General features: G+C 40.4%; 2 protein-coding genes across 4 annotated transcripts; both read right to left on the minus strand.

Moving 5' to 3' along the window:
- Positions 1-615: 615 nt before the first annotated feature.
- On the minus strand, positions 616-16,431 carry arih2 (ariadne homolog 2 (Drosophila)). The gene is made up of 15 exons (XM_039800046.1): positions 16,281-16,431; positions 13,796-14,305; positions 11,280-11,347; positions 10,982-11,054; positions 10,025-10,166; positions 8,608-8,729; positions 7,734-7,843; positions 6,244-6,361; positions 5,531-5,581; positions 4,772-4,793; positions 4,020-4,171; positions 3,366-3,509; positions 3,116-3,184; positions 2,895-3,020; positions 616-2,476 (listed from the first exon to the last, which is right to left on the minus strand). Exons 2-15 carry the CDS (start codon positions 14,060-14,062, stop codon positions 2,405-2,407), a joined length of 1,536 nt encoding a protein of 511 aa, XP_039655980.1. The 5' UTR covers positions 14,063-14,305; positions 16,281-16,431; the 3' UTR covers positions 616-2,404.
- A 787-nt stretch (positions 16,432-17,218) lies between these two features.
- On the minus strand, positions 17,219-33,082 carry xpc (xeroderma pigmentosum, complementation group C). 3 transcript variants are annotated; one of them, XR_005639350.1, is made up of 15 exons: positions 32,508-33,082; positions 29,706-29,999; positions 29,441-29,537; positions 27,408-27,492; positions 27,131-27,288; positions 26,868-26,988; positions 26,660-26,749; positions 24,724-25,599; positions 24,375-24,535; positions 23,405-23,486; positions 20,383-20,514; positions 19,596-19,765; positions 19,138-19,231; positions 17,752-18,946; positions 17,219-17,447 (listed from the first exon to the last, which is right to left on the minus strand). XR_005639350.1 is itself a non-coding variant. In XM_039801615.1 (14 exons), the coding sequence occupies exons 1-14, from the start codon at positions 32,617-32,619 to the stop codon at positions 18,617-18,619; spliced, it is 2,802 nt and encodes a 933-aa protein (XP_039657549.1). In that variant the 5' UTR covers positions 32,620-33,082; the 3' UTR covers positions 17,219-18,616. The 3 variants fall into 3 exon arrangements, 2 of the variants coding, with proteins under 2 accessions (XP_039657549.1, XP_039657550.1); XM_039801615.1 differs by having other exon boundaries at positions 17,219-18,946; XM_039801616.1 differs by lacking the exons at positions 17,219-17,447; positions 17,752-18,946 and adding an exon at positions 19,388-19,418.
- Between the last annotated feature and the right edge of the window lie 21,954 nt (positions 33,083-55,036).

Consider the following 55,036-nt stretch of genomic DNA (forward strand, 5'->3'; position numbering starts at 1 on the left):
ACACCCTAGGCCCTGCAAGAAAATAGGTGCCAAGCTGATGATGTCAGAAGTGGCCCAGGTTTCTGCAGCATGTCAATATTTGACTGCAGTAGTGACTTGAGAAAAAAATATATATATATTTTAAAATTTGTAGAATGTAATTTGCCCCACAATACCCCTGGGTGTAGGGTGGGGGGTGAAAACAGATCTGAAGTACCAATGAAATCAGTGAGTAGCACATTTGAGTGCTGGGCAGTACGATGGAAACATTTTAATTATCCTAAGAAATTCTTCCCTAATCAATATATAATCACAATATAGACTATACTTTAAAACAGTGATTGGACATAGCATGTATCTAATTTCTCCTAAGACTGTATACTCATACTGGTTTTGTTGTTGGGGATGTTATTCTTAAATTTAGGAGTTGAAACTCTAAAAGTGTCATAGAAAGAAATATTATCCTACGATAATCGTTAACACATCACATTTTGTCTTGTTAATAACCACCACTTTAGACAAACACCCTTTTGTCATTTACTTGACTCCCATCAACCTAAAATGAAGTAAAATCCAAAGGGTTTGATCTTCTGTTTGTGTATGATCGTATGTATAATGAACACACGAGAGACAGGGTCCGGTTTTAAAAACTCTCTCAGTAACTCTATTTCTGTATTAATGTACAACCGTTGAAAATTACAACAATTTTTTTGTATTTTCTTTTTTTTTTTTTTACGATCTATCAACAGCCATTTTCCAGAAGAAAAGTGAACAATGTGAGCAGGAAGAAAGGAGAAAATAAAGAGCAAAATAAAGTGAGGGGATGAAGGTAAAGAAAGAAGACAGCACAAGATGGGGAAAGGAGACAGATTAACTGTTAACGTTTATTTTCTGCAGCGGAGTGTTTTGAGCACAAGTGTGTCAATGTGTACATGGTATGTGCGTGCAAATGCTGTGTCAATATCCGAGTGCTGTTGTGTGCACAAACGGCTGAGAGTACACTTAAGTTCATCATCTGATCAGTGGAGGTGCAAATGTTAGATTTTTATGGAGAAGGTCTGGCTCACACTGGTTTGGATCTACACTAGCTGAACAAAATCAAGCAACATCATCAGTCGGAGAATGTAAAGAGACAAGAATGGGATTATTAGCGGTTTTACTTTGACCATAATGACTAGCAACTATTTGCTGGCAGTCGTAGCTGTAGGTCAGGTTAGGTACTAACACAAAAAAGGGGGAAGGTGTGTTTATTGTGAAACACTGGCAACAGAATCTATATGTATAAAAAAAAATTGTCTTTTAAACATTCATCTTATTCTTCTGTACTTTGTTTACATAAACATGCATTATAGGTAGGAAAATACTGTATATTGTTCATTTCGAGGAGTACGTGGGACTCTGAGGTCACCATTTTTTTCACAGTAAACACACCATATACACATTTATGGCAGAAATAAAGCACCTTTACAATGAAAGGTCTCCATAAACTGCCATTGAGAATTCTTCATTGGGCTGTGTGAAGTTGCACCTATCCTGGTTGATAAAACAAAGTCAGGGCAGTGACACATTTCCCACTCCACTAGACAGCTTCTTTCATTAAACCTTCCACAACTACTACATCATCATCATCATCATCTTTGCTGTAATCAATTCCTTATTCATTTATGTCTATTAACCTTTTGCAGCTTAGGAGAGGTAACTTAAATTTAAATGTTAAAAAAAACAAAAACAAAAAACACGTTACATGTGTTCAGGTCAATCCAGTAAGTACTACAAGTATAACTGCCAGCAAGTGCCCCCTAGTCATTGTGGTCTATGTGAAACCACCAAATACAGATCCACAATCCGCACAGTCTCCTGAAAGAAAGCGTATTCCATCTCCCACATCTTCTTTGTCTGCTTAACAAAAGCTTAATTCAAGCATCATTTTACCTTTTCTCTCTAATGATTATTCCAGCATCACAGGAATAATGTTTGAGAATAACAGCTCTGACTCTTTTCAACAAACCTTTATCTGCTCGTGTCAGCGTATAAAAGCTTAATGTGGCTTTAAAAGTATACCCACTGTTTTCAGACACGACAAGACCTGAAAATTGGACCTTTAAGATTAGATCTGAAAGAAAAAAAGCTGCAACAAGCATAACCACGGTGAATGTAGTGATCTGGAGCCAAAACATGTAAATGAGTTGAGGAGGAGAAGAGGAAGGGGAGAAACAATCGTGCCATTAGGTTACTCTGCAGCATGATGGGAGTGAGAGGAGGGAACGACAGAAAGAAGCGAATGAGCGTGTAGAGAAGCAAAAAGGAGGGGTCAGCATGAGACTTCACCGAGGGATGGTCATGGAGGGAAGCAAAGGTAGGAGGCAAAGAAGAAAGGAAGGACGTAAGGAGGGAGATGCTGGTGCTTTGCAGTCGCGATGGAGCTTCAGGTGTCATGGAAATCCTTCAGCAGCGTGCGGCGCCTCTGCTCAGCAATATGCATCTGATTCTCCAGATCCTGTAAAAAACAAAACAAAAAAAAACAGACGAAACAAAATCAGTTATTATCGTTAAAGACACTTCCAAAACAAAAAACATTGGAGACAGTGGAGCTTAGACCTAAATGCTAATCTCATAATGCTTAACATGCTCCCAATGACAGCTGGTATAATAGTTACCATGTTCACCATATTAGTTTAGTGCGTTAGCATGCTAAAATGTTCTAATTACCAGGACTATTCACAAAGTGCAGCTGAGGCTGATGGGAACGGCATTAGCTTTGCAGGCATTAAGTCATAAACCAAGGTACTGGACAAATTAAACACTTGACCTGGTGACAGCCTTAGATGAACAGTCGGAGGATCACCAAAGTTATTATAAATCATCCTGAGGGAGACATGAATGTCTGTATTAAATATCCATCCAATAGCTCTTACCCCTCTATCACTGGCGCTGAGCTCCCCCTCACCTCCCACCACTCCCCTCTCATAGGTGTCAGCCCGCTCCACCTTCCACGACAAGTTTTCTATTTCTGCTTCCAGCTGGGCCTGCTGGTACTCAAACTACAGAGAAAACAGTTACCATTAATTAAGTTACTACATTATTTTACAATGAGTGTTCTGCAGTAATGAACAGGCATGGAGGAGAGGTTTCTCACCAGTTTCTTGCGTGGGCCAGACTCCATGTAATAGGCGTAAGGGTACGTATACTGCAGTGTGTAGCGACACTGGAAACAAATAGACAAGAGACAAAGTGAGACTGTGTCAGAATTAAGAAACGCACCTTGATAATTTATCAACATGTTCTTCCACTGCACTGGCATCTACAAGAGACCGAATTGATAATATTACACCTAAGACAAATGCATGTAATATTTTAAGTAATTTGTGTCCGTCTCACACACGTACCTTAGCCAGTAGCTTTGCAGCATTGTGCAGGTACTGCCAGTCAATCCAGGTTCCCAGGTTGTTCATCACTCTCTCCTGGATCTTCTCCTGGATCCTCTGGTACGTCTGAGCCTCCAACTGCAGAGACTTGTTGTGATTCTCCCACTGGTTGGGCAAATGAAAAGAATGAAATACAGAACAAATATTCCTCCTGTAGATCTAGAGCTACGCTGTATTGAAACGTCGGTGTTTATAAAATGTTCCATTTGCAAGCTCATGGCAGTGTGCTGTGATATTTTTGTCCTGAGAATGGCTTTGGACACAGACGTCCCTAAAAACTTTCATACAAGAGTGCAGGACGAAATCTGTTATGAGCTAATCTCCCTCAAATCCAAAACAAATGAAATAATCTTTCATATGTTCCTAGTTTATGTAAAGCAGGGTTTTGAGACAATGAATCCCAGGCTCCACAGATTCTTCCACCAGTCTCAGCATTTGGGTAGAAACAAAGAAAGAACATAAAAAAGGTAGAAAAGTGTTTATTTGTCCAGAGGGAGGAAATAAACACATCTGCAGAGCTTTTCAACCTTTACTTTTATCCAGGAAGCTTTTTTGCTCTTAATAAATGTTAGTTTATTTAGAGCAAAATATAAATGGGGATCCAAAAAGACTCACTCTCTCAAAGTAGAACAGGTATTTCTTCAGGGCCTCTCTGGCCTGAGCCTGCTGGCTCTGGTTGACTATATCAGGGTTCTCTTTGTAGCGGCTGCACTCGTAGTATTCACTGCCGTGAGTCTTCCAGTCACCAAGACACATCCAGCAGAAGTCTTTCATGAGACACAAAACACACATTTATGGACTCCCCACTACATAAATTACACAGTATGTACAGTAAGTGACCCATGTGTGTATCATGGAACAGCCTAAAAGAGTCAGCTCCATTCTTAAGTCTACAGCCATTCTAAACTGGTTGATATTGGCTGCGATAACATATGTGGTCATATATTATCCATTTCTCTATGACTAACCAATAATTCAATAATTCCTTATCTAAATTACCAAATCTAAACTAATGAAGAAGGAGAAGAAAAACAATACTCAAGCGATAGCATCAGAAGTTATTTAGCTATTTTTTTTAAATATACGTTGGGTACTCTACTCAACTATATGCTCCTTTAAGAATGGCAGCTGCCACCATTACCCAAAAGATGCAAAAAAAGAAGAAGATCAGACTTGCACCAAGCATCAACTTTCAATATAACCAAGCGTCAACTTTCACTTTGAATTTCTTGGTTATCTCGTCTGTGGATGGCTGCTTTTTGTGTGTTGCATCATGCCACTAGGTGGACATAAAGTGCCTCCCAGAACAGTGAGTTCATGCATTACTGGATAATACTGGAGGTGTGAAACTGAGACAAACTACTTACCGTGTTTGCACTTGGAGCATTGCTGAAATAAACAAAGACACAGGAGGAAGTCAAGTTACTGAACCAGAAACATGACAAAACAACCATGTAAGGCGGCATTCAGACTAGATCAGGCGCTGTGGCGAAAATGGCAGTCCTCCAATTCATTTGAGTGGGTGGTCCATTAAGGATTCAACATTTTGGAGAAACAACCCGACATCATGCTGCGGTGGCCAATCCCGTAACCGGCGTTCAGACTGGACACAACGGACTAGAGTGTAACGTTATTGTTTCACGTGTAGTCACTCAATTTGGCCTTGTGCACCAGTTTAAAACCCACTGTTCTGATAGATCTCGTATCCTGGTTAGTTATTGAAAGTAAATCTGTTTTTTTAATCACTCAATTACTTGTAGGACCCAGCATACTAGCAGCATGGCAAAAAAAAAAAAACACAAAACACACCCACAAAAGCGTCTAATTGCCACAATGCCAGATCCTATGAATTCTGCCCAAGTCACATTTTTAATGAATCAGAAAAATCAGCAGCTGAATGTTTTCATACAAAACCATTTAGTGCTTGATTTAACACAAGTGATTTGTCATACATACAGCTTATAAACTGTATGATAAAAGCAGCACATAGCAGGTAGCATATCTGAGGAGTGATCTTACCAAGTGTCAAACTATTAAATTTGAGGACTGCGGCACTCAGAATATGAATATATTTTTAGCATCTCCTGTGTACTAGGAAAGGGCGATTTTTTTTATCTCTGACTCACCATGTGATTGCACCCTCCGTTCTTCTCAATGCAGATATTGCACTTAGGACACTAGAGGAGAAATACACATACAAATTAGAGGTGAGCCCCAATAGTCGACTATTCGATCTAAAGAGCCTGATTCAACTACCAAGTTCACAGTGAAATTGTTGCAGGCGTAAAAAAATGTGGTTATAAAACAAAGGATCATTCTATTCAGGCTATATGGGGGTACTGAATGTCTGATTTTACATAAAGTTCATTGCTTTCTCCCTCCAAATAAATCGGCCATATATAGGCTATATATCATAGCCTATTTTGTAACACATTTATTAATCAGAGCACTTAAATAAGAGTGTAGCACAAGCAGAGCGCTAAATATGTTTTCCCTGTCAAAATTATCAGGGGGAGGAGCAGTTTGCAGCTCTTTTGTCTGTGTGGGAAAAATGCAAAAAAAGAAAAGAAAAAGACACGTCCAATCGAATTTGACAATGTAAATTCTTCGTCCCGGAAACCTTATACAAATATGATCAATTTAGTATGTGACAGGTTACAGCACTGTATTATAGATATAAAGTAATATACGTTTTTATGTATTTTCAAACTGTGTCAACCCTGATCGTTAGTGTCCATCCAAAATATAGTATGTGTGCAAGTATGTAGACACACCAGTGCTTGTGTATGTGCATGACTATATGCGCATATAGATGTGTACACGTATAGATTCATCATACATCTTTAGTGTGTGCGCTGATGTAGTTAGCCGTCTCGGAATCATCTGCACATTTGGTCAGCCATTTCCGGATTGTTGCACAATCTGTGGGTGCATGGTACATCTGACGGCATTTAAAACTAAGAAAGAGAGAAAGAAGAAAAAAAAAATAGAGCAGTAAGGACAAATTCTGGACAGATTCTGAAATCATAATATTTTACTAGTGGTCAGTTACAGAGCTTAAATAAATAAGGAAACTTGGTGTGTTTAAGTAAATTAAATGCTCAGCAGTCACTTTTTTTTTTTTTTTACTTTTTCCTTATTCTTTATCTGATACTTGGATTGGACTCACACTTCATCCAAGAATATAACTTATTCTTAGAATGGATAAAAAAAATGTTGCAGGACATTCAAATTCAGCCCAAATGTTTTTAAGATTATTTTCTGGCATTTCAGGCTTTTGTTGGATAGGACAGCTTCGACAGAAAAGAGAGAGAGAGGGTGAGAATGACATGCAGCAAAGGGCTGCAGGTCGGAACTGAACCTGTGGCCACTGCTTCGAGGACTGAGCCTCTGTATATGGGTGTGTGCTCAGATACCCAGGCACCCCAAAAAGTAAAAAAAAAAGAGAAAAAAATGGAAATTGCAAAGATCTGTTAGATTTAACAAACTAAGATTCAGAGTCAATGAGAAAAATGCGTACAACCCTGTTTTAAAGCCAGCGGGCAAGCAACAACAATCTGACCATAGTCAAGCAATAGTAGAACTTATTAATACTTAGGGCTGGGTATCGTTCAAAATCTTTCGATCCGGTGCCAATTTCGATACCTCAGTTTTGATGCCGGTTCCTAACGATACTTTTTTCGATACCATATGTTTTAAAATCCATTTCAACATCAACAAAAATACATTAAACACAAAGCTTTGATTTTCCACTTTAATTGTGAATCAAAACGGTTATCAAAATTAAATAATTCTGGTAAAACTGCTCACTCAGAGTAACATTATTACAAGTGCCTTGCTTTGCAAGCTCAGCCTGTCAGTCAGTCATCAGGGTAGAGAAACCACCGTTCTGCCTGCTTGTCTAAGAGGAAGTGTACAACGTCAACAGCACCGCGACAGCTTTCGGCTCGCCATTAATATCACATCGCAGCAAACGCTGTCTACGTGACGTTTTGAAAAACTGTAACCGCACTTGAAAACAACCGTGACTCTCTGTGACTTCAACAAAACTGCAGACAGTTTACTCCGTCCGCACCTCTCCGTGTGTGTGTGTTAGTTGGAGCTCCGCTCTGTGTCAGTATGCAGAGAGGACAGATAAGCTTGCGCTTACACGCTCAGAGGCTTTTGGAATCGAAATTTGGCATCGAAAGATAAACAATTTTTCGATACTCATAGGATTGGAGTATTCGGTGCCATAAAAGTATCGACGTTCGGTACCCAGCCCTATTAATACTGTAGTTTTTGTGAAATAGTTACTGTCAGTGTGGTGTTTTTGTGTGCGAGTCCTACCAGAAGACTTCACTGCAGCGGCTACACTGCACCCTGCGTGCCCGGGGCTCCTGCACCTTGATGACAATGGGACAGTCTGCACCTGGACACAACTGCAACTGGAAATGACTCTGCGGGACGGGGGGTGGGTGGGGGGGGGAGAGAGAGAGAGAGAGAGAGAGAGAGAGAGAGAGAGTTTAAGTAACACAAAGAATGTCAAAATTAACAAATACATCATGACAATGATGATCATGATAATTTTTTTACATTTTTGATGCCGTTTGTTTTTGCTTTTGCCAACGTTTTAAATTGTTACATTTTTCTTCTACACATTTTCAGCGCTTATTTCTACGTCCCATTTTTTCTGATATAAAACAAAAATTGAAAACAGATCAATGTGACCTGAAGTCAACACAGGGGTTAAAGAGTTGATTCCCCCACAAAAGTGGTTGGGTAGAGTGATGAAAATAGTATTCTGTGGATCATCCCGAGTATCAGGGATATTGTTTCTGGGAAAAGGTGCGTTTCATTTTTCCAATATTATTAGCACCACAAACAATTTCCATTCACCTCAATTGGAGGCAGACAGCTCAGACACAGGTTATCTCAAAACCTTGGTAAATAAAACGGAAAATTATTTTCTTTGTAATTTGGGGGGATGATCCCTTCAGAAAGCGCAAATGTCTAATTAGAGATATCATAATTCGCATAAATACATTTAGAGAGGATTCAGATTTAATGCCGCAGGGTTTCCGCCAGTGTGTTGAAATCCTGGCAGCTTAAAGAGTTTCTCTCCTTCACACTCCCTTTCCACATGCCTCTGACGTCTCATTTGCTGCACATGCAGCACTTGACGCAGCATCTAAGCAAACAGATTTAGCACACGGAGACACACCTCGACATAGTCTCTGAAGAGGTAGCGTCTGTATTTGTCCTTCAGCTCCTCTCCTGGCAGCAGTGGCAGGACAAAGTCTTCTGGCATCTGCAGGGAACAGTCCTGAGCCATACACGAGATACCTACACACACACACACACCAAAGAGTCTTAAATCACTGACTTCGGATAGTGAGAGAGCCAACATGTACACACTGACCTACAAAGGCTGCAGCTGCTGTTTGTGTGTTTCTTTACTAATGCAGCAACAAATTACACCCATCATTTTGACTTTGTCTGTGACTAAAAGTTCCTCCAGTTGTGTTTGGTTTAAGCGGGCTGGTTTAGTGTTACAGTGACCCAGATACTGGATCGGGGTCACCTTTCATCATAAATCTGTCCTTCGTACAGCTGATAAACAAACATATCAGGCTCAGAAGGACTCTCGATAGAGAAAACACATTTACGGTTACGTGGACCGACTATCAGAGAGAATGTTAGAAAGTAGCACAGGTACACACATTGGGTTACTGCATTCAAATACACACATACAAAAGCACTGGTGCTCCCACACACTCACAACTTAAGAACAGGCAATCTGGTAAATTGTACGCACTTTACCACACAAATACATCATACTGTACAAAATATAACTGTACACACCCACACTTCCATCTGGTCTCCTGCTGACACAAGCATACTTTCTCTCTTTAGACACACTAATAATCATAGTTAGCAGTATGCCTGCCACACACACACACACACACACACACACACACACACACACACACACACACACACACACACACACACACACACACACACACACACACACACACACACACACACACACAAATTAACTAATTTACTTTTCTCAGATCTAATGATTGTAGTTGGCCCCCCAGTAGACTTCTTTAGCAAGTTTTGTCTTTAAGCTTTTAAGTGTTATTTATTTATCATCTGCTGTAGCTTTTCCAAAAATCTAACATTGTCTTGCAGGAGGACCCTAAACCCCCCCGCCAAATCATGCACCGAAGTCTTCTCGCAAACCTAGAGAAAACACTGCATCCAGCCAGGATCCATAGTGGTTTACAGCAAAGGGCCGCAGGTCGGAGCCAAACCCGGGCCCGCTGCGTCAAGGAGCAAACCTCTATACATGTGCGCCCGCTCCACCAACTGAGCACAAACTCACCTTGTTAAACCAAATACCAGACTTCAAACCATGCTCGTCTGGCAGAAAAGCATAGGCTAAAATAAACTTCCAGAAGGATCAGAGGCTGAAACTGATAAAAACCTGAGCGGATAAACACATCAACACATAAATACAAGGACATACAGACACACATGAACAGGCACTTAGGAGCTCACATCAAACAAAGTGTGACTCACCCACTCTAATACCAGCTTTAATGACTAGACAGACGCACACAAACACTCACCCACTCCAATGCCATCTTTGACCAGGACAGTGCAGTGCTGCTCCCAGCATGCTTTGCAGAAGGAGTGCTGACAGGGCAGCGCCAGCAGGGAATCTCTCCGTACGACCTGTAGACACACACCACACTGGAGGGACTGAGGGACCTGAAACGCAGAAATCACGAACATGTCGTCAAACACAATCTGCACTGGAGCCCTAAATACAAAACCTTGATATGCTGAAAAATATAAATAAACCAGCACAGATTTGTTGCTACAAATTAATCTACTTTTGTTTTTATTTATTATTAAATCAACTGATTGCTTAGTATACAACATATAATACAATTATGCTATATTGCCATCTCATGTTACCACAGTGATGTTTTCAAAAAGTCTACACTGAATTTCTTCAATTCTAATAAAGAGAAACTGAGAACAGCAACACATCCTCCCGTTTGAGAAGCTGTAACCAAGAAATGTTTGGGACTTGAATTATTTAAATGGTTAGTCAATGACCAAAATGTCCATATATTCTTTTGCCAAACAACTAACCAATTCATCAACTGAATCAAACTGCTGCATGTTTGAAATCAGATGAAAATGTGTCCTTAATCTGCTGTGAATTAAGTGGGTACAGCGGTAAATCAGTGGCTACAAAAAAAAATGAATATTGATTCCAAGTTCAAACTACTCATTTTACTCACAGTGAACAATTTTGTAAAGGATTTTATTTCTTTATTATGGCTTTTACATTATGTACGGCCTGAAAGGTTTTACTCAAAGTAATGGTCACAGAAAAGACAGACGAATGCTTCAAGAAACAAGCCAGTAACCAATGAACAGCGTTATAGTAATTCGTAGCGAGGTCACAAGATATGAAGGATATAAAAAAATCGGAACAAAGTGGTATGAACAAAGCATGTAAACAGTAGTTGTGTGTAGAAGCCCTCATTTATTGCATGTGGCCTGTTACTTACAGTGACTGATCTGCAGGTGCTGCTGGGCTGGACCAGAGCATCCGACAACAGCAGAGACAAGTTGGACTTATATCTGTGGGGAACATGGAGAAAACCAAGGGTTATTCAAGGATGAGAAATAGAAATATATAAAACTGCAATGCAAAGAAATGAGAGGTAGAGAGACAGAACTCATAGAAAGATAATAAGGAAAAGAGAGCCAGGAGAGTGAGGAGAAGAAGATACAGGAATTATGAGAATAAAAATTATGGAGGAAAAAAAGTGGGGAAAGGGAGGATGAAGGAGCAGAAGGGCATACCTGTCCAGTATTTGTGAAACCTGCCAGTGCAAATGCACCAGGATCAGTTTTGCTACTGCTGGTAAAACCTGAGAGAGAAAGGGACACATGAGTGACTTGGCAGCTAATCTGTAATGATACACAGCTCTTATATCCACTAAATAAATAAAGTTTACTGTAATCTGGATAATAACAGCACTTCCTTCTTCATGAGAAGGTTTCAAATAAAGCAAGTAACTTCCCAACAAAAAACCAAAAGAAAACCTTTCAATGACAATTTTTATAATTGAGTAAAAACCTAAAAGAATTTTACAGCTTCTCAAAAGGTAAAGTTTTACTTTTGTTTTATACTTTTATAATTCAATACCATTGGCTTTATTGATCACTGCCATGACAAAATAAGCTACTTGAAGACCTCACTTTGGACTGTGACATTATATAGATTAAAAGATCAGCAGCCATCAATTAAACAAATGGGTAGCTTTGTTTATTTATTTAAAAAAAAAAAAAAAAAAAAAAAGTATTCCATACATACGTTTCAAAACAAAAAGCTGCCCCAACTCTATTAACACCCCTTTATCTTGATTAATGAATATATGCCTAGAAAACCGAAACATAGTTCAGGCACTGACATCCCTGCTGATGACTTGATGCATTTTCTCAGCTGTAACTGTACAGTGAATATTAGATGACAGGAATAGAACTCTAATATAACTAATAAGTAAGCTATATAGTGTTACTTTAGTTACTTTAACTTTAATATGTTTAATTATGTAAAAGTGTGAAGTAAGTTACTGCAAAACAGCATGTCGACTGAATAAAAAGAGCAAAGAAACTACTCATTAGAGGTGTTGAAATTAATCAAATAATCGATGCATCGAATCGTGGACATGGACGATGCTGCATCGATAATCGGCCGGGCCATAATCGATTATTTCTGTTTACAATTTAACGTAGGCCTAACCATCTTTCATAACATAACATTCTGTTATGTTTTGCACATTCAGGAAGTGCCATGTGCTCAGTGCTGTAGTTTTACGTATCCAATTTATTTAGTATTAAAGCACTGCAGAATGTTTTGTTCATGAAGCTTGAAAAGCTATGAATTAAATATCCTATATGGCTTTAATAGAAAAATGTATTTGATGCATCATGAATCGAAGACCTGATAATTGTAATCGAAAGATCAGTGAAGATTCACACCTTGACTACTCATAGGCCCTTTTCACAGCAAACATTTTGACTAGTAGGAAAAGCACAGTGTTACTGATAGCATTAATGATGGCTCTGCTCTATACATGTATCCTATGGCAGTGTGGCAGCATGCACAATACAGCAGCCTGAAACTAAAGCAGTTAAAATGAATTCAGACAAAATTAATTTGATTGTTTACACCATTACTTTTCCTACAGTGACAAGTCAAAATGTCATCTCTGAAAAGGGCCTATTGTAAAGCATGAAAGGACATGTTTAACACTATAGAACCTCATGATCACTGAGTCAGTCTCCCTGAATGCATTAATATTAATGTGTGGACTCAGAACAATGTAAACCGTCAGACTGAGATTATACAGTAATTTGCCTGTTGTGAGAGTATACTCACTCAACTGTTTCGGGTTGATCGTTTTAATAGAAACATAAGCTTAACCAACTAAGGCCAGCCATGCACACATTTTTTCTGTATTTGGAGAGAGATGATTCTTTTATTGTTGCTACGTCGCATAATTTTGGAACAAATGCATTAGCACCTCAGGTATTGACTATCAGGACTCGCTGTACATATAAGTGGTCTTGTGGCACTTTGGAAACTCCTACTTCTATTTGATAGAAAATTTACAGTAGACCCTAAAGCGACCCTGATACACACACCGACTGAAAGACGCATGAGATATTTGGTTTACACTGCTGCCTCAAAAATGACTAACATATGTTGGACTACATCCAGACTAAAGTGACTAGACTTGGAGAAGAGAAAAAAAGAAGTCCCTCGTTTTGTTCTGCCCTCACAGACACAATTGGGTACAAACTTAGTGCCGCCTTCAATTTCTTTTGTGATCACTTATTTAAATGACTTTGTATTCTCAGAGCAGGAATTACCATTTTATTTCCATTAATGAGCTTTGATATTTAATTTGTGTAATCCTTTTATGACTGAAACAAACATGTCAATTAGATTGAGAACAACACACAGTAGCCCTAATCATGGACAGTAGGAGCATGGTTTAACCTGCTGAGACCAATAAGAATAACCAGACTCTCTCTGTTCCATCTTTTGCGCAGCGTGGTTCTTATTACCGTTTTGTGCAATACACAGCGAAAAGCATAATTTTGCTTTGAACTGCTTTACTCGTGGTCATACAGTATAAAGTGTATGGTGGCCGGTGAGGATAAAGTCTGAAAGCTAGGTCTGTGTGAAAGGTTTTGAACATTTTTGCTTTTGCATATCTTGCTTTTCCAAATGCTACAAAACATTTGAATTAATTTTCAGGATTATGACAGTGCAGCCACACACAACCCAGCAACAGACACAAGCTCACCTTCAGTGCAGCAGCCACAGTGTTAACCTCCTCTATCAACACCCTCTGACTCTCTTTGTAGGTCAGACAAGTGAAAAGGTACTCCTCTGGGTCAAAGGAGTCCGCGCCCTGTTGCTCAACGTCGCTGGCCACGCCCTCATAGTAGGCTTCAATGTCGCCCTGATCCTCCTCTTCTCCTCCATCGTCCTCATCATCCTCTTCTTCAGAGTTCACTCCGAAGTCTTCCTCGTTGCTGTCTGACGCCTGGCTGTTCATGTCCACAGACATCCAATCGATTGAATCAACCACCCGCACAGGTAGACGGCCCGCCTACCTGTCGGATCCAGGTCCCCGTTTCTCCCTGCACCTCTTTCCACCTGCCTGCGTCACTGTTCAGAGACACCCTGTCTTCCCGTCTGCCTGAGGCGCGTAGAGAGCGCGCTCAGCAGCAGCGGAAGAAGCAGAAGAAGTCACACTCTCCGTCACTCATTTGGAAAGCTGGTTACAAGTTGATCTGAGGAGAAAAAAAGGCTGGAGAGGAGAGTAGAAAAGGAATGAATAAATAAGTGAGGAAGAGAAAGAAGTTAAATAATACAGGAAAAAGTGTGTGTGGGGGGGGGGGGGAGAAAAGAAAAACATGCATAAGTGATCAAAGTTGTTAATTATTCCTGCAGGATATTCCTAATATTTTAATAAATTGAATGCAGATCTTTAATACAATTCTGAAACAGTGTGGGTCTCCTGCAAGATTAGACTATGTTAAATTGGGGCTGATAAAAATGTCCACACATTCTGCCCATATTTTTGGTACATTTCCCAAACTATTCAAATGTATTGTCTAGATGTATTTAAACGTGCTGGAGAGGCACCACTTCTGCTGCTCATGTCTGCCTTTAGTTTTGGATTCAACTTCACAAACACAGGATTTTACATCAGCTCTTGCCTATATATCCTGTATGTTTCAATCCTACAACACTGTAGATCTGATCAAACACATGTGGGACACAAGGCATGGGTTAAGGCTTAAAGCGCGGTTTAGAGGATTAGCTGACTATGCTTTAGCCTTAAGGATGAGGGAAACATACAAACCGTAACTGTACTTAACTTGGTGACAAACCGTAAAGTAAAACTGGGCACATAACAGAACAACAAAGTATGTCTCAATTGGAATTAAAACCAACTGCAAGCACACAACAACAAAGCAGTAATGCGTGACTGGAATAATAATCTAAATGATGGTAAATAGGAAAAGGCTAAAACCTTTTTACATGTATTTTGTCTATTATTCTAATGATTCTGGGGATCTTCTCATTGAACTTTTTTTTTTTGTCCTACGATGGCTTTCAAAATACTTTCAGTTAAAAAAAAACTCAGTACTGAACATCACCTTTACATACAGATTGTTAGTTATTGCCTTGTTTTACCCCAACATCAACCAGCTATTTGCCAAAGCAATACAATTCCTTTGAATGTAGAACTGCATTGTGGAAATACAATTCCCCAGCATTGCTGTGGCAAATTGTAGGTCCTTGTCAGAATGGGGGTTCCCTTTCCGCGCAGTTTTATCACTGTCCCATTTTGTTTTTTTATGTGGGTGGGTAGCTTTTTTGGGTAGTGTTTTTCTCCTTACCAAAACGTGTCTTCGCACCATGTAACATAGTCCATAACTAAAGGGGGGTATACTCTGAAGATGATACAAACTTTGATCACAGAGGCCGTAAGTAGGCTTGTTTTCACATGTGATTTGTATCCACTATGGTGTTAAACAAAAAAAAAAAAAACATCGGATCAAAGTAGTTTGCTGGCACCGGGGATCAAATGTGACTTCGCAAATATCCACCTGAATAAAAAACAAGGTTAGTCGGGAAAGACTGCTGCCAGCTGGCCCCGGTGCTTGCATTCCGTCCGGTCCAGGCTAAAAATAGGCAGCCGACTAGGTGACACACATCTTGCCAGGCTAACGTTATTGTATCACGGCGACTCAGCACAGTTTTGGTAACACGGCTTGGGGGATGGGAAGTAATATGTCCGGGGAAGAATTGGGCAACGTAAAAAAAACGACATGGTTGTTGCTGGGCATCGGCCATTCGGTCAGACTTCGGTGCAGAAATTAAAAAACGGCAGTAAAGTCCAATCCACAGAACGGCTGGCCAATTTACTGTTAGCCGGATTAGCTTCCTGGCTAGCGTGCTGGAAGCTAGCTAGCTATATTCAGCAGCGAAGTAACATGCCAAACTCACGAGTTTGGCAAGTTAAATTGTTGGGTATTTTTTAGAGCAGAGCAGCAAAAGCCCTTAAGAAAAAGTTAATTTTGTTCTCCAACAATTTACAACACAAGCGCTAGCCTGGTTAGCCACCCCCTTATCGTTGTCTTCCACTGTGCCGCCTCTCACCCACTTTACTCCGGGGATTGAGATGTAAACAAGGCCCTCAAGCTCGGAAGTAAACAGGCACATTTATACAACTGCTGCATTGACTTCCACTGGTTAAAGTCGGTGGTATTTACCTCTCAGAGAAGCGTCGGCTCGGCCCGCGTTGACAACCAGGAGTGTTTTTTTGTGTGGGGAAATCCACAGAGCGATACACACCGTCCGCTTGGCTGGTAGGCGGAAGATCGACAGTTACAGAGGTACTTATCAATGACGTCACTTCCGCGTTTATCATGCCAGCCTCCTCTCTCTTCTATGACAAGCAGCCGTTTCAACCTCTTATATACTGTCTATGGTTTCAACTCATGCATTAATACTGTCCATTAATACTTCAGCAGTATTACAAGAATGGAGCAACATCTTTTAAGTTCTTACAAACAGACATCCATATATTACAGGAGTTTCAAGGGTTCATTTAATATGCATTTCAACAACCAGGATGTATCTTTAGTTGGTTGCAGGATTTCAGATTTGTGTGTTTAGGCTCTCTGGTAAACATCACAGTCATGTATCATGATGTAATAAAGGGAATGTTTCCACATCCATACACAAATCCTCATTAATCAAATTAAATTACCTCACATGGGTTAGTCTAAATTTCTTATAGAAAACATTCTTATATAGCAACTTAAACATGCATCTGAACATATTGAAGTGTAGACATTATCATATCAAAAATGTGCAGGTCTAAACCGCTCGTTACTTTTTGCCCTGCATTTGTGTAGCAATAATTGAATTTTTAGTCTCATTGCCATTGTAATTAGTCAATATTTGTTTATGCTGGACTTGATGATTTAAAGTTAACTGGGTACACACACACACACACACACACACACACACACACACACACACACACACACACACACACACACACACACACACACACACACACACACACACACACACACACACACACACACACACACACACACACACACACACACACACACACACACACACACACACACACACACACACACACACACACACACACACACACACACACACACACAAATTTGAGTTGTCTGCTTTTAACTGATATTTCAACATTTCTTGGAAAAATACTTTTCATACAAAAACAGTTTACAACTTTAAATACAGCCATCATCTGCTGTGTACAAACACGTATAGAGACACAAGGTGTGAAACAGTGACAAAAGTGTGAAAGAGGTGAGTAAGAGGCTGAATGTGAGGGCTGATAGAGAATGCAGCAGGAACAAGTGAACCTCCAGGGATGTAGCAGTCTAACAAGGAACGAGAGAAAAAGAGGAAGTACAGTATTTGTGAGAAATCATGACTAATGAATCATTCAATAACTTCTTGTTTTAGTTTAAACCTTTTTAGGGTTACATGGTCCTTGTGTGCATCTATCTGTAAGATAAGTGGATGCTACAACCCCAAAACAGTGACATCCAATTAAGAGTGCACAGTAGCAGAGCTACAAAAACATGGCTGTTTGTGCTCGTTCCTGAAAATATGATAACCAGGAAATACAGTTTTCACGTAATAATAACAGTATAAGTTTCTGTTTTCATTGTGTCAGCTTACATAGTGTACGGTCCAGCCAGTAACAATGGCTGTGGTCCAGTTGGTCGTCACGTGGTGGCAAGGTTGGGGAAACATGCTCATATGGAATGAGATGAAATGAAAACAGTAGAAGGTAGTGGAGCCACTCCAAAAAATATGTTAATTTGCCTTCATTGTTTGTAGTGTTGTTGGTACATGGGGTATTGTGTTTAATTGCTACCCAAGACATCAATTCAAGTCGGCATAAGCTGTATATGCCATTTTGTGTGCTGAACCGAAAGGGAAATCGTGCCCACCGGGCTCAAACTAGCACATCAAGTTTTGGAGAACACCCACTGAATACTTGCAAGAGGGCTGAGTGTATCATGTTGTGAGGACATTTTCCTGTCCCTCCTTTCAGGTTGTTTGTTTTCTCCGAGGCAACCTGATAACACTTTTCTGCACAAAAGCACACGTGTCAACTTGCTGGATTTGATATTCACCTGTGTTTCCCCCCCCTGGCATGTGCTATATTTCTACTAATCTCTCGTATAAAAGCCTAACAGTACATGAACTAATGGGAGTGTGCACAGTGATGGTGGAGACAGAGCAGGTTTAATGCACGTATTATCACCACTGGAAGAAACGGATCGTTCTGCAGTGCACTACCCAACATTTTTCTCCTTATTTTTCCTCTCTTTCCTCTCCTGCTTATTATGTTACAGCCAAATGTTCCAGGGATGACCAAACTTGTAAAAAATGTATTCCAAATTTGTCCCACCTGGGGCAAATTTTATCTTGCTTTGTGAACATCTTCCAGAGTAAATACCAGGACCAGCTCTTTTGAGAGCAGAGTGTAATCAACCTTGATTTAACTAAAGTCGAGTGCAGTTTTGGATGTTTGACATCACACTTTCTCAAATGGGAACAAATGTTTCTCTTGTCCTCTCTTTTCTCGTTTTGTTGTCTTCTTCTTCAGTCCACTGATGCTCCCTCCTTCCTTTTCTGCTTGTCTGTTCTGGGGCCAGGACATGGCCAGAGTCTCAGACGCTGTCACAGCTAATGGACTTCCACCCTCAACCACTTCCTCATCTGACGAAAGCCCGCCGGTCTCCTCTCCGTGAGCAAGGCCCCCCAGTGCCTGGTTCTTCTTTCCGTATCGCTGTTTAAGTCTTTCTCTGATCAGGAGCCCCTTAACCAGCAAAGTCCAGTTGGAGATCACCCTCTTTTCTTTTTTCTGGAAAGTGGAAGAGAAGGTGATGTGGGGTTTTGGTGATGAACAGGTTTTAAATCACTGGTTTTGCTTTAACTTGAAAGTAAGCTGGTTCTTGATAACTAAAGTGCTCACCTTAACTGCAAAAAACATCATAACTGCATTGGTCATAGAAAGTTATTAGCTTCTACTCAATCAGTTAGTCTCATACACACCTCTTTCTCCTTCTGTTTCTGAATCTGTTGTTCTTCCCCCCAGGCCGCTCTGAGAATCTCCTCATGCTCCTCACACACAATGTAACCGTCAGTCCTGAAACAAACACACACATATATTAAACTTATATAAACTTTCCCCCTTACGTTTAACACATTATCACATTTTTGTTCCTTCTTTTTCAGTAGTCAACAATTACAATGTGCAGACTTTGGTGTGTTTGACTGATTATTTTAAATATTCACATCTTACTATGCAAATGTACACAGTAGAGTAGTTTTACCTAAGAGAACAAAGACAAAGAATGAAAAAGCAGAAACTTTCCTGAGCATGCAACAGACGTAACAGCAAAAAATTAATTAACCAGATCATGTGCAGCAGTTTTTAAAATACTTGTGTGAATCAAAACAAACTAATGACATGAAAACTTGCTCATCGAGGTCTCTCAGTGTTGTCTTACACAGCGTGAGAGTATCCTCCATGGAAGTCGAAGCCCGTGACTGCAGGTGCTGCGTCCATGTTCAGCTTCCTTGCCACGCGGTGCAGGTTGGGCAGCTTGAGGTGAACACAGCCCACCGGTAACATACAGGGCTTAAACAGGTAGACGTTACCGTAGTCGTTACGGGGAACCTGAAGGGAAAAGACACAGACAACATTTAAACATTACTGCACTTCACATTTTCTTCTAAAATGATTGGTTGTTTATTAAATGTACGTTCCATTTTATCAGCAAGCCCCGCAGGTCTTGAGTGAGTGCATAGTTGCTCTCAGGGCTGTGGGTTCAAGGACTAGAGGAGCTCAGAACACGAACTGTCAGATCCCAAAATGTAGTACTTCATTTGGACAATCAGCTTTCTCTGTACAAGGCAAAAAAGCTTGGAATTGTTTACCCACTGAACTGTCAAGTCTGACTGGCGAGTCAAACTGGGTCCTTTTCAAACACAAACTTAAAGACTCTTTAATCAGAGGTCAAAAATGTGACCACTGACTGTCGGCTTTGTTGTTATTGTGTTATACTGTATTATTATGTTTATTTTAACTATGTATTGTTGAATTTCATGTAAAGGCCCACTAGGGACTTACATTGAGAATTAGCTTCGGCTAAAATGTTGAAGTATATAACATACTTCTTCCTATTCAAATAAAATTAAATAAATAAATAAATAAAATCTGCTGTATAATAATATTTGCTGCTACTGTGACCGTATTTCCTCACAGTTATCATTCTAGTCCACAAAGACGGTTACCTTCCCATCCACAGCAATAGGCGGCTGGTACTCTTCAGTCTGCCATTCTCCAAACAGAGCCAGGTCATTCGCATCCTTCTGCTCAGTAGCCATCCTGGCTTTACGGGAACGATTAGAGAAACCCTTCACCATCTGAAAGAGAGGGAGACAGTGGCGTGGTTATACACATCGTCTCTTTATCTACTCAGTTCAATCATACAGCAACCAAACACAGCGGTTTGAGTCCTACCAGTTTCAATCACAGTTGAGGCAGCTAATATGTCCTACTGTATCACCACAGACAGGTTATTCTACTTAAATTCAACTACAAGCACAAAACCATGTCTGTGTCAGTGTACTGTCTAATAATAAGATGCTTGGCTGTGTCCTACAAAGCACTGTACATGTTAACATTAGCATTGCGTCTAATCTGCGCTCACTGGCTGAAATATTAAAATGCAGACTCACTCAGTTCTGGCTTTTGCTGCCTGCAACCTTGTCCCTACCATCAGTTCATTGATCCAATTAAGACAAAATGAGATTTAATAGCATCATTGCTCCCCAAAGTCACTGACAATAACTTAGCTTTGCAAAGTCACACTTTGTTAAATGTGTTTTGCATACCTCTGCATGCTTTAAAAAAAAAGAAATCATAAACAAGTACTGCATTCAAGTTTTAGATTACAACCAATGCCCTGCTATACAGTCCATCTCAGTAAAATCAGTCTAAAACTACAGTGACTTTGGTGTACACTGCAGAAAAACAAGTATGTTTTCTCTTGAAAATAAATAATATGCTACACAGTAAGGTACAAACTTGCTCTTTGGAGCTCTCAATTCAATTGTTTGGCTACAAATGACATAGATGATTGTATGTCACTTTCACAGCTCAAATCAACCAGATCTCATCCACTTCAGTATGAGGAGGGAGTCTATATATGTTAAAACTGTGTTTTGAGTGGTTGTATGAACATCAGTGGAGTGTTGATTTATATTTAAATGAATAGACTGTGACCAAGTTTTCATTTTGAGATTAACTATTGTTCCTCTTATTTGGTATGGAATGCCGTTTTATTCACAATTAAATAAATAAATAAATAAATAAATAAATAAATACTCCATGAAATAAATAAATGAGGCAATAAATACATAAATAAATGTAATTATTTCATGGTACTTTTATTTCATAAGTCCATATTTATTTATTTCAAGAGACTTTTATTTTCCTAATGCCACATTTATTTATTTCACTCTGTATTTATTTCCAGTTCTTATATGCAAATCAGGGGGCGTGGCTATCTCTCACATTTAGAACAAGGTGAATGGGACTTCTTTGGCAGACCAACAATAGGACAATTTTAACAATTTTCGCCGTCTTATTCATTATTAAATTCACTTCTGACAACGTTTTAGGCGAGAAATTAACTGTTTAGATTTCGAATATAGGCAGTCTTGCGAAAATCGTTGCTAAATTGACAATTTGCTTCAATGTTTTCGGAGTTGAGAAGCTCCATAAAGTAACGCGACAACCAGCAGCGCCTGCCCCGGCCGCTGGCTCGTCGCTCGGACAGTCTCGCTCGGACACCCTGCTGTAAACCGGAGGTGTCTCAGACCGCTCTCATAAATAAGAGGCTTTTATTTCGCCGTTGACGGATCGTTTGTTTAAATATCACAACACATGTCCATCATAAGATTAACGGGATTAACTGGGGTTAACTGTCTTTTCGGAGTTAAACTCAACAAGCACCTGACAACCTCGCTGGCCAGTCCCCACACACACACACACACACACACACACACACACACACACACACACACACACACACACACACACACACACACACACACACACACACACACACACACACACACACACACAGCGCAGAGAGTGGGTCACAGCAGTAAAATCAGCCCACTTCGTAGCCACAAACCTCACCCAGGCACGAATCAGCCGTTTCTCCTAGTGGACCCTCTGCCCTGTTTCTGATGTATCGTCCATCCCGCACAAACACAATAGTTCACCATTTTTGCTAGCTAGCTAGGTCTCCAATATAACTGCTGGCCTATCCGTGGTTAGACTAACGGTAACTCTAGTCTTAGTGGAAGGGAGGGGGAGTGCTTAAAACCACTGTAAAAAGTTCCAAATTTTCATATTATATTTCAGCAATTTGTTATAAAAAGCCATACAAAACAATGGTGGGCGGCTCTAATCTTTATGTTTAATAAGCACATTGCTTAACTTCATGAAAAATGTGACCTGCAATTTACACTTTAACAACGCCTCAGCTGTCGTGTCAACCCGCAGTGGACAGAGTACCACGAACTGCCGGTCGTGGTGCTCCGTCAGGTCAGCACTAGTTGGTGGTCTAATTACCCCCAGAATAGGTGCCTGTGCGCTGGGTAAAGAGTACAGTGTTGCACACTCACCGCCAGCCTTTTTTGCCCGCCTCTGTTCTGAATGTTAAAGATAGCCCCGCCCTGAATTTGCATATAAGAACTGGAAATAAATAGAGAGGGAAATAAATAAATGTGGCATTAGGAAAATAAAAGTCTCTTGAAATAAATAAATATGGTATTAGGAAAATAAAAGTCTCTTGAAATAAATAAATGTGGACTTATGAAATAAAAGTCTCTTGAAATAAATAAATATGGACTTATGAAATAAAAGTACCATGAAATAATTACATTTATTTAATTATTTATGTATTTATTGCCTCATTTATTTATTTCATGATGTATTTATTTATGTATTTATTCATTTATTTATTTATGTATTTATTTATTTGTGTATTTATTCATTTATTTATGTATTTATTTATTCATTTATTTAATTGTGAATAAAACGGCATTCCATAATTTGGTAACATTGGTCAAGAATCATGCAAATAAAGACTGCTGGACTGATTTGGCAAGAGTGGGATTAAGTTAGAGAGGAACAGAAACAACATAGAAACAAACAGAATTAAGGGAATTGATGAATGTAAGAGAAAAAAGAAGAGAAACAAACAAGAAGAACAAATTTGAGAAAAATAATCTCTCTCACCTTATATGGCTCCTCTCCTAGCCTGACAGTCCGTGCCTCTTTGAGCCAAGTGTCTCTGGAGTGGAGCGTGTGCACACAATCCCTAAAGAGAAAGATGATTTAAACATGATAAGAATAATAAGAAATCATTTATTTTTATTTGCCTCGAGAATTTTATGTTTTTCTCATGGATTGATCCCAATGCAATTGCATATGTAAGTAAGTATGAACTGTGCCTAACAAACACCAACAGTCAACAGCAGATGTAATTTACTGCTAGCAGATCACCATGTGAACACCACAGCTTCAAGCAAATTTTAAAGCACACGGTTTAACTAATCAAACAGCACCACCAGGTGGACAATGATGCTCACAGCCACAATTAATTCAGACACGCAGGTCATCATTAGCTGTGTCCCAATTCAGCTGATTTTTCCACGCACCCGGCCAAAGAAAATGTGTCCTTCCCATTGAAACTGTGATCCTTAAACAATGAGACGGTCTTACCTCTTGCACACCAAAACTCATGCAGCATTCAGATGCTTCTTCTCAACTCTTAAAGTAAAATATTTTCAGGTTTATGACCAGGACCAAAGTGTAAATACCAGTGGTAAACCGGGTCAACTTCCATGATGCCCTAGTTTACAGTGCGAGCGGTCACGTTTTAGTTCAACACATGATGTCCTACAGTCTCCCAGAGTAACGGTCAGTGTCCATATACACGCTGTGATTTACAACGTGTCCAGTTTGCTTACCCAGAACAAACAGCGTAGTGTATTCCTGGTTTTTATAGAGGCATTGGCATTATTCTTTCTTGGTCTTTTTCCTTCAGTGGTTAGAGTATCCCTACTACTAATATTATTACTATTCATATTATCTTTTTTTGTTACTATAATTGCCACTGTTCATCATAGCCACTGCTAGAATTATTATGATTTCTCTCAACAACAACATAAGGTCGCACTGCACTGCTGACTGTTTTACTACTGACCTGGAGTACACCAACTCTCCCCTGCAGTATCCCAGTACAGTGGCTGTTGAAGGGTAGATAGCTTCATATTTCAGGAGGTGTCTCTTTAAGGCGTACAGCGGGTGGTTCTTATACTCCACTATTGAGATCGGCAGGGGTTTGTTCAGCAGCTTGTTCTGGAGCTGGGTGGCCAACATGGGGAAAACACAGCAAGAAGATGGGTGGTATCAGCAAGTATAAAGGAGAGTTAAAACAGTTATAAATGAGGAAAAGACGGAAGAAGGTTTATGTGTATAAAATAAATCATCGGTATATCTGGTCTGTCCAGTCGACCCGTCTGTCTGAATGTCTACATGGCTGTTTGTCTCACCTCCTTGTCCTCCTTTCTGTCCCTCTCGTCCTCAGGTCCCAGAAACGGCTCAAGCGTTTCCTCCCACCAATCTTCATCCACCCGTCTCTTCCTGGACGATGTCAACCAGGTGGGGTCGTACTTCCTCCCCAGGTCCTTCACAAAGCCGTCCCCGTCCACCGACACCACGTACGTCACCGGTGCTGTTGCATTCTGGGAGCAGAGTTGAGGCATCTCGACACCATGTTCCACATCTACACAAACCCAGGAGGATGTTTTCTCCAGATACACCTCCAACCACTCGTCCGCTCCTGGCCCGTCCTTTTTTCCACTCCTTCGCTTTGTTCTGTTGCTTGTCGTTCCTTCTCCTCCTTCTTCATCATCTTCCTCCCACTCTTTGCCCTGCTCGTCTTTTACCTGTTTTTTCCCTCCACTACTCCTTCTCTTCGGAGCTGCAGTGTTCTTGCTGTTGTTCACTTTGGCTTTGCTCTTCCCCTTTTTCCCCTTGGTGGATTTAGCCCCTCCCTCTGGATCCTCACTGTCTTCCTCACTGGTCGCCTGAAAATCCTCATCCTCATCACTAAGCCCCTCCTCCTCTTTTTCTGCTTCACTGTCACTTTCTTCCTTGTAGCTGACTTTTGAGGCGATGCTGCGGCGTTTTGAGTTCTTTGGCCTTTGCCCTCCTGATGTTATAACCTTCTCCTTTTCCTTCGCAGTCTCCTCTTTTATGTCTTTTGTCTTTGCTTTCTTTCCTCCTCCGTCTCCATTTATTTTCCCCCCTCCAGCTGGTCTCTTGGTGCCAGTAGAGACCTTTGGCTCAGGGGAGGTGGTCTTGGAGGTTTGCTGGCTTGTGTTGCTTTTTCCTGGGGCACCGGTAGATGTTCTCGCCCCTTTGCCCTGGAAAAAGGACAAAGAGATCTTTAGACTATGTGTATAAGAGCTGGAGACCAAATACTAGCTAATATGTTGTAATCTATAAGTCTGTAATGAACAGACATAGTAGAGGAAAAAGTATGTGATTTTCTTTTTTTAAGAATAACAGAGAGGATGTTTTTGTCCTTCCACTGATCTGAGCTTTACTAATTGAGTCTCAGAAACAAAACTATGCAAAGATTAAACGGACATAACTTCTGAAAAGTATAGACCATTGATTCCCAGGCCAGGGGTACCAGGAGGTATGTGGATAGATTGTGGAGTAGTGCAATTATTTTAAAAGAATAGAAATAGAAATCAACAAACATCAAGAAAGAATAAAAGTAAGTTAATGAATAAATGGTTGAAATATTAATCTTCTGCTAACTTACACCAAGTGGTAGTATTATGAATACAAACTTGACCAAACTGATCTAAACATTGACCATTCCAACTGTATGAAAAAAAATTAACCGTGTCAAGTAACATCAATTTAAATCAATGAAATGATTAAACAATGAACTTGAGTTCATCTTTAAGGGGCTGCAGGGTACATCAGACTGAACGGTTGGGAATGGCATGGACTAAGAACATAACTGATTGCGTCAGAAAAGCAGATTTTCTGATATATCCCAAATTTAAAACAATATAGTTAACACACACAGATGTTTCAAATGCAAAAGGGATTACCAGACTAACATATGAAATTATAAAACCATTTGTAAATCATCTTTTTTTTCTATTTAATGATTGCATAGATTTTGTACTAACATGTACACAATACATTTTAATAGATACATTTTGGCAATTTCATTTATTCACTACACTTAATTGATCTTTTTCAGGTTAACCTATTCAAATGAGACTTAGAGCTCCTCTGTTTCCATGGATAAATAATTCTGTATGAGTCAGATGTGTACAGATTTCAAAATGGAAATATGTATGCTATGCCAGAGCAATACAACAGTCATGTTAATCCGGTGTGGCTGCGGTAGTGCAATTACATCAGTATCCTCTAAAAGGGCTCAATAACAGATTGACGTACCTTGGCTGATGGGGGTTTGAGAGGAATCGGCTGCAAAGAAAGAACCAATCGGCAGAAGAGCTGCAGAGACCTCAGGACCAACAGGAATAGCTGCAGGAAACACAAAACACACAGGAGCTTTATTTATCGTTTATTCTACCTTTGTATGTTCACTCAAGGTCTGAATTTGATTTCATCAATTGGACTAGTCTCGTGCCAAAATACCAACATGAGTCATCTCCTGGTGGTTTCTGGGTGACAAGCTGGCCAGCCGCCTCTCCAGGAGAGCCCGGGGGTCCGGACGCTCCTCACAGGGAAGACTGGGGTTGAGGGTGAACGTTGCTCTAAACCTGAAAAGGAAGAGAGAGGGAGAGAAGAAAATAGAAATAGGTGATACAGTGGTGATTACACCTGTATCACGGGTTTACACATTCTGACATTAAAAGTAACTTTAGGCATCACTACCACTACACATATTTCACAAGCACACACCATTTAAGCAGTCCAGAGAGGTAGTTTTGGTCGATACGTTGCTTGGCGACCATGCTGAAGTGGGGGGGCAGCAGCGACAGAGTGATGGCCAGCAGGTCTGGTTCACTGCACAGGCGGCTGCGGAACATCCCACTGGCTATCAGGCACATCAGGTGGACCTAAGAGACCAATCAGAGGTTTGCAATGACCAAAATCCCACGGTGCCGACTTCACATTAGACACAGGATTCGGAAATAGCGATAAGAAGAACTCGTGGGTACAATCTGTGTGTTTTCACCTTGTGTGTGTCTATCAACACGTCCTTCTTGTATCGGTTCATCATCCGCCTCAGATACATTTCAAACTCTGCCTGCCTCTTTTTCCTGGCCAATGACAAATTATGACTATTAGAGTAAAACAGACAGATGTTTCTCCATAGTGTATACTCACACACTAATCTAAAATAAATATATACAAACTTGCACCGGTTAGCTGTTGGAAATGTTTTTAATCAGACTTGAAAATGCAATGTGCCCACAGGTCTGAAATAGTCTAATTCAGGACTTAAAAATAGTACAAAAGAGAATTGGTTTCACATGGAGTAATTCCACATTAAAAGAAGATGTATTATACAAATGTTCAGCTTCATACTTGTATTTTGGGTTTTTGGTCAACCAGAAGATGTTGACATGCTTTTATGTTCAAAAACACTTTATTTTCCTCATACTGTCTGTCTGAATATACCTGTATTCACCCTCTGTCTGAAACACTCCGTTTTAGTGCTTGCCTCTTTAAGCCCCACTCCCGAAAAGCCCAGTCTGCTCTGATTGGCTTTTTGAAAAATATACGGTGCACCTTTGCAAAGGTGGTTCTCAAGCTGTGGGCGGAGATACTATAGGTGCATCTCATAACCCTTATTTGATAGCTCCTCGACTCCTCGGTCGACCCGGAAGTTGTTCTGTCCCTTCTCGGCGAAGGCCATCTCAAAGCTCTTATTTCTGCCCCGAGGCGCAAGCATCGAGGAGGGATCACCGAGGAGCCATGAGCGAGGATACACGGGAGCAGCCTTCCCGGAAGCCGTGCAGCTGAAGGAGTTGCTAACTCCGCCCATACAGCACATTTCCTCGGTTCCTCTCTCCTCCCATGATTTCCTTGCGTCTCTCCCGTACCTCCTCGGTGGGAGGGACTAATGCTGCGTTCATGCCACCTCAGAATAACAGGGACCGCCCCCGTGGTTAGGTTGTTTTTCCGACTGGCAGCGTTCACGTGGTCGGGATGCGTGTTCTTCTTCTTCTGTTATATTGGCGTTTGGCATAACAACGTTTTGCATGCCACCAACGGTTGGCCGTAACCTAGAGCATCAGGTGTGCAAAAACATGGAGGCCACAATAACAAAAGATTTTCTGCTGTTTTCTTATGCGAGCATCCAAACAGCACATCGCCAGGTGTTTGTTTGTGTTATCTGCAGGACAACGAACGGGAAAAGACACGGATAATGTGTTTTTTTTATACATGGGCCTATTTATGAATAATATTAAACATATTATGTCTGTGTATGTTTCTTGGCAGAGGCATTTGTCCACAATAAACAGTTTATTTTCATTGTAATATGTTCAGTGAACCAAAGTCAGTAGTCAACAACGCGTCACCAACTGGGGAACTCTGTTATCAAAATCCAGCCCGAGTTTCCCACCTCTGATTCCCACAGGACGTTACGTGAATGGTGACGTTTTCACTCGGAAAAATGTTTTTCCGGTGTCCATGAACGCACGGTAAGACGCAAGGAAGGGACTCAAGTGGAAGGGTCGAGGAGGCAATTTAGAGTTATGAGGTGCACCTTCAGATTGGGGGCGTATATTCTAATTAGCCTGCATGGGACACAGGAAGGGGAGCCAAATCTGAATTGCTTGTTGAATCCCATGTTTTCTGATCTAGGCAGCCCACAAAAAACTGACTGGGTTATCTAAGTTCACAGTTTGTGGGTTGGTAGGTACTCCAGATGTATGTGCAAGCACAAGCACTGAAAAATGAGTTTTTTATGATATAGCCCCTTATGGGCGCTCTCGAAAATGCAACAACTGGTCATAGAAAAGAAAACGGTGTTCTGGTACTCTATGGCAGAACATGGAAAAAAATTATCTTAGAAGCCTGACTAAATGAAAGCTTATATAATACTTGCTCTAACTGAAGGACGTTTCCGTTTAAAGACTGAAGATGTTTGCTAATGCTACATGGAACTGTATTCAAGATGAGAGAGATTTTACTGAAACTAAAACAGATCAGTTTAAAAAAAAACAACTGTACTTTAACACCACACAAATGTCCACTTACTTTTTCCTGATTTCTGGAGTCTCGATCTCTATCTCAAGCGGCTGAGAGGGCAGGACAGGTTCTGGTGGTTCAACTGGACCCAGCGGCCCAGAAAGCTCTGATCAACACAGACACACTCAATTATTTTGTCACTTCCGTTTCCCACTTTCTTTCCAACACGCTATGACCCTTTCTCACCTTTGTATATAAAATGAAAGTGTTGGAAATGTATTATCACACACACACACAACAAGCTAACACTGTTTTCTGCTGATCCCTCACTTACCTTCCACTTCCTCCCAATCATCCTCGTCTTCCTCACTGTCCTCCTCTTCTTCTTTCTCTGTTCTCTTGGCGTTCACCGTAAACGCAGGTGCCGCTGAGGTCACCATGTCAAAGTCATCTTCACTCTCAGTCTCCTCCTCCTTCACCGGCGACTGGAAGTATTTACTGGTTTTGTCGGCAGTGGCAGTTGTGGATGTGGTGGATGAGTTGTTCCCTGATGCTCGTTTTGTGGAGCACCGTGGTTTGGGTTTGACCTTCCTCTCGAACTTCTCCTCTTCCTCTGTGTGGCCATTAGCTGGAAGGACAGACAAAAATAAATAGTTTTAAGCTACGGGGTTTGACTAATGATTAAGACGAAGTAGATTAAAGGGATACAGTATGATTTTGGGTTTTCTACTTCTCACTTTTTCCTTTCTTTATATAGTTAAAATCTTTGGGATTTAAAAGCTGTTATACAGTATTTAGCATCAATGAATCTCAACCACAATAATGCAAAACAGAAGTATGATCACCCTTAGCAAACAAGATCACCATCATAGACTGTCTTGCCGCTATTAGCCCCCGCACTGCATTCTATTTTTAATTTTTTTTTAAAGCATTTTTTATTAGGGCTGGGAATATATGCTTTTGTCCCGATTCAATTATTTCATGATACATGGGTGCCGATTCGATATGTATTGCGATTCTAGAAGTATTGCGATTCGATAGTAGTATTGCAATTTCTTTTCCTTCTTTAACAAAAACTAAAGTTGAATAACACACTTTTAGAGACAATATATGGAGACATTTCACAAGAAGAATGCACATCACATGTCAGTCAGTCAGTTTGATATTTATATAATTTGTAAAGAAGTACATAACATGAATTTTCTGCATTTTCTGCTTTCGGTCTGTGTTTTGCTGGAAACGGAAATGAAGTAGTCGCTTGTCAGAGGTCCCGTGTAAACAGAAAATATTTAGGTGAATCATTGGTAAAAAAATAAAATAAAATAAAACATAGATTTTTGGGAAAGGAATCTATTTTAAAAAATCATCGCAAAAAATTCTAATAGATACATGAAAAGATTTCCCCTCCCCCACCCTTATTTGTTATTGTAAACCATAAGGTAACATTTAAAAGGATTCTTTTCTTTTTTAAGTGTGTTTTGCCCATAGAAAATAGATCTAAAGCTCAGTTTCTGGTAAGAGGTCACAGGAAAAGTTCTTTTTCTACAAGATTAAAGCTTAATACGAGTAAACACTAATGAAAAGAAATCATCAACAGTACAATAGTGGTGGTTGTGGTTGGAGTCCTCCTCACAGCACGAAGCAGAAAGGCTCATGGTAATTATAGTCAGAGTTTATGAATTACTTGTCATAAAACATGAAAGGCATAAAAAGGGATGAAACACAAGGTACCAAACATCTAACCATAATCTCACGTGTCTGTAGTAAATACAGCCTGGTATCCATAATGCTTCGGTTTAAAAACTCTACAAAGAGAACATTTAAAATAACGCACTAACTGTGTATTTTCTGAATAAAGTACATTAATGCCTAATGCATTGAAAACTGTGACAGAGAAACAAATAATACATGGATTAAGAGGCAAGTCTTTAAAATGAATGAGAGAGGCAAACACACCTGCTGGCATATTAAAAAAAAAACGTATTTATGCACATGCATGCAAAAGGTATGCATATGTATGGTGCATGCTTTACACGTACACACATTGATCCCCCACTTCCAAAAACATGTTTTGATAAAGTGGAGCACTGATGTGTATCTGGGCCAGCAGATCCACTCCAGTAACCATTCATATCACCCGTACATGCACCTGCACTCCTGTTGCTCAAAAAGTGTGTTTTTGGTGGCAACAATAATAAAACAGCCACATGTGTGAACACAAATCAAACAACACTGAAAATGTGTTTTCAACCATTAAAGATCCTTGAAGATTTGTGATATATCTACAGATTCAGTGAATCATCGCTCTCTAGGGTCGAGCAGGAATTCAATATCGTCGATCAACTTTCAGTGGAATTACATTGTGATGATGCATGTCATGTTATCATTTCACAAAAATGTTGTTGTCCAAATTAATGATTCCAAACAAACGAAGAATTATGACCAAAAAAGTCATGAAAAAAATCAAGTCCAGGCACTCAAGGTTGGTTGATTTTTTAATCATAATTCTACTTCCTTTTTGTGAATTGCATTCCTTTCCATGAGCACCGGTGGTTAAAGGGATACCAGAAGCGCTCCTGCCACTGCTTTCTTTAATATCCAATAAAATAGTTATTGAAGTTTTTGTTTTACATTTGTGAAGGGTTTTGTCTGTTATCATTTTTACATGCAAGTTTTTTTATATGCATTTCCCATATCCCACTATATAATGATATTGGGAAAGTATCTTAGTTTATTATAGCTGATGTTACATTCATTGATCTGCATCATTGAACTTACATCACCAACAACAACTTAATTGATGATACTCTGCACTGACAATCAGCTATAATTCATAACTTTCCAACCATATAAAAAAGGATGCATTTAGCAGGATAAGTAAGTATTCTTCTCAACAAACAACTTTATTTTATGCATATGCTGAGGGTTACATAGATCCCTTTACTGTTGGAACAAGTGGCCCTCCTTACTTTACAATCTGAGTTATTCACACAGTTAGCAAGCTAAACGTGGTTTTCCCATTCATTTTTGGGATGCAAACTTTACACACATCATTTGCAGCAAACAGGGAGGATGTTAACGTATCTGTATATAGCGGGACAGACGGGAGTGATGCATCAGCCCTAACATTTCATACCTGCGTCTTTCTTCTTCGTTCTCGCTTTTGCTCCGCTGCTCTTTGCCTTCAGCACCTGCTTCAGTTTCTTTGTATAGGCCTCTGTCTCTGCACACCCTCCCCGCTTTGCCATGTTGTCTTTTCTCAAACGTTTCTAAATACAAATCTATTTTCTTTACATTTAAATGTCTTTTGGCAAAACTAGACAGGCGGAAGCCCCTCAGCTGTCTACCTGGTGTTGTGTAAGGGTTTGGAAACAGCAGTTATCCAACATTTCACTCTGCAGCTTTCATAACACTCCGGTTGTTTTGGTGGCAGGCTCTGACGTCACGTCCGCTCCTTCTTCTTCGCCGCTAATGTTGCACCGGCCGCAAAATTACGAATCCCTCGAGTGGTTAAGGTTAGGGGATTGGACCTCAATGGATTGGACCAGTACATGTAAGCATGGACGCCTGGCCAATAGTAGTGTGTGGATGCTGTTGAAGGACGGGTCTTGGCGTGGCCATAGTTGGGGGGGGGGGGAATATCGCGCACCGGCCGCACCAAGCCAGAGAATGTCTAATAAGGGGAGAACTTCCACTCTCTGGAAAATTCCGGGTTGGTACAATGGGGCTAATAGAGAGTGAGATAGGGAGTGAACAGGCTCTCCATAGACAGGCTCTGACCAAGCCTTCTTCTTCTTATTCTTCTTCTTCTTCTTCTTCTTCTTCTTCTTCTTCTTCTTCTTCTTCAACCCTCTTCTCTTAATACATCCATGCTTAAACCTTTATGCCAAAGATCATCTATACTTGGTTCTAAACCGTATCTGCTTATGCCTACCTTTTCAGGCTGACACACGTATGAAGGGCAGCTATACATATAAATTATGTTTTTATTTAAGCAATGTAATACCACATTATGGACACTGAGGGGTGGTTTTGTGCTATATATGAAGCTCAACAGCAACAAGCCACAGGTGAGCTGTCTCTGTTGCAGCTCCTCACCGAAGTGTAATCTTGAGCTTTGACAGTGTTTGACACATTTATAACTAAATTCACGGGGTTTTGTAAAAGAGACACTCAAGCCGGGTGGCTACACAACCGTCTGGCAACAATAGGGTCTGTTTATTTATTTATTTTAGATTTGAAGCATTTAGCCAGAGGCAAGCTACATTATGAGTTCAGAAGTAGAAGAGAACAATCCAGTCTCTAGATTCACAATGTTAAAGACAGCTAGCCTTAAAGAGCCATACCAGATTTTGAAAAATGGTGTAATGTAGGCTACTGTGTAATATAAACTTAGCATAAAACAATGCAAAACCACCAGTAATAGGTTTACTGTACTATATTATATATATAATGAAGTATATTTTATGAGGACTTTAATACTGATGAACTCATAAAAATCTGTGATTTGTGTCACTTTCTCTTGTTATATGAATGTTCTCGTTTTTTACCGCAGTCAGTGTGCCTAGAAGATTGTGTTGAAAAAAAGAAATTATCAGAAAATCATATGATTTATGGATTTGTGTTCACATTTTATTTTAGTATGATGGTTAATGGATTCTAGGGTGTGTACAGAAACATGAGACCATTAGTCAACTCTGTACAACTATTAGGCAAAATCACAAGGCTGAGTAGAAGTAGAGTAGTAAGTTTCCACCTTTTTCAGATCATCTGTGACAGATTTATGTCTTGGTTCTATTTTACTTATAAGTAAATCTGTAGGTTTGTGCAATGTTTCACTTGCTTCCATGTTGCCCATTGGAAATGTGTCCTCTGATGACAAACCTGTTCACTGAGGTGATTCTGTTCTATTAATAAAGTATTATGGATAAAAAAAAATGTATGGAACTGTTTGATTCACATTTCATTTGTGTGTGTTTCCTCAATATGTCAGGAGGACCTCAGATTCTCTCTCATTCACTGGCTCCAGGCATAAGAATGTGGCTTTTGTCGTCTATATGTGTGTCAGCCATGTCCTGGGAGTTTCGCTGTCTTCCACCCAGTGCATGTTGGATATTCTCTTCATCCCACTGGGGCCCTGAATAAGAATGAAGTGGGTAAAAGACCATGACTGAATGAATTCTTTATCTTGTTATTTTGCGAAGAGTATGTGTGATTCCACTACGAGTTCTGCCTCTTCAATCAATTTAGTTCATTTTGCTTCAATTTAATTTTCATTCTGCTCTGTTGTGATCCGTATCGATCATGTTGGGACTCTGTAGCAGATGTGTGTGTTTCACTTCAGAGAGCCATCTGTCAGCTGATACAGTCAGACAGCTTCAGACTGACTCGCTGCAGTAGGGGCCTGATGGGACCTTTTCTGTCCCGAGTGTGTGCATGTGTAAAGTATGCACCATACATATGCATACCTACTGCATGCATACGCATAAATGCATGTTTATGTGTGCAGTGCGTGTGCCTCCATATTTCTGTGTGACTGTGTGACAGATTTTCGCTTCACAGTCTCCTGGATGTGTGCATGCATTTATTGCCTTCTGTGAGCACGTGGGGTCTTGAGAGTGTGCTTATACATATAGTGTGTGTGTGTGTGTGTGTGTGTGTGTGTGTGTGTGTGTGTGTGTGTTTGTGTGTGTTTATGTGAGGTGACAGGGCATGAGTCCATGGTCCAGTGCGCTGTGCTCCCAGCGCGGTGCATGGCTTCCATCCCTATATGAACCATCAGTACAGTCAGATAGGAATAAAAAGCCATACAGCGCACTGGGCATTGGGAAGGCTGGATTTTAAGAGCAACGACACACACACACACACATACACACGCACACACACAGTCAGATGATAGATGGAAAGACATTGAAAAAAAAAAAACTGTGGCCTGCAAAACCGGAAAATGGGATAACGGCAGGCAAAGGTCATCAACACACAGAGAGGAAGACAGAGAGCTGGGGCCTGTATACAGCATCATACTGGGCCAAGGACTGGTCTACGGAGTGACCAGAAGACCAACAGAGTGTGAGTCAGAGGGAGGGCATGTGAAGCCTCATCAAGGATGAGGGATGGCGCCCGGTGTTGAGGTGTGGCAACACTTTTTTTTTTTATCACCACAGTGTTGTCTACAAGGCAGCTGGATTTCCAACTGTGCAACTCTTAGCTCATGAGGATCAGGCAGAACCAATCTGATATATAATGTACATGAATCTTGACTTGTTAACTTTCACACACCACAATGTTTTAGATGGAGCGTCCACAAAAAGTCCCTTATTGGATATTGGGTTAAAGCACAGGTCTTTCCTTTTTTGATTCCTACTTTTTCATACCACATATTACACTCTACCTTCATTTCAACCATATGTATATCACTTATCCTCCCCTTAGCACAAATAACACACTTTGTTAGCACAGTATACAAGTGTTGCAATCTATAATCCACATACCCTTATGGATGTCTAAACAAAGATGCCTATGCTAACAAAGGAAACATCCCCAGAGTGTCCAAAATACTTTTACATATGTTCATTTCAAATATATTTTGAGATATAGTTTCCTTCTTGGCAACAAGTATTCATTCACAAATACAGTTCAAATCTACGTATACGTCTACAAATTGGTTTTGGTCCAATTTTGTTTTGTTTTGAAATATATACTCACATATTTTAATCTTTGTATGATGTGTAAATTTAATAAATTAGATTCAAACATGATGTGTTTGAATGTCTTAACGCAACCTTAACTTTATTTTCCTGTGAAAAGATCACACCTGTGCCGCAAAGATTTTAAAATTAAATTGGGCTTTTCATATCAGTGTAAATCCAACTGTTAGGATTTAATAAAAATAAAAAATGTAATTAATTAAATTAAATAATTTGCTCTTTAAAATGATGGGTCAACTTTTCCACCAATGAGCTTTGTGGCACCTGTTGTCCTCTTGAATAGGAACCACATGCTGCAAACTCAACCAGATTAACACATTTTTGTAAAACCAATTTTAAAAAACCTTTCAGAGAGAGCGATAATTATACGTTTCACAGAACAACCAACATGTTTTCCTTTAATCAAGAGTCAGTCACATCTTTGCAATTGACAACCTCCTCATTATGCCCCATATGGGCACTTGTTTCTGGAATAGGCTATTCCTTAATCATGAAACTGAGAAAGTAGATCTTAAGACTGATTAGAGACTCAGTAAGAGGGACCGCAGGGAAGGTTATGTTTAGTGCAATAAATTTGTAAAATATAAAATAATCCCTCTCTGAAGTACATATCCTGTTCTTTCATTCTTGGGCCTCATAGCTCCACGAATGACTTGGAAAAGGATTGAGTATTTGGCAAGTGACTGCTTAAAACAAGAATACCCTCCCCCCCCCTCCAAAAAAGCCCTAGAAGTCTAAAGTAGATATGCTGTTATTGTTTTCTACAGAAATAAAGCCCAATAAACTGTCCTGTCGCGCTTTAAGAGGCTTCACAACTTCAAGGAGCGGATATGAAATAAATCCAATTACGGAGCTGTCAATCAAGACGCTAATTAGTACGGCCCCGGCAGACTAAGTGGCATTAAAGCTGGAAATTCAAAATAAAGGCGACGAGAGAGACAACAAAAAAATCACACAAAACCGGAAAATTGGTCGCTGAAAACATGACAACTACCGCAAATAAACCTCATCAGACGCTTCCTCACAACCTCTAGACCGGCTGTTGCTATTTCTGGATCGCCACAGACGAGCAACCGCAGCTCGTGAAAAAAAATGAAGAAGACGCGAGCATCCATCATCCGAGCCGGGACACCTAGCCGGGTCCTCTTACGCCTCTGTACCCCTCTGCTTCATGCGTCCTCCGGGCTGCTGGAGCTCCTGAGGTGATCCAAGCAAACAGGGTCCGGCTTCAAACAGGTGGGCTCCGCTCCAGGCTTGTGCTTCTGATCGCTTCTGCATGAGGCTTGAACAATAGTCCAGACTAGTAGTTTGTCTCCTCTTGTCTAAAGAGAAGGGGGTCGGTGATGCTGCCGCTGCCACCGGTGGATATGTGGAGTTTGATCGCCCCTTTACGCATCTGTGCGTATGTCCATTCAGCGGCAAACAGACAGAGCGAGAGAGAGGGAGAGAGAGTGAGTGAGGGGAGGGAGGGAGATGTGGTAGAAAATGAGTGGAGGAGGAATGGGGGGTGAGGTAACAAAAACCCCTGAGTGAGGAGGAGCCAACAAAAAAGAGGGATGAGAGAAAAAGGAAAAAAGAGAATTTTTTTTTTTGGAAAATCAAGGAGGGCACCCAGAGTGTTTTTTTTTTTTTTTTTTTTTTTTTTTTTTTTTTTTGTTTTTTTTTTGGAAGGGATTTTTTAAAGAGAGAGAAAAAAAGAGAGAGAGAGAGAGAGAAAGAGAGAGAGATGAGAGGAATTTTTTTTTTTTTTTTTTTTTTTTTTTTTTTTTTTTTTTTTTTTTTTTTTTTTTTTTTTTTTTGTGTGTGTTTGAGAAGATGAGACAAAAAAAAAAAGTGTATGGTATGGACAGGGAAGGAATGGATGTGAAGGGGGGGGGGGGGGGGGGAGAGAAAGAGAGAGAGGGGGGGGGGGGGGTGTGTGGGGGGGGGGTGTTTGTTTTTTTGTGTGTGTGTGTGTGTGTGTGTGTGTGTGTTTGTGTGTTTCTGTTTTTTTTTTTTGTGTGTGTGTGTGTGTATGTGTGTGTGTGTGCTTGTTTCAGTGTGTGTCCATCTGCATCTCCATGTGTTTGCCCTCTCTCTCCCTCTGTCTCTTTCACTGGCATTTACACTGCGAGCAGCCAGACAAACAGACGGCTGGGTGTACAACCTGACCGACAGCCAATAAACAGAAGCCCTAAAGTCAGACAAGAAAGTAGAGATAGTAAAGAAAAGAAGAGAAGCCTAAAATGTCCACAGAGAATACAGAGACACACATACGAAGACCAGAGATAAAGAAGAAAACAAAAAGAGGTGAATCTGACTAGAAATACAGAGAATAAGAGAGAGAATTTGGAGAAACACTTCACAGGGATAAAGTGGAAATACTTGCTCTCTGTCTCCCCTTCCTCCTCCTCTTCTTCTTCTTCCTCCTCCTGTTCTCAGGGGCTCGGCTGGAGTTGCATTCCAATGCGTCGTTCTCAATCCCCGTTACTCCCGGCAACACAGTTCCTTGATCTGGTCCCACGTCATGCAGGGCAGAGGAGGAGGAGGAGGAGGAGGAGGAGGAGGTGAAGGAGCCCTCAGGGGGGGAGGAGTGGAAGACAGGATTGATGGTCAGAGGGGGAGATGGTGAAGGAGGGGGGGGGGTGCAATGAGGAGGTTAAGATGAAGGGAAGGTTAGAGAATAGTATAAGTAGAGACAGGAAATGCAAGGGGAGCAGTGAGAGGAGGCGAAGAAGAAGGTAAGAGAAAAGAGGGAGGGGGAGGATGGGGGGCGAAGAGAAGGAGAGAATGAGAGAAAAGGCCAAGATATGAAAGAAGACAGGAGGTGTGATGGGGCAGGAGGGAGGGGGACAGGAATGAGAAAAAAAAAAAAGGGGGGGAATTGGAGGACAAATTACAAAGACAAAGACAAAACAACAACACAGAAAAGAAGCAACACCATCATAAGAAAAAATAGAAAGACACTAAAACTATCTGAATTGGAAAAATGATTTGATAAATAAATTAGGATAATAAGGATGCAACAGAAAGTATTTTTTGTTCCAATTATATAAGGCACAAGTGAGTGGATTTTAAGGAAGTGCTGTAATTTGTTCCAGGAGTCAGGTGCACTAAAATAAAAAGCAAAGTTTTTCCAAGTTCGTGCTCGTGGAACATGAAGCAAATGCCAGTCAGCAGAGCGAGTCTGATAATGTCCCTCTGTGTAACAGTCAGAGAAGTTCTGTAAGGTAGTGTGGTAGTTTTCCAACTAGAGCCTTATAGATAAAGAGATAACAGTGAGTATCACGTTTCTCTTGGAGAGAAGACCACCCAACACTTTTAGATAAAATACACTGATGTGTACCATAGACATGACCGATTATGAATCTCGAGGCAGAGTGATAGACTGAGTCCAGAGATTTAAGAGTTGAAGATGTCTATAAATCACATCACCAGTCCAAGACCAACATGAAAACTGACTCAACAACCCTTTTCCTACAAAACATGGGAAACATGCTTTTATTTCTGTAGAAATAGCCCTAACCGAAATTGAGCCCTGTGGAACACCTTTTGTTACTGTTAAAAACTCAGAATTGTAGCTTCCCATTTTAAGAAAAAAGTGGACAAGTATGTGTGGGAGGAAGAAATAGGGGAAGGAGGTGCATAAGAAAGACAGGAAATACAGTATCCTGGGAGCGTTGAAGTCGTAGTACCCACAACCCTTCCCCCAGTCCTCATTCGAGATTATAATAAAATTACAAAGTAAAATCACTGTTAAGGATCATTTGCTTCTCTCAAGGCCATTAAAGTCAGATGGGTTTGTTCTGAGCTGCCTGTTTCAATACAATTCAATAAAATAGAGTTAAATAGAGTAAAAGAGAAAGATGGATATAATAAAGATTGAGAGGGGACAGCACACATTGCTGACGTCACATTCGGAGAAGTGTGGCAATTGTTTTAAAATGCTTGCAATCTGGTATTGCAAGACGAAATACTGTAAAAATACAGACACCCACCTTAATGACTAATTAAGGGCGGACTAGATTCAGCATTCATAGATGTTGTGTGCCACTGGTGAGGATGGAAATGTGATAAACCGTTTATCTGGTACTCCAAGTAAGGTGCAGCAAACAGGATTGTTGCAAATTATATTTATTGATCCATGTGTGAGAAGAGTGGGGGAGATGAAAAGGGATTATATGAGAGTTTAGAGGTCAACTCCTCTGGGTTTACCTGTATTTTTCACTGACTTGAAAACAATGAAAAGTATTCAGGTATTGTTATAATTTCTTTCTTTTCAGAGCTGGAAAGCCTTTAAGACAGCATCCAGACCACAACATGACCAAAAAACAGACTAATAAAATAATAATAGTGTTAATAGGTACAGTGGCTGACATATGATGATGTTTAACAACAATATGGTCCAGTATGGTTTAATTGTCACATTGCTCTAATAGTAAAAGAGATTGTATAGTATAGAGGAAGAAAAGAGAAGTTGGGCAATAGGAGGCAAGGAGGTTAGAGAAAGAAAAAATACAGGAGAGTAAATCCTTGAATAAAGACGAGGAGAGTTTAAAAAGGGGAAGCAGGTGTATGAAGAGAGGATCAGATGAGTTTCCTCATGTTGATGAAAGCCATTTAGATCCAAATGTCAAATGATGTTACTACCGAGATCTTATTCCATACCTCAAACACACCCACAGGTTTGTACGCTTCAGGACCCAGTGAGGACATAATGCATCACTTTGCCCCCAACCGTAACTTAAACCCCCACACCTACAGTACTGGTGTTAGACCACCAAATATGAAGGCTATTCCCAAATAAAATAAACAATGACTTCTGACATGTTCAGCACTGAATTGATGAACAAACTGTAACATATTTGATTTCAAAATTTGGAAATGCACTGCAGTTTCTCAGTTGCTGTTATAAGCAGAAATATGTAGGTTATGCATACAACAACAATCTACACCACTGAAAGGATGCAGACAAATTCAATTTCTTTCACATTAACACTTAAACAGCACTTTAAAACAGTAATGGACCTGTTGGAGGGCCTTTTGCATTGCTCATCACAACAAATAACTAAGTTGCCCTTCACACATCCTGATTATTTGTAAAATCAAACGTTTGTGGTGATACCAGTGGCTGTTTTGATCTTATAACCAGCTGATCACCGTAATACTGATTTAAAGACCTGGGGTCAGGTAGGTGTTTCTGGATGGTGCCATGCCAATGGTCCCATTATTATACAGTCCATTATTCTAAAACCCAAATAGTTCATGTACATGTTGATGATTGTTTACCATTTTCCTCTTAGTTTAGCTTACATTTGCTAATAGCATTTAACACAAAGTATATCTAACAAAAAGTAACTGATGGGAATTAGTTTAGCAGAGATTCTGTCATGAATCAAACCAACCTTAACTAAGCACTTAACCTTAACTAAACTTATTGTAACCAAGCAGCAACCTCCTGTGCTGAAAAATAAAGGCAACATGGAAGTGTTCCTTGAATGATTACTTGAGGCTAGCTCCAGTCAATCCACATGGACCCCTAAGTTAACATGTCCAAACTTACAGCATGTTTACAGCCTTGTACAAAAAACTATTTTGGTCTCTATAGTTAATTTCACCTCTTCATGACAATTGTTCGGGGGGTTAATGTTTTTTACAACTCAGCTGTTTGAAGGTCCCATTGCATGAAAATTTCACTTTATGAGGTTTTTTAACATTAATATGCATTCCCCAGCCTGCCTATGGTCCCCCAGTGACTAGAAATGGTGATAGTTGTAATCCGAGCCCTGGGTATCCTGCTCTGGCTTTGAGAAAATGAAAGCTCAGATGGGCCGATCTGAAATCTTGCTCCTTATAAGGTCATAAGGAGCAAGGTTACCTCCCCTTTCTCTGCTTTGCCTGCCCCGAGAATTTGGCCCACCCATGAGAGAGAGACATCATGGCTCTCAAACTAGTAAAGTGGCAGTTGGTCAAGGCCACACCCCCACCCTCCACCTTGCCCCCTCCTCCTCAATAGCTACAGATACAGAAATGGCACATACTAAGGGGCCATCCACACGGAAACGTTTTTTTGTGCAAACGCACATGTTTTGCATCGTTTAGGCGACCGTCCAGACGAATCCTGCAAACGCACTGCCTGAAAACGCACTTTTTGAAACCTGGTCTCAGGGTGAAAAAATCCAAAACGGGCTCGCTTTGGCTTCGGTATGGATGGTGAATACGGATCCGTATCGATGATGTCATCGCCACACCCCTCTTTTACACCCTCTCCCACGGCCGCTGACGCACACAACTGCGTTAAAGCTAAGCCAGCACATCCCATCTCCATGGTCAAACCAGCTCACTTCATCTAAATACTGTGTCTCTGCTCCCTGACCCTTCCCTCTGGATTCTACACAAGATATATTGCTAACGTTATGTAGCCAACGTCATTCATGGATCATTGATGTTTGTTTGACTGCCGATGTTAGAGCTAGCTAACGTTAGCGCGCTAACGTTAGCTCGCTACTAGCGCGCTGCAATCATGCAAAATAAAAGGCAATCCAACAGCACATTACACAACGTAAACAAAGACACGTTTTCTTGCGGCAGCCTTTATAAAATGAGCAGTGGTAAAAGTGATTATAGTCCACGGATGTATTAAGACAACGTTATAATCTAGTCATGTTATGATAGGAAGTGGAAATGACTATGCTCTTCTTCTCCGTTTTTGGTGAATTTCTGTAGCAGAAACAGCGGCGCCTATAGGCCTGGAATATGAAGTAGCGTGTTGAGTCATTTACAAGTGGATTCGTTTGGACGCAACTTTTCTTGAAACAAATCCAGGGAAGACGGGTAAAAAAAAGATCGTTTTGGTACGTGTGGACGGGGCCTAAGGAAAGCTCATTGTGGGACTGGCTCTAGTGGCTGTAATTCTGCACCAAGGCTGAATTTCGGGAAAAAGACTTCAGATACAGTATTAGGGGACCACTAAGGTCTATATAAAAGCATCCAAAGAGCACCATGTCATGGGACCTTTAAATTATGGCTTAAAGGATATGCATAATTAAGGGCGTGCCACTTTGAGTGACGGATGGCTGCCCTCACAGGAGACTGTAGACTTCATTCGGCCCGCCTCAGCTCCATCCACATTCCACCTATTTGCCCATTTTTGGATTAGCTGGAAGTTAGCTTCTGTGCTACTTTGAGCTTCATTTTGGCTCTTCAGAAACCTATGGGTGCCTAACAAAACCAAACCGTCACAAGATTTATTTCCCAACAGTGATGTGTAATGGTTTAGGAGGGCACAGACGAATGATATTGTGCTGCATATGTGGCATCAGATCAGAAAACACAAATGTGTGTCATTCTAGAGGACTTGTTTTCTAGAAACCATTAATGTCTATCCAAACATTGTGGCAATCCATCAAGCAGATGTTGAGATATATTTTACAGCATAAGTGAAAACTTTGACTTTCTGGTGCCGCGAGAGGAAAAATTATGGGGCCCACCAAAGTTATTACTTTTTATCCTGTGGGGACCATAAATGTTTGTACCAAATTTCATGGCATTCCACATAGTTGTTAAGATATTTCAGTCCAGACTAAAGTTGTGGACTGACATTTCCATCCCCAGGAGCCATACAATAGGGTGGCAAAAAAAAGAAGCCAAGCAATCTGAGGGAAAGCATTGCTAGTTATTTTTTACATTTTCTTCGATTTTTTGTTTTGAGTTTATAAACACATTTTACTCTGACTTATTAGTTGGTACACATGCATTAGCAACTGTTGTAAAAAGGCCATAATGTGTAGAAGGCTGGTCTGTACTGTGAATATGGATTTGATGCATCAAGTGGCGGTGAAGCATAACCAAGATTTTACAGCTGTAATCAAACATGTAGTCAGTCTGGAAATGATGGGAATTTTAATTCCTTAGCATCTGCAAAGAAAACTACTCCCACATCTTAGCAGAGTTAGATAAAACACGATGTACCGTAAGATATATAGATTTCACTTATTTTTTGTAAGTAATCTTACAAAGTGATCGTCGGAGAAGGATATGCAGGTCAGTTCACCCCATTAGAAAGATTTACTTGATAAAAGTGTCTATTATCACACAGGTGTGGTTCTACTAAGGCTGTGTGTTTTCATATATTACATCTATTGTTACAAATGATAATTTTTGGAAGACCAGAATGATAATGCAAAGAAGAAACACACAGAAGATAAAGAAGAAAGGCTGTGTCTTTTGATAATTGCTTTAGGTTTTTAATCCTTTGAAAAAAGAACAGAAAGAATTAGGTTTTAATGTTTCCTATAAACTCTGGCTGCCTTCGCCCTACTGTGGCACGCTCTGTGATTACCCACAAAACATTAGTGGAGAGAAGGTGAGCGAGGAGAAGTGAGAAAAGATTGAAACAGGTGAGAGAAAAAACACAGCAGAAAATAAATAGTGCGAGGCAGAATTGAACACAACAGAAGAGAATAGGCTGCAATAGAAAAATACAAAATATGAATAGGCCCTTGATAATATTCCCACTCTATCTGCCTGTCAGTGGGACATCATTGATATTCTGGGGAGAGCTCCCTTTCTAGCAGCACATATCAAAAGGCAGTGTTATGATCAATAAATATGCCATGGGAATCAAAGCTTTTTTTCTTTGATAGCATTGGTCATTTGCCCAGAAATGTTTGGAAGTGGGAGCCAGCTTTGAACGCAGTCTGGTATGAGTCACTGGTTACATTTACAAGAGAGCAGAAAATCAGATTTTTAACCTTTTGTGGTTCAGCTGATCCTCTTGACGTTGTCTCAACGGGGGATAATAAGAGGCTGGGCGGCTCGTCCCCGCATAGACAGCCTTGAAAAGAACAGTTGTAAAAAAGAAAGTTGGGATTGATTGTAAAAAATGTCTATAAACAGCTTGAACCTTTTGACGTTTTGATTGATAATACTGCAGTAATAACAGATTGTGTGACATTTCTGAGTTAACCTGTGGGTTTAGGACTGATTGAATTTTTGGAGCAGCATGAAAATGGTGTATATAAAAATCTCTGAGGAAAGACTGAGCAGTGGAAATATTTCCTGGACCAGTGCTGTAAAGACCATATATCAGCAAAAATAACATAAGTATTTTTAACAATGCAGTTGTTCACACAGAGTGCTTTGAATACTATTCTTTGGTAGAGCATTAAAGGAAGAGCTGATATCACCATTTAAGAGTTGACAGCCAAATAGCATTAAACAATAATTGCATTCACCAAGTCCGTCGTCAAAAAATCAAATCTGGGAGTCAGGAATGGAAAACTCCATCTGCTGAGGAAGATTGCATGATATAATTCAAAGCTCTACCCAAACTAACAAAAGTCAAACAAACCAAATTGTGAATGTATACACACTGATTTTTTAGAGTTCTACTGAAATGATTGAAAGCAAATGGCTATCTCCAAGTTCAACACGTGTGCTTTGGGATTTTTTTTGTTTTTCTTGTAGCTTATACATGATTCATAGTTAATGGGCTAAAAGATACAAAATCACAGGAATCATCCTCCATTCCATCTTTTCATCACTTAACCTGATCTGGCTCACTGTGGCCCAGATGTCTCTCTACCCAGCCACATCCTTCAGCTCCTCCAGAGGCATCCTGAGAGGTTCCAAGAAGTCCCATGGGATACATAATCCTGCAGGGTACTTTTGGTCTAGGCCAGAATTTTCTTCCCAGACACGATAGGGGCCATCCTGCTTAGATGCCCAATCTACAGGATATAAACTGCTTCTTTTCAGTTGTTCTACTCTTAGTCCCTCACCGTGTCTGGTGACCCCAGCCTACGGGTGAAGCTCATTTGGGTAGTATGGTCCTTTAAAACCAAAAAATAGAATAGCCAACGTGAAATAGCTGTTGAATAGTGTTGTTTGCAACTTCATGGGTGATTCATTTTGAAATCATACACTCCTTCCTAAATAAGCTTTTGACTCTATCTTAAATAAATACTATTTTGCATTAGACATAGACCCTCTCCCTTTATATATCCATTATTATGTCTTCTTGGAAGCCCATTGCCCTCCTCCACCTTTTCTTTACAGATGAGCTTTCATCGCAAATAAGATCAAAACTTCATTTATTTTTTTTATTTTTTATTTTTTTATACGCACTGCTGAGTCGTATCAAAGGTCTGCTGATGTCCATTTCTGAAGAGGTGATCAGTCCCAACGGCTGCTCATCACACTTCTATTAGCACTGGAGCCAATTGCGCCTGCAATTACTATCACTGTCATGGCGGACACAAGTGGCACAATCCTGGTGATTAGAGACAAGCTTTGGCATACTTTCATGGAAATGCAGACACAAACACACAGGCACACAGACACACACACACACATTTGGTAGTTGTAACTTGGCTAAGTGGATGCTCCATCGCTGTGCTAAACTCAGCCACCTGCTGCCGTCTCCGTACCTTCGCTTCAGGCAGGAACATAACAGTGCCTGAGACATTAGACATTAGTCATTAATTGAGCTTAATCTTCTCATTGTTTAATTGTCTGAGACCAACCCAATGATTATTCCAAACTCAAGTGCACTAAACACCTGGCTGCAATAAACGTGAAGCAATGAGTTTCTTAAGCTACGGATGATGACTGGAAATGGGTCAAGGGCTCTCCTCTGCTCGGTCCAGGTGTGACGAGAGCAGGTAACTTTTAATGAGCCCGGTACAAGGCTGAACTTGAATCCATGGCTTAAAACTTTATAAACACATATTCAGAGCTTATGGAAAGTCAGTCTGTTTATCACTATCCTATAAAACTCAAATTTTACAAATTCAAATTCAAATTCAAGTCTATTTTAGGTCCAATTTATTGTTAAAATTAGAATCAGTATTGGCTTTTAGGAATAAAGACAGACACCGTTATTGTCCTCACATCCGTAGTATAACAGAAGTGTGTGTTTGTGCCTAGAGCAAAACTGCAATTACCACAACTATGACATAGTTGTTTGGCCGGACAGTGACTGTTGGCTAAAATCTCCAGGATTTATTGGGTAAGTGTGTGCTCACACATACATTCACACATGTATTCTATTGAGTTGGCAGGTAACTGAAGCAGCCATTGATGGTCAGATCGAATGGAGGGCCATGCGGATGGAGGGATGGAGTGTGGGGTGATAAGAGGAGGGATGCATGTGGCCGGGTGGTGGGGGTTTTGAGGGTTATTGGGTGGACGACTGCCCACCCTTTGTGCTCCAAATCCGGGGGAATCTGCTGGCTATTGTGGTTCCCTGCTTGTTCACCAGCCAGAGAGCTGAGAGAGGGGATTTCAGCTCCACAGAGCCGATGACTAGAAGGTTTTTTTCAAAATCGTTCTCTCTGGGTTTCTCTCTTGCTCTTTTATCCTCTCTGTCTTTTCTCGCTGTCTCTCCGCTTTGTTCTGGATGCAGTGCACAGTCAGCCCCGGCCAGCTATAGTACAGTAATCTGTGGGTGACCGAGGTTAGTGATCCAGTTCTGGGGTCTGATTCAGGTTTCAGGGGTAGCACCAGTGTCTACTGAGAAACACGTGCTGCAGCTTATGATGAGTTTAGGCGAAGCAGTTCAGTGATACGTTTTGTCTAGATCAACAAGTGAGGCAGAAATAGCTTTGGATTCATTTAGACAAGTCTATTTTTGTTGAGTCAAAAGCTTATCCTTTTATTACCTGCACAGCACTGTTTCCCCCCAAATCGTCAGCGTGGAGAAGCCTCTGAAACAGCATGTAGATTGTCACACATCAAACAACTCTCAGCTGAAACCAATACTAATGAGATTCTTTCAGGTGGGTTGGCTGTCTCAAGGAGGAGTGATGCACTGATGCTACTGGACAAACCTATTTAATATCAGATTCAAATCTCCTCCCAGAGATTCTGTTTACAGTGATATTCATTTTCAAGAAAACATGGCTTTACTGTTTTGAGCGTCCTGTAGTTGCTTGAATGGACTTTTTCTTGTTTCCGCTGTACTGTAGCATCATGCAGGCCTTTATGTACCGTACATATTACTAATGCAGGATATCACTGCAGTTTACATTATATAAGATATTAAGGAGACAACAACAATCTCTGGTGGTCATATTATACATGTTCAATGATAAGGAAACAGACAATGTAACACAAAGTTGGAAGCAAATGCTGAAAAAATATTTGAACAGCTAATCAGGGTGTCCACCGCAGACTTAGGGAGGTTAAAATATTTCCTGACATGGGAGCCAAAGCATTGATCTAAAACTATATTTGAGCATGTTGGACAGTTGTAAGCGGAGCAGAAAAGCATCTCTGTGGGCGACAAGTTAGAAAACAAATGGGGCTTCCTGGTGGTTTTGGTGTATCAGTGCAGTTGTGTTTGCGTGTGGATTTGGTTCCAGTCTCGTGCTGGGCTGTCGCGTCTCTCTGCTCCATTTCCTGTCTCTCTGCTCTGTGGGCTGTTGCTGGGCCTGGAGAAAGGGATAAAGAGGGAGGTGGGATGCCCGCTCTCCTTTAAAATGACAGAGACGTAACATGAATCAGTGGTTCATGATGAGGGGAGGGAGGGGTTAAATCACTCCAGTAATCACAGGGACGACGGTCCAACAGCATGTAGTTTTTCATTGGGGTTGTAACCTGTTGGCAAAATAAAATATAACCCTGAGAAGAACTGGCATTACATTATGAGTCTTTTGAAGTTTTCAGAGAGTGATCATTAAGCAATGGCAATATTTTCTTGGTGAAAGTAAGGCTAACGTCATCCTCTGAAGACCTCCTCGAGGCTGGGATTCATGCAGAGACGTAAAGTTAAAAAAACAACTTGGTCAAATCAGATCTGTCTTTGATGAGAATGACCACTGAAAGGAAAGAGGAGAGAAAGATGAAAAGTGAGACAGAAGAAGGGAGGGGAGGAAAGAGGGAGCAAGAATGTAAAAGCAAATTGAGGGAAATAAAAAGTAAAAAAAAAAAGAGTACTGTGTTGATATGTTGTGATGGATGGAGACAAAGAAAAAGAAAGAAAGTAGTATAAAAGAAATGCAACCCAGTGGTTGCAATACATTTAAGAGTGTCTTCGCAGTTATGCTGCAGATAGGAGAGACAGAGGGGAGAAAAGAGACAATATAAACAATCTATCCAAGGAAAGAAGGAGGGGTCCACCTGAAATCATGGGAAAAGAGTGAGAATAGTAGAGTCACAAAAAGGCATTAATTACAATAATCGAAGCAAACCGAGAAAGACTGAAACAATGAAATTCTATGAGCACGACAGGAAAGCGGGCTGAACTGAAAGTCTCAAACATCGAATCTGACAACAAAGTGAGAATAAGAATGAATTTAAAGAAAGAAACTGTGAACCAGCATGTGAAGTGGAACGAAAAAACGCATTGGAACAGCAAGATGAACCTGCAGGAGGAGAGACCGAGACAACAAGCGGTGATACATTAAACTTTTAACTGGAAACTGAAGGAGCTGAAACAGCGCAATGTAAAGAAAAAATAGAAGAATAAGGCATTGGAAGGATTTTTTTTTTTTTTTTTTTTTTTTTTTTTTTTTTTTTTTTTTTTTTTTTTTTTTTTTTTTTTTTTTTTTTTTTTTTTTTTTTTTTGGTTTGGAAGGAGCAGGACTGCATGGCTGAGCAATTCCTGTCCAGTTGGCTGGTTGGCTGTGAGTGTGTACGGTAGGGGGTCCCAGGGAGAGCTTTGATCATTACCGAGTGTGACAGAAGAGTTCTGACAGAGAGGTAACCCCCCAACCTAACACACACACACGTACCAGTAACAACATCACCATGACCACTAATGTTACTCCTATACCCGGAGATGTAGCAGAAAGTGAACCTAAAGTCAGTTTACCTGCTTTTTAGGTTAGGACTATTTTTGCTTCATCTGACTTATTTCTCAAATTAGGGCTCAAACTAACAAATGTTGCCACTGTAATTTACCTGCAAGTTATTTGTAATTAACTTATTTTGTCCAATTGGTTAAAAACCTCATCGATTTTCAATTTACAATGGGAGAAAGGGAGCAGGGCCAGTAAATAAATGTTCACATCTAACAAGCCATTACAAGACCATTTTATTTGACATCGCTGAACAAACTGCCATTGTTCATTGTAATGAAATGAAGGAATATATCACCCAAAGTCAAAGTTATGAAGCTGCACAACAAGAATGCTGTGTAAAGACACAGACTCTTTCTCACACATATGCTTATGTCACACACGTGATTCTACACAAAAACTCACACTAAGACATAAATACATCCACTATCCAACTATTTATGTTGCAGACATATGCACCATTTCTAATTTAAAGGCACACTATGCAGTTTACGTTTTTGTCAAACAGCTACCCCTAGAGTCGCTGTGGAGTACTTGTATTTAATGTTACTGTCGTAAATACCACTCACGCAGAGAGAAAACAGAATGACATATGGTGATACCTCATAATAGCAGTGTTAGAACTGATACATATTATATATAATAAAGCTTCACTCCAGATGTAGTGTCGAAAAGAAGTGACCAGTATTACAGAGAGTACCCCTAAACGCCTTAAAATAATGGCCAGGATCTCCGGGAAAAGGCACGATATGTGTGTCTCCATTTCAAACATCACTGCAGGTTGACTCCTTTTAGCAGCAGAGGTTGATTGTGGCTCGGCAAGGTTAGCTAATGTCTGCTAGCATACGTACAGGCTAACTATAGCCAGTTAGCTTTGTGTGTAACGTAACAAAAACAACGTGGACGCAGATATAGGAAAACTCCGAAGGCAATCGTAATATTTACCTAGCAGGCTAATGCTGTTGCGCTAACGTTAGCAAACATCGGCGTAGCGTTAGCTAGCTGTATAAACTTGTGAAAAGTCGAACAACATCCTGTCCAAGCTGTGTTTCACTTTCCCTCTGATATTATTATAAACATAATAAAGACATCTGGACTCGGTCGAGACCAAAAGCCATATTTGGCAAGACCAGTGGCAGAGACCGAGACGAGTCCGAGACCATAGAAAAAAACGTCTCGAGTCGAGTACTGCAGCCCTACACACGGCATACAAAATCGGAACCAGACAAAGCACTACATGATAAATACACCTCACAACACCTGAGTTCAGCTGGTAACCTTTTTCGTGTGGCAAGCTAGCCAATAACACATAGCGCAAAAACACATAAGGGAGACTAGTGTTTGCTAGCGAGTCTGCTAACAGCTCTGCTAATAGATAGCTAGCTAGACATATGTGAAAATTAGTGGACTGGTCTTATTATCAACAATGGATGAATAAACGACTTCGTAAAAACTGACACACAACAAGCAAGCGCAACAACATACAAAATAGAACGCAAGCAAGTTCACAAATAAGAGGTTTACTTACTAGTCCTTCAACAAGAACGCCAGGTCAGCATTGCTGTTGCATCCTTTGCTGCTTTTTAGCTCTCGCCAACGAGTGAAAGCCTGACAGAGTGGGACTCTTGTCCAGTTCCTCACGCGGTCAGTTTCTTGTTTTCTTTTCCATGGCTCTTCCGACCACGCTTTCTTTGTTTTCTTCGTCAACTCTGCCATGATTCACGAATGAAATGAGTGCTAGTGTCTTCCATAGAGGCTGCTTCTGTTGATGTATGTGACGTCGGGCCGTAAAGCAATTGGTTATTCTTGCGAGATTTGGCGGGGCGCACCTCCCAAACTTGCATTGCAGGTTTTGCCAGTGGCATCCCTCCCCTGCTTTGCTATCGGGATGATTCGCCCTACTACGAGTTTGTTTACTATCGAAATGACTTTGAAGCTGTTATAATAAGGTACAAATCTATGCATAGTGTGCCTTTAAGTGCAAACATGTTCACATCTACGTAAACCACATTCAAGAACACAACTGAGGTCAGAAAAAAGGCATAATCATCTTTTAACATTAATAAAATCCTGGACAAATAAAGAATATGGGGACAAAAATTTACCTGAACAGCTTGAAGCAGCAGAAAATTAATTTACTTGTTGCCGTTTACATGCTAATTTAAAATGAAAGAAATCTTAGCCTCACCAACTCAGTCTGTATTTGCCAATATGCAGTGCAACTGTATTATTATTCATAGATCAATATAACTGCCCCTGAAAAGGACCAAAAGTCACCCTAAAGGCGATTAAATCATCAGACCCTTTGAAAATAACAGCCCACACACACTCTCTGTCCAATAATAGAACATTAATTTCCCAATTTATTTTGTCTCTAGTTGCCAGCCTGCCAGTCCTTCAGGTGTTTTCATTGAGGTTCAGGTTTCTCAGACACTCCGTGAACTGGTAATTAGTTTTCCCTGGCTTTCTGTCTCATAGCCTCTCTCTCTCTCTATATGTGTGTGTGTGTGTGTGTGTGTGTGTGTCACATCCAGACAGAAATCAATTTCAGGCGGAGATCTATCAGCTTTTGTAGCCAGCGATCCAATCATCAAATAATGCATCTGATATCACGCTGTCGAGGTGGTCTGTTCAGGGAATGATTCACTCTCTCTCTTGTTCACTTTCTCATTCTTTCTCTCTCCGTCCAATTCTTGTCTCCACCACCCACACACCTGCAGTATCTCACACGTTCTGTCAAACACACACACACACACACACACAAACAGACATGATGGATAGTATTTGGAAACACGTCTTTACCTCAATATCATCAGAGGAAAAACCCTCCCTCAGATTCTTTGACACTGTTAGATATCATCTGTCTAGGATGTTCACAGCACGCCAGGAGATATTTTGAGATGAAGTGTTTATTTTTCACCTCTAATTCAGTTCCTACATTTTCTAAGATGCATTGACATTGCATCCAACTGCTTTAACAACAGGTGGAAAGAGCAACAGTGAGAGTGATAGCATAGTAAGAAGAAGGAGGAGGTTTGTTTTAAAGGTGAGAGGTGTGCCTCCTCTCACTTCAAACAGCCATGTGCTGCTGCTGCTGCATCGGTTGCTGGTTTATTAAATGAGCAATATGTAATATATTTACTGTATTAAATCAAAATATGACCACAATATGTCATTAGATATTAAGGAAACATGCGAAATTGAAATACTATCTTATCTGACAACAATGCTAAAGCCAGTATTTTCTCCTTTGAAATTTTGTGACGGAATGCCTGTTCTTGTTTTGGCTTGTGTGTTATTGTCAACTTCCCATTTTGACACCCAGGTTGCCAGACAAACGCAAACAAGCAAAAACAATGTGCTGCAGCCATGATATCAGCAACCAAACGAGCTGGATTAACAGAGATAGATTCATTCTACCCGACCTAAAAAAGAACTCTTTCTAAACAGTTGCATGACAAGAGACATGGTAAATATTGGAGATGCATTTAAATGATGGAGACAGCTTTGAGCCAAAAAGGTTGCAGAGTTGGTTAATTTCCCCCTGAACAGGTAAGCATTAAGTTAACGCAAAGCTACGCTTTCTGTACTTCAAAACAACAAACTCTTCTCTCCTCTCTCCCCACTAGCGTTCCATATTATAAACATGAGTTCCACATCGCAGTCTTCTGGCAAGTCACCTTGGAAGATTTCAGAACGAGACTTTATCATCTTACAATAATGTAGTCAGACACTTATAATGATCTGAGCCTGTCAGTGGCAAAAACAAGAACTTTTAGTGGATGTACATTGACGGTGCGCATTTGCACGATTACATTGCATCCCATTCCACGGCTGCCGGTTACAGCATTTTTGCTCAATACTGGACCAATTTCAAAAATTATATCACTGTCATTGGTCACTTAGACACAAATGCGTGGGAAAATAGGGTCCAGGTTGAAAAAAATTATAATTTAGTGAAGTAGGAAGAACTAACAGAATGGCAAACTGTAGAGGGAGTGATGTTCACACTGAATTTGTGCAAAACGAGTGAAAGCAAGATATGTGAGACTCCTATTACTGCTTGAAAATTTGATTTGAGTGGGGGATGCCATCCGTTTTACTAGCAAAATGGTCAAAATGTACAAACCCTAGCAAACCCTAGCACCGGGAGTCTGGCTGGGTCTAACCTATGTAACAGAAAGTTCAACTGAATTTGAGTTGCTTCGAGTCGCTGTTAGTAGAATTAAACGCACAGAAAGTCATATTATTTGTTTGATATTTGCATGAAAAATTCCCCAAAATGGACCAGCACATGCACCAACATCACAAAGACGGCAGAGAGGTCAAGTGCAGTGACTCAAGTTAGCCTTAGCCAAGATGATGATGATGTATAACAGAGCAGATAGCTGGCGGCTAGCCTCCTGTAACGGCACCCACCTGTCAGTCAAAGCAACCACACCCTAATTATGCCCTAACTTAAGCCTTAATAAAATGTAGACGGGTGAGTTTAAACTTTTTTTTTGCCTCTGTACAGTTGTCATGGATAACAAAATTAGCTATAGAAACAAAAAAGTTTTTGGTTTTTGTACCAGGCTGTGAACATGTTTAATTCTGCTGTAAAGTTGGGCATTTTAACATTGGGGTCTATGTGGATTGACTACCTTTTGGTGCTAGCCTCAATTGGCCATTTCAAGGAACTGGTTAGAGCAGGGGTGTCAAACTGAACTTCAGTGGGGGCCACACTGGAAAATGAGAATCACATCAAGGGCCAGATGTAGAGTTTATTGGCATGGTTTTATTTAAGAGAAAAGTCAAATATCTTATCGTATTATCGTATGTCTTATAAAGTCTTCTCAGTTACAGTTTGGTCGACATGAAGTCCTAAAAAAGTTCTTTAGCCATCATAGAAGAAAAAAAACACCAGAAAAAGTTGCAAAAGCATCAAAAACATTGAAAAAAGCACGGGGAAAGTGGCATAAACATTGAAAAAAAAAAATCGGAAAAAGCACCAAAAAGGACTCTGAAAAAGTGGCAAAAACTTTGAAAAAGTGGCAACAACTTTGAAAAAAAGTGACAAAAAACTTCAGAAAAGTGACAAAAGCTGTGTGTACCAACATTTATTGTGAACCTAAATTGATATGAGGGCCGGATCAAAATCTGCGAGGGGCCGGATTTGGCCCGCAGGCCTTGAGTTT

This window comes from Perca fluviatilis, chromosome 5 (genome assembly GCF_010015445.1).
Source record: "Perca fluviatilis chromosome 5, GENO_Pfluv_1.0, whole genome shotgun sequence".
Taxonomy (NCBI): Eukaryota; Metazoa; Chordata; class Actinopteri; order Perciformes; family Percidae; genus Perca; species Perca fluviatilis.

What these genes read in the sequence shown, in the direction of transcription:
- arih2 (XM_039800046.1), bottom strand. Translation starts at nt 14,062, where the DNA reads ATGTCTGTGGACATGAACAGCCAGGCGTCAGACAGCAACGAGGAAGAC. An exon ending in CTGTGGCTGCTGCACTGAAG is followed by an intron (nt 11,348 to 13,795) that starts GTGAGCTTGTGT and finishes TTTCTCTCTCAG; the next exon opens with GTTTTACCAGCAGTAGCAAA. An exon ending in CTGGCCCACGCAAGAAACTG is followed by an intron (nt 3,021 to 3,115) that starts GTGAGAAACCTC and finishes TTTTCTCTGTAG; the next exon opens with TTTGAGTACCAGCAGGCCCA.
- xpc (XM_039801615.1), bottom strand. Translation starts at nt 32,619, where the DNA reads ATGGCAAAGCGGGGAGGGTGTGCAGAGACAGAGGCCTATACAAAGAAA. An exon ending in TAGGAGAGGAGCCATATAAG is followed by an intron (nt 20,515 to 23,404) that starts GTGAGAGAGATT and finishes CCTCTCTTTCAG; the next exon opens with ATGGTGAAGGGTTTCTCTAA. An exon ending in CTATTGCTGTGGATGGGAAG is followed by an intron (nt 19,766 to 20,382) that starts GTAACCGTCTTT and finishes TTTTCCCTTCAG; the next exon opens with GTTCCCCGTAACGACTACGG.